A 72089-nucleotide genomic window follows, 5' to 3' on the forward strand; every position below is an offset into this window, starting at 1 on the left:
TCTTTATATGAATCTCTTACTGTGAAAATATGCTAAAAAGTCTTTCTCATTATGTACCTGTATAAAACAATGGTGGTGTGGATAGGCATGATATGCCATAACAAAGATATTTAAACTGAGACACTGTTTGTGTAACATGGGGTGAAATAGGGTTGAAGTAAGGTTACATTATTTAAGGTATAAACATTTCTGTCAATTTGGATCTTTGTAGACAATCTTTGTAAAACTCTAGGACCAATATTTTCTTAAAAAAAAAGAATTAATATTTTTCACAAACAAAAGTTTGAAAGAGATTTATGTTGTTATTAGATAAAAATAGTACTAAACTGAGCTGTGAAGATAGATGGTCCTTAAGTTTGAACAAAGACTTTGATTTGAAAAAAGGCATGACATGGTATAAACTCCTTAAATAGTTTAAAACTTCATTGGATCCATATAGAATAAAACACAGTATCTTGAGATACAGAAAAACGGTAAATTTTCTTTCAGCAATAAAGTTTTTGAAATTATTGAGCACATATTTTGAACATGTCATAAAATGGAAGAGCTGCAGATAAAACTCCATGACTGAATTTATAACCAAGCACAAATAATAATTCCTTTTAACAAGGATGAGATTTGATTTGGAATTTGAGGAGGATTGGAAATGATCAAATTAGATACTCTTATCAAAATACTTCATTCATTGAACAAAAATGTGTGACAATCAAATAAAATTTTACAGGAATAAAAAATCTAATACCAAATATATGTATATACAAAGAACGTTTCCTTTAATTCAATATTTTTTACTGAAAGAACTTGGCACTACCTGATGTAGTGTTACTGTGTTTTTCCTTATCCACACCACCATGTGTTTTTATATATTATACATTTTATATTGTTATGTTTATTTTTGTCATTGTTATGCACTTATACCCACACGTTTGTTTAAAAAAAATGATAATTAGTTATGCTTATATGATTATTTTTGGCAGTGTTTTGGAAGCTGTATTTTAAGACACATTTAACTCTGAATATATGTATTATAAAATTTTTGATTTTCAGTAAGAGTATATAATCTTGCTGAAAATCCAAATTTCAGTGTTATTTAATAATTATTTTTCTTGTTTTGTATTCAATACGTAAAAAAAAGATGGGCCTTTTTTCACAATATTATGGAAATAAGGGATACAAAATGATATAGTAATGTATTTTTCAGAATTAAGAACACTAACAAGTATTTAAAAGTACTACCTAATTCTATTCAATTATACTTATAGTGTTTTAAAAGGCCAGTATTTTCTGTATCCAATTACAATTGTTCAAGTTTTCAAGAAAGTATGATTCAATTAAAAGAAAAAAAAAGAAAGATCATGCATGGTTATAATATGAATAATTAAATGTCATCCATTCTCTTTTAAGAGAAATTGATCCAGTACTAAGCATCAAACATTGCTGTTTTTGTTTATTTTAATACTTATTAAATGTCAAAGTTTTAACACACCAATAAATGACATTTATGTTCAATTTTGTTTTGATAAACAATTTTGTGACCTTCACATTTATCCCAATATTTCATTGGCTAGTTTCCATTTTTCCATTTTTTTTAATGTGTTTGTTTTGATAATTTTTCCAAGAAAAGATACTGACCATAGAAATTGATTAGATATTTAATTTATGTGACAGTGAGCACTTACAGGATAGGAAACTTGAATTGTGTGGTAAATCACACACACTAAATGTCAACAAAAGCACACTTCTCTGTAAATTGATTACATTGTTTATAGCACAATAATATTTCATTGTAAATTGTTTTTAACAGCAGTTAACTCAATGAAGATAAGCATCTGTCATTGAAGTCATTAACACACCTACATAAAGTGTAAGTTTGATCAAAAAGGGGGCACAACTACACAAAAAATAATGTGTGGTCAACAACATTTTAATTTGAGTTTTATCATATTTATACCTAAAATTCAAAGAGTTGAATTTTACAATAAAATAAATATTGAACAATGTTCATGCATTATCTTGTCATCAGATTCGAATGCAGAACATTAATCACAAAATGTTCAGACTAAATTTTTGTTTGCAAATTTGACTGAGAATACCAATGATTAGGGAAGGTAGGGACCATGGGCCATAGGCACACTGTAGCTGTAAATGGTTCATTGAAAGGAGAATCTTTAAGAACTTTAAAAAAGAGGGACGAAAGATACCAGAGGGACAGTCAAACTAATAAATCAAAAATAAACTGACAACGCCATGGCTAAAAATGAAAAAGACAAACAGACAAACATTATGCTAAAAATGCTAGTAATGACTCATTGCGATATTTTTTTTCCCAACCACTGGAACATGTTTTAACAGACCACTGTGTGACAATGTTTGAGAAAATAACATTTGTTTAGCCTTCAGGTATCTAATGATCTTGAATAACACTAAGAGAGTATGAAGAACTTTGCACAACAATTTATTATTGAAAATAGTTAACATCAAGATCAAATTGATATAACTAACCTTGAAGTGTGTGTTTTGGTCACCACATTTGTAAACAGTGTTTTGTTTACTCCGTTGATAAAGATATAATTTGTATTTTGAACAAGATTAGATCTTCTTTTTTATATAGATTGTTATTTTATGTCATACTGAAGAGTTTTATATATTTTATATGCTTAAAGATATACACATATTTAATAAAATATATTTTTTCTAAAATTATATTGTTTTATATTGAAAAGAGATATGGGGTAAAAAATGTATGTATAAGTTAGTTAGAAGCAATAGTAGTTTACAGATGAATCATAACTAGTAAATCCATTTTGAATACATTATAACCAAGACAAAAACACCAGAGGAAATCGTGTGAACAAAAAATGTATTGAGACTAGATGCATATATATATATAGAAACTATAGATAAGTAGTAACATTAGTTAAATGATGTTCTAATCTCATCAATCCATATAGAAATTCTGGAATTGCATGAACTCCGAAAGGAGCAATACTGAAAAGTAAAAACACAATAATACTGAACTCCGAGGAAAATTCAAAAAGGAAAATCAAAAATCAAAAGGCAAAATCAAAAGTCCAAACACATCAAACGAATGGATAACAACTGTCATATTCCTGACTTGATACAGGCATTTTCTAATGCAGAAAATGGTGGATTGAACCTGGTTTTATAGCTAGCTAAACCTCTCACTTGTATGACAGTCGCATCAAATTCCATTACATTGTCAACGATGCATGAACAAAACAAACATACTCAAAGAGTAAAAATGTCAAAAATAGGGGTACAACAGTCAATATTGTGTTATCATCTTAATATCACTACATAAACAACAAATGTAACAATGTAGCACAAAAAGGCATACATCAAATTTAACATTCTCATTTTGCTTTTCTTATACGGCTGAATTTATCTATGTAAAGTCTACCCATAAATGAAAGAAGGTTTTCATTACTGGTGTAAAATTGCGCGTTTGAAATTCGCACAGGTAGACATAAAAATAATTTTGTCGTATGACGGCATACATAAATGCAGACTCACGTAAAGTAGATATAACAAAAAACAGACTTACAGTAAAAATAATAAATAAAATAATGGTGCGGTTCAAAGTATGACGGGACACATAAGTACAGTTTCACGTCAAATACGGCTGAATTTATCTATGTAAAGTCTACCCATAAATGATAGAAGGTTTTCATTACTGGTGTAAAATTGCGCGTTTGAAATTCGCACAGGTAGACATAAAAATAATTTTGTCGTATGACGGCATACATAAATGCAGACTCACGTAAAGTAGATATAACAAAAACCAGATTTAACAGTAAAAGTAATAATAATAATAAACTGATTGTGTAAATGTCTTCTGATACAAATGTATCACATGTCATGGGAATCTGTGACGGAAATACTTAAACACTATTTATTATTATAACAGTAGTTCACAGATCTGGCAGACACTACCATATATCAACATGTTAAAATAGTATCAATTTGTATCATGAATTCAAAAGAAAAATTATTTCAAAATATGAGGAAAAATAAATGCTGCTCATGCTGTATAAATACCTGCGTCTTTTCAGAATGAAGTTAGTGAGAAAGATGTAGGATAATATTTTTGAAATAATGTAAGAGAAAAAATTCAAATCTTAGATTTAAATAAAGGCAACAGTAGTATACCGCTGTTCAAATGTGTCATTAAATAATGAAATATATAAATATATGCATAGAAAACTGAAAGTGTTAACAGATACTATACTGTATTCTTGTCATGCAACGTTGTCATTTTAGTGGTAATTTTAACATTGCCATTAAGCCCGAGGTTTGGCTAAACACAAAGCCAGGATCGACCCACAATTTTTGTCTCGCCGCGGTGTCAACAATGTATTAGTTTGTGATTAGGTCTACTTTATGGTGAACCACAAGTGGTAGGTCAATCATATTTGGTATATAGTGGTATAAGCATTGGTACATCTCATTTCCATGGAGATTATTTGACCCTGCCCCCAGTCATGGTCTATTGACTTCGAAACTTTTGCTTTTTTTTTTTACATGTATTAGTTTGTGATTAGGTCAGTTTATGGGGAACCACAAGTGTTAGGTCAATGATATTTGGTATGTAGTTGTGTAAGCATCGGTATATATCATTTCCATGGAGAAAATTTGGCTCCGCCCCCTTAGTCATGGTCTATTGACTTTGAAATTCTGAGTTATCATGTACAAGTTTATGATTAGATCAATTCAAGGGGAATCATTAGCGGTAGGTCAATGTTAATTGGTATTCAGTTGTATAAGCATTGGCACATCTCATTTCCATGGAGATTATTTGGCCTCACCTCTCAGTCACAATCTAATGACTTTGAAACTTATCTTAGTTTACATGTATTAGTTTGTGATTAGATCAGTTTAAGATGAACTGCTAATGTTAAGTCAATGATATTTGGTTGTAAATTTATTGGCATTTGCACGTTTCCATGGAGATTATATAGCCCCACCCCCTCTTATAGACTTGGTATGCAGTTGTATAAGCATTGGCACATCTCATTTACATGGAGATTGTTAAGCCATGTAACTCAGTCATGGTTCATTAACTTTGAATATTATCATAACGTGTGCAAGATGTTAAAGTATTGCTATTTTGATTTCAACATTTGCATAATCAAAATTACAAAAAGGCGAGACATATCTCTGTGATAAAAGTTTATTTCTTAAAATTTCCTGTAAGAAGTCAGGAATATGGTAGTTGTTATCTAATAGTTCGTTTCTATGTATTTTGCAATGTTGTTTGTTTTTGTTGCAATAGTGTTTATCTTGTTTTGTTGTTCTGTTGTCTTATAGTTGATCAATGTGTTTCCCTAGGTTTTAGTTTGTAACCTGGATTTGCTTTTTCTTTCAATTGACTTATGACTTTTAAACAGTGGTATACTACTGTTGCCTTTCTTTATACATATTCTGCTAGCTATTTACACTAAAAAAGGGGAGGGGTTTAAAAACAATGCACACATGCATTTCATTTTCAATGCTTAATATTCTAAAAAAAAGTATTTCCATATCTGTTAATGCATGTGTCTCTCAATCGATTTATGACCTTGGAACATCGGTTTACTACTGTTGCCTTTATATATATATATAGATACAGATATCCCCCCTCCAACCTATAACATAACTATGTCAGTACAAATGTAACATCACATAACAAAACAAAAAAAGATAATTAGTCTTATTAAGCATGCTTGCCAAAACACTTTAACAAAAATAAGGAGAGAAGACTGCAGTGTACATTTACTCCAGCTGTCTTTAATATCATTTCTATGGTCATTAGTATAAATTAATTGTTTACAAACCTTTGAACTTTTGAAAAACTAAGGCTTTTCTACCTCAGAAATAGATTACCGTAGCTGTATTGAGAAAAACTGTTAGGAATTTTTGGTCCTCAATGTTCTTCAACTTCGACCAGTTCGTACAGTTGACGTCCATATGGTCTGCCAGTAATAAGAGGAATGCCTCAGAATAATTTACAGCTCAGATGACCAATTATTCAATACTCATGCAATGTAAACACCAATTTACATCCCAACCATCGTGTATGGTGAACTTATACAACTCAGAGAACAAATATTTCAACTATTTAAATTAAATAAACTCATCATAGATACCAGGATTGAAATTTCTCATTTGCACCAGACGCGCGTTTCGTCTACAAAAGACTCCTCAGTGACGCTCGAATCAAACAACGTCAACTGTACAGGAGAAATGCAGCTGCTAAAACTCTGGATCACCATTCCAGGATAAACATTTTTATTCCACTTGAATACAACACATTCAAGCATATTAAGGTTCATGTGGACCCTTTGACTAATATGGCTTATTAACCTTTAAACGTTTCCAGATACACGGGTTTGTCTGTACTCAGAGTAAATTTTGAGATAAAAAATGCAGCCATTTAAGCCAAAGGGTCCACGTGAACCTAAACGACAGATTTGCAATGAAACCACCGACCTTCGATAGGAAAACTTACAGTTCTTGTTAATTGAGATTGGAGTCGAGCACGATCGGGGTTCTTTAAATTATGGAAGTAAAATATCTTGTTGTATTGGACTTTAACAATTTAAGTGTCTTATAAATTTCGTTTAATCTCTTGGGTAAGTCCTTATATTGTGGGATGTCATTTTGAAATTCATCAGGATGAAGTTTAGAATGTCGTTCATAAAGTTTTGGAAATACCTTGGAAATAAATAGCATTCATAAAGCATTCAATTAAGTAAAATAAAACAATTCTTTGTGGTTCTTTCCTTTCCTGCTTTTACTATCATTATCAGTTATAGGGAGAACTGCCTGCATATCTCCACATAACAAACGTTCGTGCAAGGTGTGCTCATGTCAACTCCATGCTTTGTTAAAACTACTTCAGTTATACCGGACCAATCCTCGGACTATTTTAACACTTTAATCCTGGATTCACATCATTTATCTATACACCAATATTAATTCTCTCTTTTCTATTTCAGAAAATATATACCGACGCGTACAAAAAAAACAAGATGAGCACATGGTTGAGTGTACTGATATTAAACTACTAAAACGCTTTGATTTGTAGCTGATTAGAAATGGAACAAGCATGTTTATCTAAATGATTTATTATCTTCAATTGTTTAGAACTTACATGTATCAGAAAAACATGAATACAGACAAACCAATATATGAAAGCCACAAAAGGCCATGGAAAAAAAATGACCTCAGATAAGAGTTTGACATTAAATAAAGGTTATAACTTAATTACAGTATTAATTATTACCGTGGAATATGGAGATTGTGGCCTCACAAGCAAGAGTTTTGTTTATAAGGGATGACCTTTATATATATATATATAAAAAAAAAAAAAAGAAGATGTGGTAGGATTGGCAGTGAACAAATGACTTAAAAGTAAGCAACTATAGGTCATTATACGGTCTTCAAAAATGAGCAACGCCATATTGCATAATAAGCTATCAAAGGCAAACAAATGCCAAATGTAAAATATTTGAAAAAAGGAAACAAATGACTTGATTATGTACAAAAAAATAAACAAAAACAAATATGATAAACAATAAACACACCATTTTAGTACAACTACGTAACCCGGAAAAAAACCTTCAAAACAGTGTTTAAAAGGTTTTAACTCATCAAACCAATACAAAGGACAAAGACAACTTATAACAAGAATGTATCCATAGTACACGGATGCCCAACTCACACTCTCTAATTTGGCACATAAATTAGAAAGATCATATCATAGGGATCATGTGTACTAAGTTTTAAGTTGATTGGACTTCAACTTCATCAAAAACTACCTTGACCACAAACTTTAACCTGAAAATGGCACTATTGTTTTCTATGTTCAGTGGACCGTGAATTAAGGTTCAAAAATCTAATTTGGAACTTAAATTAGAAAGAGCATATCATAGGGATATGTGTACTAAGTTTCAAGCTGATCGGACTTCAACTGCATTAAAAATTTCCATGACCAAAAACTTTAACCTGAAGCGGGACAGACGGACGGACGAACGGACAGATACTTGTCTCAGAAAAGAAAAAACAAATCTGAGACAATTGCCTGTAAGCACAGACCAGCAAACATAATACCACTCTGTTTTCGTAGGCGAGCCATAAAAACACAAAAATAAAGTACAGATCTAAGAAAGAGTACTTGCAGTTACTGAAAGCTTGTTTAAAGCTTACATTTGTACTTGTTTGGCTTGCAACTATTTTGATCTGAGCGTCACTGATGAGTCTTATGAAGACGAAACGCGCGTCTGGCGTATTAAATTGTAATCCTGGTACCTTTGATCACTAGTATAACAATTAATGATAAAATTCTATATCAAAATAAAGGCAACAGTACTATACTCCTGTTCAATAGTCATAAATCGATTGAGCGAAAACAAATCCGGGTTACAAACTAAGACCGAGGAAAACACATTTTCTATAAGAGGAAAACAACCGAAAAACAAAAAACTCAACTGCAACAAAAACAAACGTCAATATTCATAGACCAGGACTATTTTCTAACAACTGCAATTTTCCTGATTTGGTACAGAACATTTTTAAGACAACATAGAGAGTTGAATTTGGTTATATGACTGTAATATCAATCAATACACATCCATTCGTTTGAGCTTTTGCCATTCGATTAGGGCCGGCTTTGATTTTCCTCTGAGTTCGATATTCTGGTGATGCTTATACTTTTTATCAGCAATAATATTAAATGTAGTAGGTTGAACTAACTGATAATGTATCACAGTATAGCTTAAAAATAACAAGAACCCCTCATTTGTAGTAGAGAAAATGCAATTATCAATGTCAAGAACCTATATGTAGTCAACAGGGTGAATCAGTAGAAATTGTATCTCCAGTGATTGAATGGATAACAGTCCAGTGCAATGCTGAATGAATATGGCATTTTTCCCAACAGGAGAAAAGTGGCTCTGTATACATCCTGTTATTGTGCTATTGTAAAACATTTTTGTATTCTTGTCTTTGGTTTTGCTAATTTGCTTTGTCGATATGCCTTGTTTCTTTGATACATATATGACATAGCTCTGTACTTATACATCCCATCATTTTGATATTGTACAAGGGTAATTTTGTGTATTCTTGACTTTAAATTTAGCTAATATGCTTGGTCAATATGCCATTTTGTGCTTCTTTGTTACATATTTGTTTGTTTTTATAGTTTATATGCCATTTATTGTTTCTATTTTTACATTATTGTTTGTATTTATATTGATTTAGATATAATACAATGTTGACTGCTGTTCCCCTATTTTTGACATTTTTACCGATTATGTCGGTTTGTTTTGTTCACACATCGTTGTCATGTAAGGGAATTGGATGAGATTGTCATACAAGTGAGAGGTTTAGCTAGCTGTATAACCAGATTTAATCCACCATTTTCTCATTTTCTACATTAGATCATGCCTGTACCAAGTCAGGAATATGACAGTTGTTACCCATTCGTTTGATGTGTATGAGCTTTTGATTTTGCCATTTGATTAGAGACTTTCGGTTTTGAATTTTCCTCGTTCAGTATTTTATTATTGTTATTTTTCATCAAACTGGTCGAAAACATTCTGTTTAAGAGAAACTTATATTCCGTCATATTGAACATTGGAGATGATTGCATGAGCAAAAAAAAAAAACACCGTTACTATATGGTCTGCAGGTGTTTTCTGGGATATTTGTAGGATTGCAGGTGTTTTGTATTAATTTTTACCAATTTTTCATGGGATTTTACTTTAATACAACTGTCTAAAGCCAATATTTTTTTCTTTTATCAATATCCATTATTCAATTGTAAAATCCAGATTCCTTGGAATAAATTATAACCCAACACCTTTTGTAACTATTGAGAAGAAAAGGAACAGTCAAGAACCAGTTTAAAAAATGTTTATTTGGACGTATCCTCCAAAAATATGAATTGACTTGAAAATCCTGTCCTATGCATATCTTACAACTTACAATGCACCAACTGCAATGTAGATATTATAAAACATGAAGGAGTTACAACAAGATATGTGATGTACTGGGCCTACATTTTCCAAGCTCTCTTGGAAAATTTAATTGACTGGAGCATCCTGACCACAAGCACATCTTGGTTTAAGTATATGTAAAGTTCTGTGTAGATGCAATAAAACATAGAATTGCAGGACAGGACAAACATTTTCTATGCTCTTCCAAAAAAGTCAATTGACTGAAGCATCTTGCCACAAGCACATCAGTATCTGACAATATCTAAAGTTTTTGTAGAAAAGCAATTCACATGGCTCAGCAGCTGGGACTTTCATTGCAGGCAATACAAACATGACTCTGCAGAGAAATTATGAGTTAGAATACCATTACAGTATAACAATAGTGTCAAATATGACTGTTAAAAGTCTGATACTCTTCAAATCCTTTGGAATGAAAAACCAGAAAATGTTCAAAACCAAAGACTTTTCTACATATATCAATCCAAATAACAGCTTTTGATCCAAGCATACTAGAGCTAAATGCTTATTACTATCTGAGAGTGTGCTTACATCAGTAAATTAACCACATTTTTACGCCCTTATAGCTAACTATACGGTATGGGCTTTGCTCATTGATAAAGGCTGTAAGGTGACCTACAATCTGTTACTTTCTGTGTCATTTGGTCTCTTGTGAGTTGTCTCATCTTAAACCATACCACATCTTCTTTTTTATAGAAATATAAATAACAGCATCACAAACTAAAGCATTATGAAGAAGTTGCATCACTATTAACCTGGCAGGATTTTATAGAGCCAGACAGACATTTTTTTAATTTTTAACCATTTAAACCATTTTGTCTTAAAAACTACACAAATTTAAGCAAAATAAAACAATCATTAAGAGCACAAATGTTGAACATACTGCATGAAATGATGAAGTGTACAATGTTTGAAGTGTGGAATGTCAGAGTGCTGAAGTTTTGTTATAAGCTTCATTAATGCAATGTATTTTTTTGATATAACTTTGTTTTGCTAATACAATGTACAAGACTTCACAGTGATGAAAAAAACAAACAGTTTGATACATTCAACATTTTTTTTCACAACCAAAAGAATTTAAAATTCTTTATTTCTTTTTTTAAGTTTTTCTTTCATAATTTCAAACATAATTTTAATTTCAAACATAATTTTAATTTCAAACATAATTTTAATTTATAAAATATTTAAATAGTGTAATTTACAATGTTTAAAATATTGTTCCCAAACCACTGGCTGATGCAAAAGCCATGAGTGCTTGTGTAGCTTGTCTTGTTTCTAAATGTAATTTTGATTCCTTGATCCATTCCTCTGCCACTCTCCTAGCTTCACCTTGTAACTGATTCATATATCTAACAGCCATCTCAAGATCATCTCGGTCCATCCAATATTTGGCATTTGCTAAAATTTGGTATGTAGATAGTTTGTCTAGTTCAACTTCATCACTTGTTACTCTTGCATATACAGATTCAAAAATAAAGAAAGACTGAATATAGGATAAGAAATATTTCCCAAGACCACCACCGGTCTCATCTATCATGGCAACTCTCCGACACACACGGTGGACTTTGTTAAATCTTTCAATCAAACTGTCATCAGTCCACACTCCTCTCTTGTATGATACCTCAGGGATACTTTTCACAATTGATTTCACATAAGGATGATTTCCAGCTGCATCAGATACAGCAGCAATTTCATTGGCTAGTGGTTTAATTTTGAGTTCCCAAACGTCTATATCCTCTATTCCATGCATCAGAGCTTTATTAAGTGCTACACAGGCCAACCAAAGCTGCTGGGCTTTTCTTGATACTCTCTCTGATTCAGCCCGTCCTGAAATACAGTTACAAAGTTATTTTTTAAAAAGTGTACATATATATCTTTTACAAAATGAAAGAATACTACTTTCGTTCAAACACATCACTGAATGATAATTTATGGATATATATTTAAACTTAATTCAGAATATCACATGAATTTTAAGAGAGAAGTTTTGCTATTTTGTACTGGTATTTTAATAGAGAAGTTTTGCTATTTTGTACTGGTATTTTTTCAAACATCATCTAGGAATAATTTGATTGTTTTGACTAAAATGAGAAAATATTCACATGTTGGGAGTGAAAATGTTTATATAAATGAAGTAGGTGCACTTTCCATAAAATATGTTTCATGACCTCCACAATCCTTTACAATGACCTCAGACATGTCAGAATAAGTGATTTATATTGGATCCATTAGTGAACAAGAGTTGAATCACAAAATGCCTATAACCAAATGTTTTTCTTTATACAATGTACAATAACTGATTACCTTCTACTGCACTCTCTATCCCCCTTAATCTAGCTATCCAGTTAGCTACTTCAGTATGGAAGCTCTGTCGCTCCTCAATCAGTTTGGTATTTAACTCTCTCTCAAAAACCTGTTCTAATTCCTTTTCTTGTATTTTAAGTACATCCTTCAAATGATCACTATGTGCAGCTGCTTGTCTGGCTAAATGCTGACGTAATTCTTGTTCAAACACAACCCTAGAATCACTTTCCTGAAATCATTTACAAAGATATTATTGGTTTATTTGCACTATTCATTAGACTTTTTACAATGTTAAAAGACAGGGAAATTGTAGCTGTCAATAGTTTATTATCACTGATAACCTAAAAATCTTTTAGCAAATTAAAAACTTTCCTTTATATTTGTAAACATACTGAGATTAAGTTAAAGATTAAATTTAGAAATTATTGTCACATTTTTAATATTGATGGCAAACATGCGAGAATATCAGGTGCACTATAATAAAAACTTGCAGTAGTGACTTTGTAGTGACTTTCTTTCCTTCATAAAAGTTTTGCAATTTCATTCATAAGAAACAGCTTTTCTTACAGTTGTCAATGATTCACAAAAATAAATGAATGCATTGTTTTGTAAATTTACAGAATAAATATAGGAAGATGTGGTATGAGTGCCAATTAGACAACACTTTATTCAAGTAAAATTTATAAAATTTAACTATTATAGGTCAAGGTACAGCCTTTAACACGGAGCCGCCTTGGCTCAAACCTAATAGCAAACCCTATTATTTAACTAGGAAAACTTACCCATTTTTCTTTCTGTATTAAGAATTCATTTTTAAGCCTCTGCTGTTCATTGGCCACTCTTTGGTCGGATAGTCGGTCATCTTCTTGTATTTGTTGCTCTAAAGCCTGCTGAATTCTTTGTTGCTCTAGAGCTATCTGTTCAGCCAGCTGTTTCTGAAGCTGTTCAATTCGTCTATGAGCATGAGCAATCAGTGAATTTAATTCTTCCTCAGTTAATTTTTTACCTATAAAAAACGTATTTATTTATTTCAAAAATATAATTTCATAACAAACTTAGCATTATATTTCATTATTATGAAGTCTTTTTGTAGTTCAGAATAAATAAGAGTTTATAGTAATGACTATAAATACAACCAGATGCTCCGCAGGGCGCAGCTTTATACGACCGCAGAGGTTGTACCCTGAACGGTTGGGGCAAGTATGGACACAACATTCAAGCTGGATTCAGCTCTAAATTTGGATTGTGATTAAATAGTTGACACAGCATAGGTTTCTGACACAGAATGAATTTAGTCTAATGAACTTAAAATATTTTTTCAGCCTTTGAGCAATTCACTATGCTGTTGAATATTAATCCTCTCAAAAAAATGTTTGAAGAAATTTTCTTTTTATTTCTGAAATCTGAAATGAGAAAAATTTAACCCCCCCCCCCCCCCCCCATTTTTTTTTTCACATCCCGTTTTCCCTTTTTCCTAAACTGATCTCAATTCAAATTTCTAATGGAGTTTGCAACAATAACTACTCCTTTAAATACATCATAAAATATTAAAATGTAAAATAAAGTGCTTGTTATCACTGAATGGTAAAGATTGTTTTAATTTATCAGTTGGTAGTTAAAGTGAATATACATTGTATATTGTATAAAACAATGATTTAAGTTGATTCAACTACTATTCTGGACAAAGAAAGATAACGCTAATTGAATATTTCTTGCTATTGCACAATATTGTGCAATTAGATATTTCTTGTTATTGCCCAATACTGTGCAATTGAAAATATTTGCTATTGCACAATACTGTGCAATTGAAGATTTCTTGCTATTGCACAATACTGTGCAATTAAAAATTTCTTGCTACTGCTATTGCACAATACTGTGCAATTGAAGATTTCTTGCTATTGTTGAATACTGTGCAATTGAAAATTTCTTGCTTATTGCACAATACTTAATATAATAATTTTGGTTCCTGATTTGAACCAACTTGAAAACTGGGCCCATAAAAAAAGCATAATCAAAAATCTAAGTACATGTTTAGATTCAGCATATCAAAAAAGCCCAAGAATTCAATTTTTGTTAAAATCAAACTTAGTTTAATTTTGGACCCTTTGGACTTTAATGCAGACCAATTTGAAAACGGGACCAAACATTAAGAGTCTACATACACAGTTAGATTTGGAGTATCAAAGAACCCAAATTATTCAATTTTTGATGAAATCAAACAAAGTTTAATTTTGGACCCCGATTTGGACCAACTTGAAAACTGGGCCAATAATCAAAAATCTAAGTACATTTTTAGATTCAGCATATCAAAGAACCCCAAGGATTCAATTTTTATTAAAATCAAACTAAGTTTAATTTTGGACCCTTTGGACCTTAATGTAGACCAATTTGAAAACGGGACCAATAAAGGGCTGCGCTTTAGCACATGATACGCCCTTTGCTCTTTTAACTTGTCTTTTATGCTTTAAATGAATTTATATGATCAACTAGAAATATATATACAAATCAAAAGGGATGTTACATTAATATATTCACCAAAGTTTCATAAAATCCCCCTTTTTTAAGTATAAAAATTCATTACTTAAGAAAATATAAAATCTAATATTTATAAAAATGAAAAGGGAGCTTATGTCAATAGATATAAACAATTTATCAGAGTTGCATAAAATTTTCTGAAAGTGTTAGTTATTGTCCCAAAATTGGAAAATCCCCCCTTTTTTAAGCATAAAAATTCATAACACGGAAATGTAAAATCTGAAATTTATAAAAATTGAAAGGGAGCTTAAACAATTCACCAAAGTTTCATGGACATTGGTGAAAGCCTTTTTGAGTTATTGTCCGAAGTGTTGAAAATCCCCCTTTTTTTATGAATAAAGCCTCATAAATCCAAAACTTAGAATCTGAAATTTATAAAAATTGAAAGGGAGCTTACATCAATAGATATAAACAATTCACCAAAGTTTCATGGACATTGGTGAAAGCCTTTTTGAGTTATTGTCCGAAGTGTTGAAAATCCCCCTTTTTTTATGAATAAAGCCCCATAAATCCAAAACTTAAAATCTGAAATTTATAAAAATTGAAAGGGAGCTTACATCAATAGATATAAACAATTCACCAAAGTTTCATGGACATTGGTGAAAGCCTTTTTGAGTTATTGTCCGAAGTGTTGAAAATCCCCCCTTTTTATGAATAAAGCCCCATAAATCCAAAACTTAAAATCTGAAATTAAAAAGAAACGAAAGGGAGCTTACGTCAATAGATATAAACAATTCACTTAATTTTTATGGAAATTGGTGAAAGTGTTTTTGAGTTATTGTCCGAAGTGTGGACGACGGACGGACAGACAACGGTATACCATAATATGTCCCGTCTAAAAGACGACGGGCGTATAAAAATTAAGAATCTACATACACAGTTAGATTCAGCATATCAAAGAACCCCAATTATTCAATTTTTGATGAAATCAAACAAAGTTCAATTTTGGACCCTTTAGGCCCCTTATTTCTAAAATCAAACCCAACCTTCCTTTTGTGGTCATAAACCTTGTGTTTAAATTTCATAGATTTCTATTTACTTATACTAAAGTTATGGTGCGAAAACCAAGAATAATGCTTATTTGGGCTCCTTTTTGGCCCCTTATTCCTAAACTGTTGGGACCTCAACTCCCAAAATCAATCCCAACCTTCCTTTTGTGGTCATAAACCTTGTGTTTAAATTTCATTGATTTCTATCTACTTATACTAAAGTTATTGTGCGAAAACCAAGAATAATGCTTATTTGGGCCCTTTTTTGGTCCCTAATTCCTAAACTGTTGGAACCAAAACTCCCAAAATCAATCCCAACCTTCCTTTTGTGGTCATAAACCTTGTGTCAAAATTTCATAGATATATATATATCTATTTACTTAAACTAAAGTAATAGTGCGAAAACCAAGAAAATGCTTATTTGGGCCCTTTTTGGCCCCTAATTCCTAAAATGTTGGGACCAAAACTCCCAAAATCATTCCCAACCTTCCTTTTGTGGTCATAAACCTTGTGTTAAAATTTCATAGATTTCTATTCACTTTTACTAAAGTTAGAGTGCGAAAACTAAAAGTATTCGGACACGACGACGACGCAGACAATGACGCCAATGTGATACCAATATACGACCAAAATTTTTTCAATTTTTGCGGTCGTATAAAAATTCAGCAAAATTGTAGACAAATCACACTGTGAATTGATCCTCTCAACAGATTGATCCTAGAGCAAATCTAGAAAAAAAAAAGACCACCTCAACACGGCTGGTAATCTACACACGCAGAACATTTGGTTCTGCAATGAAAACCGTGAGAGGATTTTCCGGTTGTGCTTGAGTGGAGTAATTGTCACCGCTTCAAAAGGTATGTACATTTCTAAATCTCAATTTTCTTATTCAACTGATCAAAATATTGAAAATCGGAGAATGCTATGCTGTGGTGAATACTTTAACAAAGAGATACATGTATCATTTACTGTTGTACGTAGAGTTGAACTCCTACAAAATCAGTTGTCCCACGAGAAATTGCCTAAAAAAGTGACATTTCAATTTTGAAATGGTTCTATTTACAGACCTACAAGTTCAAATTTAGTTTTTTTTCGTGCAATGGGTATGAATGTTGTTTTTGGCGGCGTGTGCGCTGTCCTGTGTTGATAGACGTCTTAATAATTCCAAAAACTACATTTTTTCATGAAGTCATGCGTGAGGGGATCGGTTCTGATTGAGGACATCGTGAATGCGTGAGGGGAGGTACAAATCATATCTTTATATTCAAGCTATGAGTCGTTGAAGCTTACCTAAATTTGGCTACATTGTTCATGAAAAAAACATATGTGAGTGTGCTTAAAAAAGTTTATGAGATTAGATTATGAAATAATTGTAGGAACCTAGGTTTAATAATATGTTTCACGAAGAATAAAGACAGAAAATGTTGTCAACGATTTTGTTTTCTTGCTACAAGTAACTAGAGGGTCCAAGGACCCTGTGTCGCTCACCTGATATTTTTATTTACAATTGTTACATGATAAATGCAACTGTTGTACTGTCGTTTAGTTTCAGAGATATAATACTAAAAAGTGCATTTGAAACCTATGCTTTATTTCAGCCATGTGGGCAGGCAGGGTCATCATACACAGTGGTCCCTGGATATCCTAGTGGTGATTTAAACAAAGTTTGTTTAAATTCAACAGTTGTTTAAGGGGAGAATTTTTGTAAAATTTATCTAACAAGAAATGCAAAGTAATGAGAAAGTTGTGAAGTAGTTTTGTTGTTGCGCAACACCCCCCCCCCCCCCACTTTGCCAAAAAAACCAAAAAGGTAATAAAAAATTATCATATAAGGGCAATCTATCCTATTAATGATTTCTGCAAATTTCAGTTGATTGTGCAAGGGTTGTATAGCCAGCTGAGGTCGTTAAAAACTCTCTTTCTTTTGTTGTTGCAGATAGATCTTGACCTGATAAGCAATTTTACCACATGTCAGATTTGCTCTAAATGCTTTGGTTTTTGAGTGATAAGCCAAAAACTGCATTTTACCCCTATGTTCTATTTTTAGCCATGGCGGCCATCTTGATTGGTTGGGCGGGTCACAGGACACAATTTTTAAACTAGATACCCCAATGATGATTGTGGCCAAGTTTGGTTTAATTTGGTCCAGTAGTTTCAGAGGAGAAGATTTTTGTAAAAGATAACCAAGATTTACGAAAAATGGTTAAAAATTGACTATAAAGGGCAATAACTCCTAAAGGGGTCAACAGACCATTTTGGTCATGCTGACTTATTTGTAGATCTTACTTAGCTGAACATTTTTGCAGTTTACAGTTTATCTCTATCTATAATAATATTCAAGATAATAACCAAAAACAGCAAAATTTCCTTAAAATTACCAATTCAGGGGCAGCAACCTATCAACGAGTTGTCCGATTCATCTCAAAATTTCAGGGCGGATAGATCTTGACCTGATAAACAATTTTACTACATGTCGTCAGATTTGCTCTAAATGCTTCGGTTTTTGAGTGATAAGCCAAAAACTGCATTTTACCCCCTATGTTCTATTTTTAGCCATGGCGGCCATCTTGGTTGGTTGGCTGGATCACCGGACACAATTTTTAATTTAGATACCCCAATGATGATTGTGGCCAAGTTTGGTTTAATTTGGTCCAGTATTTTCAGAGGAGAAGATTTTTGTAAAAGATAACTAAGATTTACGAAAAATGGTTAAAAATTGACTATAAAGGGCAATAACTTCTAAAGGGGTCAACAGACCATTTTGGTCAGGTTGACTTATTTGTAGATCTTACTTTGTTGAACATTTTTGCTGTTCACAGTTTATCTCTATCTATAATAATATTCAAGATAATAACCAAAAACAGCAAAATTTTCTCAAAATTACCAATTCAGGGGCAGCAACCTACCAACGGGTTGTCTGATTCATCTGAAAATTTCAGGGCAGATAGATCTTAACCTGATGAACAATTTTACCCCATGTCGGATTTGCTCTAAATGCTTTGGTTTTTGAGTTATAAGCCAAAAACTGCATTTTACCCCTATGTTCTATTTTTAGCCATGGCGGCCATCTTGGTTGGTTGGGCGGGTCACCGGACACAATTTTTAAACTAGATACCCCAATGATGATTGTGGCCAAGTTTGGTTTAATTTGGTCCAGTAGTTTCAGAGGAGAAGATTTTTGTAAAAGTTAACGACGGACGACGACGACGACGACGGACGACGGACGACGGACGCCGGACGCCGGACGCCAAGTGATGAGAAAAGCTCACTTGGCCCTTCGGGCCAGGTGAGCTAAAAACTAGACCGATTATTTGCCCACATCTGCAAATTTGGAGACAGATTTGCAATTCAATAGTTAGACTTTATTCATATAAAGAATATGTATTTGGTGATTGATTGTATAAATCAAAATATTTAAACAAATATCAAATATGTTTTTAGAATCATCTTTTTTTTAAATAAACTAATTTAGGGGAGATAACTCCTTTCATAAATGTGTATAACATGATTTTTCCATTAAGCTTTTTTCAACTGATTTTTACAGTTCCCAGAGGGTTTAGTTCACTTCGAGGGCGGGGATAACTTGTATCTCCATGGCTTTTTGTAGAGAGTCAATTTCAGTCCTCCTTTTTCCTTTGAACAATGGCATTTTCTGAAATTGAACAAACAATTTATAGTTTGATTTCATTGAATCAGTGATCAGTTTACGTCTATTAAAGTATAAGGATAAATCTGTGCTTTTTAATCAGCATTGATTTGATCACATTTATTCATTGAGTCAACAAAAGTCACAAAGCCAAAGATTAAAAAAAAAATGTTTGTACTTCCCCTCACGCATTCACGATGTCCTCAATCAGAACCGATCCCCTCACGCATGCAGTCTGCACGGTTAGCCACTAGTCCGATGCCCCAGACTAGTAAAATTTCATTCGGACTAGTAAGTTTTTGCAAAACTTTGTTTGGCCCAATAAGAAAAATGTCAGAATATTGGTCTTCGGACTAGTAGTTGAAAAAGTTTTTGGTGCAGACTGCGCATGACTTCATGGAAAACTGTTGTTTTTGGGAATTATTACGACGTCTATCAACACAGGACAGCTCATACGCCGCCAAAAACAACATTCATACCCATTGCACGAAAAAAAACTAAATTTGAACTTGTAGGTCTGTAAATAGAACCATTTCAAAATTGAAATGTCACTTTTTTAGGCAATTTCTCGTGGGACAACTGATTTTGTAGGAGTTCAACTCTACCTACAACAGGAAATGATACATGTATCTCTTCGTTAAAGTATTCACCACAGCATAGCATTCTCCGATTTTCAATATTTTGATCAGTTGAATAAGAAAATTGAGATTAAGAAATGTACATACCTTTTGAAGCGGTGATAATTACTCCACTCAAGCACAACCGGAAAATCCTCTCACGGTTTTCATTGCAGAACCAAATGTTCTGCGTGTGTAGATTACCAGCCGTGTCAATGTAGACCTTACTTTAACCTATAATGGTTTTATCTTCTTACATCCTTCCAAAAACAGTATTTAACTCTAGCTCGACCTTGTTTAATCTAGTATTTAGGAGATAACTGTATTGTATTTTAAGCTCCGACGGCATCAATTGGGGATTTGATGGTCGCAAATTAAGTTTACTGGCGACGCGTTAGCGGAGACAGTAAACGGGTATTTGGGACCTTCAAATCCCAAATTGATGCCGTCGGAGCTTAAAATACAATATTGTTATCTCCATTCTAATGAAACTGACAGAAAACAACGTTAAAACATGTATTTAAAATCTGTCATCTGCCGTATGCGCTTGCGCGTACGTCCCATAGCATCAATTGTCGATTGATGCCATGTAAGAAAGTGACGTTATCCAATCAATATGAACGTTACAAACGTTGTTGCATTAGAATTACCTCTAGCTTGATCCAGTTTAATCTGGTATTTACCTCTAGCTTGACCTAGTTTAACCTATTAATTACCACTAGCTTGACCTAATTTAACCTGGTATTTACTTCTAGCTTGACCTTGTTTTACTTAGTATTTACTTCTAGCTTGACCTAGTTTAATCCAGTATTAACCTCTAGCATGACACAGTTTAACCTTGTATTTACCTCTAGCATGACACAGTTTAACCTTGTATCTACCTCTAACTTGACCTAGTTTAACCTTGAATTTACCTCTAGCTTGACCTAGTTTAACCTCCGGCATGATGCTCTCTAACTCCTTCTGGAACTGTTTCTTCCCTTGTTCTACAAGGTCTTTATATTTCAACATCATTTTAGACTGTGACTCCACCTTCTTCACCTGTGTGTCCTGCTTGTTCAGTTCACTGTTTAATTTGTTGAAAGTTTCTTGTGCTGAGATCAGAATTTTATTCTTTTTGGTCATTGCTTGTGATTTTCCTTCAGTTATGGCATTCTTTAATTTTTGTAATTGTTCTCTGTAAAAGATCAATAAATGTTGAATTTAGTAAAGACACATACAAATGAAACCTTATAATGAAAGAAAAGATACAGTTTTAAATTTTAAAAAGTCAAAGGAGTAAGTTCGGTAAGTGCCATATTTGGCCCCAATTATAAAGTTCATGGTTACAAGACAATAATTGGTAGATTTTTCAACATATTTGGTAGATTTTTCATATTTGAGCTTGAATCGGATCGTTTTTAATGACTAAATCAGATAAAATCTTTCACAAAAACTAATTGAATCAAACGAAATAGACACTTAAGGAGGCTCGCGGGTATAAGATTTTCAGAAAAAAATAAACTTTTATTTTTCATTACAAATTTTATTTATTACCTTTAGTAGTTGTTACTTTATCATGTGGTACAAAAATTATTCAAAAAAAATCAATTCGTGTGAAAAAGTTAAACAGAGCTGTTTTTGTCAAAGTTTAATTCTAACACAACGATTTTTACATTCCAAAACGGTCAAGATAAGGGATTTTGGTGAAAGGAGTAGGTCCAGTAAGACCCCTTTTTGGCCCCAAAATATAGCAGTTTTACAAAATTGTTAAAATGTAAACTTTTAGTTATTTATTGGACAGTAGAATGCTTCTGCTACATAAATATGGGCTGTTTTTGACAATAGAATGCACATATATCGGGTACTAGCAAAAATCAATTATTATTCAAAAAAAATCAATTCATGTGAAAAAGTTAAACAGAGCTGTTTTTGTCAAAGTTTAATTCTAACACAACGATTTTTACATTCCAAAACGGTCAAGATAAGGGATTTTGGTGAAAGGAGTAGGTCCAGTAAGACCCCTTTTTGGCCCCAAAATATAGCAGTTTTACAAAATTGTTAAAATGTAAACTTTTAGTTATTTATTGGACAGTAGAATGCTTCTGCTACATAAATATGGGCTGTTTTTGACAATAGAATGCACATATATCGGGTACTAGCACCATTAAGTCATGCTAAATTACTGAAATCTTCACAATTCTAGCATTTTAGTTAAATTTTAGACGGTTTTCGTGTAAAACGGAAGTTGCCGCATTCGTGTTCATCCTTAATATTGAAATGCAAGTTGTGTTTTATGATAATACATAACATATATAACCATCTGAAAATTGACATTTTTCAACATATTTGGTAGATTTTTCATATTTGAGCTTGAATCGGATCGTTTTTAATGACTAAATCAGATAAAATCTTTCACAAAAACTAATTGAATCAAACGAAATAGACACTTAAGGAGGCTCGCGGGTATAAGATTTTCAGAAAAAAATAAACTTTTATTTTTCATTACAAATTTTATTTATTACCTTTAGTAGTTGTTACTTTATCATGTGGTACAAAAATTATTCAAAAAAAATCAATTCGTGTTGGCCCCAGGTGACTTTGAAAATGTTTATATCATGAAAAAAGCTCCAAATTATCTCCCTTTGGTGCAAAAATGCTATTTTTTGTCATTAAAATTGAAATATCTTTTTTTATTCATCGGTGACCTATATTTTTTATTATTGTTTTCAAATAAGCTATACATTAACTATATAATTGTAAAATTTAAACGATTTCTGTAATTAAATTCGTTTTTTATTTCGATATTACCTCTTTTTCTCCTATTAGTTCAACATAAAAAAAGTACCTTTACAAAAATGTATGCTTCTTTCGAAGTCAGATCGTGAGCGTAAATGATCGGTGACCCCCCTTTTTTATTTTATTTTTCTATTAGGTATAAGATAAAGTTCATTTATAGAAAAAATTGGCGAAATCTTATATTAAATAAAAAATTTGATTTAGACCCGCGAGCCCCCTTAAGTCTTTAAAAAGTGGTCGAAATCTTTCGTCAGATGAACCTGAAATTTGAGGCCAAAATCGGTCCTTACCGGACCTACTCCTTTGACAAAATCAGCAGGATTTCAACTAAATAAAGGACCAGGAAACATAGAGCGCAGGCGTCGACAAGCTTAATATTCAAATAAGACATGTTAAATGTCTTCACAAACAATATTTTAAAAGATCTTTGTTGTCGACGTATGCGCTCTATGTTTCCTGTCAAATAATCTTTGGAAATTTACCCATTTTCATTGATTTTTTCGTGAAAAATCAATATGAATACAACTTGTGACGTCATAATGAAACGCAGAAACGTAAAATTTTAAACAAAATGGCTTATATCCTATCTTGTCAATGTATTAGCTACAATTTATCGTGATATTGGTCAATAAATCCGAATTTGAAATTTACGCTAAAAAAGTGGGCCATTTTAGGACCTTATCGAATAAACTCCTTCATAAGTTGGCTTTTTAGTCTGATAAATTATTGAAATCCATTTCAAAACATTTTAGTTTGACAGTATCTATAAATCTGTCAGTTGTTTGTTTTCATTTTGAAGATATAGGTGTCTCAGAATTATGTATTACCTGGCTTGAGTAACCAGTCTGTCAGAAGAAGTAACAGCATCAAGTCTGGCTCCATAAGCTGAGGATACCTCCTGCCACTGACTATCTTTATTCAGAATCTGTAATATAAGACATAGAAATATACAAATAACTTTCAGGAGAAACGAGGTCTCCACCAATATAATTTCTCTATAGACATGATAGATGGGAGCTTTAATTATGAAAAAAACCAAACCATTATTCATCAAGAATTATGTTAGAAATAAAAGTTAATAAGAGGTTCTGGAGTTATCATTGGGGAAACTCCTTTGAATAAGAGGTCCTGGAGTTATCATTGGGGAAACTCCTTTGAATAAGAGGTTCTGGAGTTATCATTGGGGAAACTCCTTTGAATAAGAGGTTCTGGAGTTATCAATGGGGAAACTCCTTTGAATAAGAGGTTTTGGAGTTATCATTGGGGAAACTCCTTTCAATAAGAAGTTCTGGAGTTATCATTGGGGAAACTCCTTTGAATAAGAGGTCCTGGAGTTATCATTGGGGAAACTCCTTTGAATAAGAGGTTCTGGAGTTATCATTGGGGAAACTCCTTTGAATAAGAGGTTCTGGAGTTATCATTGGGGAAACTCCTTTTTCTGCACCAAAAAAAAAGAAGTACTGTAAAAACAGAATTTTTCGTGGAAGATTTAATTTTGTGGAAAGAACATATCCTAGAAATTAAAAACTCCACAAAAATTCAACTTTCATACAATATCACTTCCAATTCATGGAAACCACGAAAGCAAATCCCCATGAAATCTTATATAAAGACAAAACCTTGAAATTTTAATCCCACAAAAATTGATACTCTACAGTAATTATGACCTCGATATATCAACCTTTGAACATTGTTACATAGATAGGATATCCTGTGCAGCCTGATCTTAATGATCTATGAATTACACCAAAAAGATTATGTCTTCAAAGCGTTTGAGATGTCCTGAACAAGAATCTGCAAGGTGGATAATGAAAAGTGATTTAAGATCAAAATGCATAATAAAGGAAGATAAATAATAATTGACCATGCTGACCAGTATGTGTGGCAATGTAATACAAACCTCAGATGCATCGTCCATGGCTTTCTTTAAAGCCTCAATGTGTTGTTTAGTGGTTGAGATAACTTCAGTTTGTTTTTCTAAAGCCTGTTTTATGGTCTTGTTACACATGTCTGTCATATTCTCTATGTAAACTTCTAAAGCTGTAAAGGCAAAATTAGTTCATTCATTAAAGAAACAGTTGAGATAACTTCAGTTTGTTTTTCTAAAGCCTGTTTTATGGTCTTGTTACACATGTCTGTCATATTCTCTATGTAAACTTCTAAAGCTGTAAAGGCAAAATTAATTCATTCATTAAAGAAACAATGTCCTAAGGGAGTAAAAGTTTTGTGCAGTGTATCCATCGAGGCACTTATCCACACTATGTAGTTATAACTTAGAAGCATGTAACAAAAAAAACTCCAGTTACCTATATAGAGGTGTTATGGGTTCCCAAAATGTTCTTCTGGCCCTGACAGCAGATGTATTGATAGTATAATATACAAAATCTTATTATATACCGCCACAAAATGCTATTCAAATAAATATTTAGATCCTTTATACAGAATCTTTACTCATTTTGACAAATTATCAGCTTATACTTCCCAAGAACATAGGAGTTCCATGTGGAATTTTATGTGTTGTATAGCTTTCGAGGCTACCGATTAAAATATAAAATTAACTGTGTTTAATATCATTACTAAAGATTTCCAGATTGTATTATTGCATTTTGAAAAAAAGATTGGCACTGCCAACCCTTATATAAATATAAATAAAATGAAATTAGGCGATTACACAAAACAGGAATCCCTCTTTCCCCTGAGGCCCATCCATCTGAACCAATCATTCACATTACCGGAAGTACATTTTCAACTTCATGCGACCTTGCCTAAAATGACTGACCTCAGTGAGCTTGTAAAACAATTATTTTACAGTTTGGTTATTGTCTTTTTCTTACCTGCATTTTCGGCAGCTTCTTCTGCTTCCTTTTGTTTCAGCTTTCTTTGTGCTTCCTCTTTCTTTCTCTCTTTTTCTGACTTTACTGGAGCGGCAACAGGAGTGGGAGCTGCAGGGGGTGGGGCAGTCATGGGAGGAGCTGGCATAGGTGGAATATCAGACTGAAAAGAAATGTAACACTTTAATTTGAATATACTGTGAAAGTACTTTTATTTGTGGGGAACCAATTTTCGTTGTTTTCGTGGATGACTTCATCCACGAATTTAAGTGTCCAACGAAATAAAACAACCGTTGTCCAAATCAAGACATGGAAAGATCGCCATGTTTGACTACTGATATTATCTAGAGAATATATTGAATATCACCAAATCTAAGAATACTATAATTGTAGTCACAGGGCAAACGCAGTATGAACTACAACTACAGGCAGGATTATACACATTTAATCTTTAAAAACCTTAACTGTAAAACTTTTAATTCTCTTCAAAAAATATTTTTGATCAAGGAAAGTCAAATTTCCGGTATTGATATGCCAGGATGAAGTGTTCATTTCATATCCTCAAAATTTGTTGTACGGATGGGAAATAATAATTTTATGCTGGGCTTGCTTTTGATAAGAACTATTTTACAATTCAAGATACGTTTATAGCATTTGTTTATGTAACTGTTTTCTTTAAATGTGACATTTGTATGGCCTAATTAACACCTTTGATGGTCTTTAATCTGTTGATCACTCTATCTAGGGTTAATTAGTGTGATCACTACGATTTACACGGGTCAATGTTTACTTTGCAATTTCCTTCAATCCAGACAATTTGTAACTTTCGTTTCATCTTTTTGTTGTTGAAAAACTCAAATCCACGAATTTGAAAACCCATGAATATGTAAATATTGCTCATACCACGAAAATTGATACCCATGAATTTAAGTACTGTCACAGTATATGAAGTGAAATATGGATTTAATAGTTAATTAATTTTAAATAATCAAAATTCAAAGCATATCAGTACATATGATCTATGTTACAACAAACAGAAATTCAATCAAGATCAATTCAATGTTTGATATACAAAAAACCCAGTTACATTACTGTAGATTCATTACCAATTTTTGTTGATTTTGTTGGTACAAGTGAACCACGAACCACAAAATTAAATGTTCAACAAATGACAAATTCTCTATAGGCTTGTATACAGACTTCAACAAAACCATGAAATTCAATATCCATGAAGATGCAAGTTTTCCTTTATACATGAAAATTGATGCCCACAAAAATAAATGAATCCACAGTATATGGCAAAAAATTACTTAGTTCAACTTGACCTTTGACGCATAGAACCTTTAATTATTACTGTCATGCCATACATTTGCCATATGGAATTTATAAATCCAAATATCATTCTCAAACCCTACATACCTGAGTTTGTGGAACTTTCCTTCTCATTTTACTCTCTTCTTCAGGTTTAGGAGAAATATTTGGTATAAGAGGACCTGATCTATCTGTGCTCCTGGAAAAGAAATCAGTTTGTGTATGTTTTATCTATTGTGTTAATAAATCAAACTTTAAATAAGTAGTTGTTGATATAGATCAACTTTTATGGTGCATTGATCATTTTAGTAATTTCAAATTCATTTACAATTACTTTTCAAGTAAATTACACCATTTATTTTTACTACAGCTATATCTAAAATTCTGTTTGTATTTACTTAATATTCTTTTATGCATATCCTCTGGTAGTGTTGTTCAACTGTGTAAAGTTTCATCAAAATTAGTCTAGCCATTAAAGAGGAGCTGTGCTTACAAGTTATTAACACATTGATATACTGCCCTATTGATATACATGAACATATATATAGTTGTCAATCTCTTGTAAAAAATGAATGGTTAAGGGAAGTAACTCTAGCTCCTTAAATTGTAAACAGACCATGAGATGGAAATGTTGTGGGTAAACAGCCAAAAATGTGTGTATCAGCGGAAGGAAATAAATTTTAAGACAACTAGTAAGAAACCGACATTGTGTCTGTGGTTTATCATGTATATTGGAATTAACATAATCTGCTAAAATATTTGCGCTAATATCTAATAATTATTTTCTTATATGATTGATAGATCCATTTTTATCTTACTTAATAGTTTCAGAAGTTGGTATTAACTGAAACAGAGCATCAAAAGCATCTTTACTGTATGGTACATTGTCTTCTATCTGTTTCCTGAAGTTAGAATCATACCAGGCATACCCTACCACTCCACCAGCTGCTAAGGTTGTCAACCCAAGAAACTTGAAGAAACCACCACCTTTCCTGGAAAACAATTTACAATTATTAATGTACATTTATATTTATATGTAAAAGTACTCAATTCCTTGCAATTGGGAGTATGTAATATGGCATGTATATATGGTGTCAACTTAGTTCTGTTAAATGAATTTCAGTTCCCTTGCACTAATAAGTTTTAAGCATAGCGTGCTTTCAGAATTGCTTAAATTGTGCCATGGGTGCATCAGAAGTTTATGTATACATGATATGCATCAAAGTTGTATCTTTTGTATCAATTTCATATTTCAGTATTTATAAATCTTTCTGGTGAATTAATTTTCCTTCTATTTTATATATTCTATATGTATTATACATGAAATGTATATATATCATATATATATGTAGGACTCTAAAGTGCGATGGTACTCTAAAGTGCGATGGTCACGCTAAAGTGCGATGGTCTACGCTAAAGTACGACGGTGTCTCACGCTAAAGGGCGATGTTTGTTTGTTGGCTAAAGTACGATGGTATGGCACGCTAAAGCGCGATGGAACAAATGAGAAAGGTTCAAGGGCACTAATGTCAAAAACAAGTCTTTTTGCAAAATCTAGTTTGCAATGATTTAACATATAATGCGATAGGCTTTTACTTTACCGGTAGTCTTATGTGACTGTTTCTGAATTTAGAAGACTGACCTAGTTATCATTGCTAAAAAGGTTATTTAGGTGTCACAAAATACTATATTTCATTTAAATGATTTTTTAACAATTCGGGCGTATTGGATTGGTTGTTGGTTGCTTAACGTCCAGTGACAAATATTTAATGCATGTTCAGGACGAGGGGCGTATTAAATAATTGGTGTAGCTTGCCGTTTACGCAGCCTATTAATGTGAACATCCCCTTGTCAGTTGCAAATACAAAATTCGGTCATTGTCGGAATAAATTAAATTTATTTGTACAAGCTTTGATTTAAATACGACAGAAGGGGGTTGTTGTTCGAGCTTTCCACTTTTTCGTAGCGAGTGTTATGTTTTAATACAATGTACACACTGAAGTTTTAATGGACAAGTTATGATTTACGCTTGCAAACGTGTACCTTTATTTTACCGACGTTTATACTCTGCAATAAAATCGACAATATTTTAACGTAAACCAAGGATTTGTATAAACGAAAACATTAATATGCATCTGTTCGCTTCCATTATTTATTTCATCTTCCGTCATGTTCATTTTTAGTTTGTATAAACGACTGTTAACGTCATAATCCGACTACGTTTTGTACGTCTATATTTTCCCGGACCATCGCACTTTAGCGTATGGAAGCATCGTACTTTAGCATAGACCATCGCACTTTAGCGTGACCATCCTACTTTAGCGTCCCCATCGCACTTTAGAGTCCTACATATATATGCAAATTACACTTGGTTGAGTAAACATGTAGTTTAATCGCTACTTGTATAAAAACATGTCTAGTAAATTCAATATTTATCTTTTATTAAAGTTTGAAGTAAAATAGTTTTTTAAATAGGCAATCAATTTCAACTATATCTATCCATGTGGACAGCAACACTTAATATTTTTATAAAAGATATTTGTAGATGAGTTTGTTTTACAGGTATTATCCTGCTGATAGACAAATTATACTTTGGTGGTGGTGGCGGTGGTTGTTGTTGTTGGTTAGCTTCAAATGGTGTTGATAGAGGAGGCTGAGGAACCACTGGCGGCTTTGTACTTGTAGATCTTCTTCCATGAATCTATAACAAAACAAAGAATGAAATAAATCTTTTTCATATGTCTTAAAATGTTATCCAGATTAAAATGTTACAAGCAGGAAAATCATGTAAAGACGGTGCTTGTCATTTTGAAATTCTTAAAAATACAATTTGCTTGGTCTGTTTGGTCTGCCATTAAGATTGATTGACACTTAATGGAATGTTTACAAAGCTGGAGGCTACAGACATGGAAGAGGGATTTTCTGAATTTCTAAAATGTTTATAGGCATTTGAAGTCAGGTTTGAAATGGCCATTAGAAAATCTGCATTTCTGTATAATTCTTAATATGCTTAAGAATAACCATGATAACAATGAAAACGTATCTAAAGAATGGTTGTTTTATTCGGCATGTTTATGCGGTATGGGCTTTGCTCATTGTTGAAGGCCGTACAGTGACCTATAGTTGTTAATGTCTGTGTCATTTTGGTCTTTTGTGGATAGTTGTCTCATTGGCAATCATACCACATCTTCTTTTTTTTATATTAGAAGATATTAAAAAACATATTCTGCACTAATTTTGTATGCTGGTATTAGCTTAGAATGCAGAATTTTTCGGTGTGATAAGTACAATTACTAAGTCCTTACCAACATGATGACTGATTATTCAGATTATATCCTGAAATGGTGATAAGTCGTTCATCTAGGCACATTTTTTCTTTTTTTTTCCCTGTAGACTGAGCTTTGTTTTATTATTACCATGTACAAATGTATTGACAAGCAGGGTTACTCATCAATTTTTCTCAGTCACTGAATGTACTATGTATGCCATACTAAAGATGCTGACCCTGTAAAGGGCCTGTTTGTTTACATTCAAATACCAATGGTGTCAAAACCTTGTGATGCATTGAATTCATTCTACCCAATCAAATGGTTTATTATCAATTAGGTGATTTTTTTAAAGACTGAGGCAATTATATTATTTGTTGGAGTGATATTGCTTTGAAATAGTTTGCAATAAATTGGGGGGTTTATTCAATAAAAAAAAACATTTTTAGCCATGAATTTTGACATCAATGGAATTTTATATGAATATTTACCTATGGTCATGATGGTCAGTATATTGATCTTTATATATTGATTGATTTTTTTTTTATGAAAAATATATGTATATACATATTGTTTTTTAATAACCTACTCTATATTCCTGAACAAAATTATGGCATGAACATATTTTTTCCCTAAGTTTTCCTTTCATTTTGGATTGGTTTTTTTAGAGTTAAAATTGTGTAAGACGTAAGGTGCCTGTCATTTTGAATTTCTTAAAAATACCATTTCCTTGGCCTGTTTTGTCTGCCACTAAGATTGATGAAGCTGAATGGAATGTACACAAAAGCGATGGAGCCCGTAAGTGGGATTTTTTGAAGTTCTGAAATGTTTTAAGGCATTTGGAAGTCAGGTTTGAAACAGCATTAAGAAAATTGGCATTTTTAGCAATAATTAAGAATAACAGTGAAAACGTATCTTAAGAAATGTTTTTATATTTAGAAGAGTAGAAAAAACCTCTTCTGCACTATTTTTTTACGCTGCCGCTAGTGGGACATAGTGACATGATTGCTTGGTTTTCCCATGTGATAATTACAATAACAAAGTCTGAACGAACCAACAAAATGACCGACAATCAACTAGGTAGGATCGACTATAGACTAGGTAGGATACTGGTAATTAAACCAATGAACACAGGGGAAAAGTCAATATACAAACTGAGAATTTGTTACAGTGAGACTGTGTGTTCATTCTTTGTGGGTCTCATTGGGGTCTAAGTGTGATGCCGGATAGCCGATTGTTTGTAAACGTGACACGTGAAAGTCAATTTATTGTGCCATGAAAACGGGAGATGAAGTCTAGCGGGACACAGGAAATTACAAAAAATGAGAATTGAATGCGTACATAGTGTAAGCGGGATACGGGAATCTGACAAAACAGTAAGCAATATCCGGGATCGGAACCCCCCCAATGAGACCCTCTTCATTATTTAGGTATCCCATAGCATAGAAGTGTCCAATGGCACCATGGCACTTAAGTTAAGACTTTAATGACAGATAATTTGGCATGACATGTTGTCCAGTACTGATTTTAATCAGCTGAAAAGGGAATCCTTAGAAAAGAAGATATTTGGCATCCTCAGTTCACTTACTAACCTTGATTTTGGGGGGCACTCTAGATGTTGTCCTCCACATTGCTAATCAGTAGGACACCGGCTCTTCAATTTGACTTCCGGTAACCTTCATCAACGACTTTTGTACTCAGCAGATGATTTACATTGTAAGTTTGTGCCGAATCTGAATAGTAACAGATAAAACTTAAACCCAAACAAAAAAATTTGATTGTAAAGCACCATAATGTACAGTTTCATACTGATACCAGTATCAACAAATGAAGGGAAAAAAACACAGAAATAAACCCAAAGCTTAATTAAACTAATGAATCAATGTATTATATCTTATTTTTCTGTTTACCAACGTAATATTACTTAAAAGATCTTTTTCCCAATGTGTATATATATATAGGACGCCTGCGTGTGTGAGAATTTCTCGCTGCATTATAGACCTGTTGGTGACCTTCTACTGTTGTTTGTTCTATGGTCGGGTTGCTGTCTCTTTGACACATTCCCCATTTCCATTCTCAATTTTATAGGCCATGAGACAACACGTCAGTTTTGACTGAGAGAAGAAAATCATCAAGTGCCACGCCACAGTCTAATTAATATATGGAAACTTTATGGTTGTCATATTTAATAGTCATACTTTTGTCATTTTCAAATATCAGAGACATATATGTCTCTGCAAATACATATTGAAGTGAAGTTTATTAGAAAAGTGAGATGACAAAGAAGAATTTCAAAAAGAGCTGGTAAAATCATTTCAGTCTGTCTGTTTATAACTGACAATTTTAGAAAGAATACTAAAGAAAATAAAACTGTTTTTATTAGGCACAGCTGGCTACGATTATATTGAAATTTTACAATAATAAAAAAAAATGTTACATTGGGGACTTATTGTCGGAATGCAGGGTTGGGCAAGGAACTGATTAATTACGAATGTAACAATAATAATTATGCCTACGATTAAATTGCGTTGTTGTTACATTAAATCATTATTATTGTTACATCAATTCCATGTAACTTTAGCCCGAGTGCCTTCTTATTGGACAGGAGACTAGTCAATTAACTTCGATGGTGTGTTATATTTTCCCCACTGATTACTCTGATCCACAATTTGACGAAAAAAGTATTCTGGTCAAGCAGATGACAAACAAAATAGAATGAAATTCAAAACAGTGTAGCTGTGGCCATTGATTGACACATTAAAATCATCCATTGACTGGGACAATTTAGGTGAACGTTTGTATGTAACGACCAATGCTCACTATGTACTTTTTAAAGACACTTAAACTATGGGGTCACCAAAGGTTCTCAACACCTAAATAAAGTAATTCGAAAAATTAATCAGAAATAACACGATATTTTGATTTCTATCAATTATATAAATCAAAACACAAAGGTTATTCCTGATTAATTTTTCGAATTATTTTATAATTAAAGGCGTTAAGAAACCTTTGGTGACCCCACAGTTTAAATGTCTATCGTAGGTACGTCGTGAACAGTGGTCGTTACAGACAAACGTTCACGTAAATTGTCCCAGTCAATGGATGATTTTAATGTGTCAATCAATGGCCACAGCTACACTGTTTTGAATTTCATTCTATTCCAAGTTTCCCGGCTATACCTTATGGTGTTAAATATTGAAAAAAAAATGATCGATAGGTTTTGGAAATATTTCTGACTCAGACAAAAAACCATACCCCCTTTAAAGTTAAACGGTTGCTCCCTTATATGATTAGCGTCGTCAGTTTTACTAAATGATATGTTTGTTGTATCACATGATTCAAAAATGTGTCTCAGGTTTTTAAAACTGATAAATTCCAGCAGAGCACCGACCATTCATCTGAGGAGCATGATTGTTCTTTTCTTAGTATATATCAGCATTATGAAATAAAACAAACTTAACGAAGTTTACGTTTTGATCAAGGACAGGCCTGGTTCTTCTATATACTCTTATTTATAGTTACTTACTTACTTACTTACTTACTTATATGTAATTTTGAAATCTAAAATATAAAAGTGCAACAACACTATCTACACACTACTTTTGATGTAGCATCGTATATATCCCCATTTATATGAAGGACAAAGAGTTATCAAAGGTACCAGGCTTATGATAAGCCATACGCGTAAACACGAAATTTATAAAAATGACCATATAATTGATATTCTTGTCAACACCTAAGTGCTTACTACTGGGCTGGTGATACCCTCGGGGACGAAACGTCCACCAGCACTCACTGAACTTATACATGTATGTAAGTCGGGGGTTGTTTCTTTAATCTGATCACTCTTATTCGTATCAATGCTAGGTCCATTACAAGTCGTTGGTACTTCAGAGGGGCTGATTTGTGGCGTTTCCTGAAGGAAAGAGGGTATAAGTTACTAAAAAATTTGAATGAACGAAACTTTTAGACAAACAGATGATGGAACGGGGGTATTCATTCAATATATAAAAAATAAAATTGAGAATGGAAATGGGGAATGTGCCAAAGAGACAACAACCCGACCATAGAAAAAAACAACAGCAGAAGGTCACCAACAGGTCTTCAATGTAGCGAGAAATTCCCGCACCCGGAGGCGTCCTTCAACTGGCCCCTAAACAAATATATACTAGTTCAGTGATAATGGACGCCATACTAATTTCCAAATTGTACACAAGAAACTAAAATTAAAATAATACAAGACTAACAAAGGCCAGAGGCTCCTGACTTGGGACAGGCGCAAAAATATTTATGTGACTTTAAAACTTTAAAATTATTTTTGAATTTTGGCATCACAGTAAAAAAATATTATTGGTCGAGAAAAGTTATTATACAAACTTTAAAAATTTAGATAAACGTAATGTAAAAAAGTATAAATTATCTGCTAAAAACATCTAAGATTGAGGACTGTCTCTTCATTTTTACACCTTAATTAACATCAAAGAAATCGATCAAATAATTAGCGATTGTTGATTACATGTTCATTGTATAAACATACCTGTCAAAGTACATGTATTTAGCCTTAAGGTAAGTAATGACAACTTTATGACTGGTGATTACGATAGACAAATTGATTTGATCGACGAATTTATTTTTCAAAATGTTCAAGGTGCACCACTTTTTGGTACATGGTGCACCATTTTTGCAAACCCAGGGGGTGGTCACCGGCACCGGGTGACCACCCCCTGGATCCGCCTCTGAGCAGTGGCATAGACCCAGTGGTGTAAATAGTTGTAAAGTGTAGCAGGAACAATTCTGCCTAAGATTCGGGGATGCGGACCACAGCTAATTCTAGTTTGTAAACTGATGTGTGCGGAAAACGACTGATGCCAAAAGTGATGCGCTATAATATATCTAAGTAAATGAAAACCAAAAACTGAAAACAATATATAATTTAATCAACAAAGTACAACTTTTATTATGTAAAGCCAAAAGTGTAGAAATGGAGCATTCATTATGATTTCACATTATCATACTAAGGAGGCATGTAGCAGATGCACTAACCTAAACTCTGGTTGGAAAGCCTGGCTTTCCTTGGTAGGACTGAATGTCAGTCCTCAGAGGATTCAAAATAAGAATCTAAAAGTACTTATATAAAATATATAAATTTCTCACAGAAGGTAACCAAAGAATTTGCAACGATGCAAATATTAAACTTTACAATATAAATAAATATCTTTAACCAATGAATTAAAATAGCAAAAGCTATGTAATTTAACAAATATATCCTCAATAAGCTTCATGTAAATTAATTAACAATGAAATACATCAAATATGAAATTTAGAGTTTTACCAAAGGGAGCTAAAAATTAACTAATAACTCTGTCTGCTACATTCCTCCCCCCTAAGACAAACGAAAAATTTCATCAATTAAAGTCTGCAAACTGAAATGTCTATCAAATTCATGTATCTGCATCAATATGTACGCAAAATCCAAATGTCAGGATCAAACATTAAATCCAAAATACATCAGTTTAAGTTGAATCACGAGACTGTTCAAGGAGACCGCAACACCAGTCTGATACCCTCCTCCTCCCTTCGAAAACAAATGTATATGAAATAACATTTGACGGTGAAATTTAACAAAAGTCCATCAACGTTCATCAGATAAAATGTCTTTCAAGCAAATGTAAAACTATCACTTTTAGATAAATGTCACTGTTTAACACATACACAAACAAACATCGGCATCAGTTTCAAAGGATAACGGACGCAACTTGAGGTCTTCTTTGTAAGTAGGCTTCAGAATCAGTGGAACGGCATATAGGATAAGGCACAGCTAACGGTTGAAATCCAACATGAAAAGTTATACCAGGCAATGTCCACCAATGTTGATCTCACAGTGGCACATTTGACGTGTACCACCGGGTTCTTTTACTGCATTCCAACGTTGTTGATAACGGTAACACAGACGTTGTGCCACCGGAGATGGATCGGGTCCATCTGTATGCAAGGTTCTCAAAATAAAGTTAAACGATGCCCAAACTTTACATGGTACCAAATAATGGATCAGATCCATCTGTATAGGCTAGAAGTGTTCCTAACTTTAAGCTTAACTTTCACTCTATTGGTTTCTGCCATGACAAAAGTCAAGAAGTCGGTCTCCTGTAAACTCTCCAAATAATAAATAATTGGCTAGAGATTACAATCCAGACAAACGAGCAACAACTCATAAAACAAACCAATTCCTACTTAATACTAGCTAACAGTCTACACTTCAAACTACACAGAGGATCAGCCATAATTCAAGCCAGTATTGAAAATGAAAAATAAAACAAGTTGGGATGTGCGCCATCCCTCCCTTTGAAAAAAACCCAAACAGTCAAAACTGAGACGCATGACACCTATGAGTACATTGACATAAAAATAAAGTATAACTATATATTTACAACACAATGTAAAAACAACCATATTAAACAAAGGTAACACAATCTGAACTACAATGATCATTCCTCAACATCCCGCCTATTTCTGAGAGCTTTACTTGACTATCTGCAGACCTTTCATCTCTAGCATGAACTTTGATAGACATATTTGGACACTTAGACCTGACATGACCTGACTGGTGACATTTAAAACATCTCTTAGGTTTATGTTTCCTACGTGATTTCAATCGCCTTCTCAAAATATTAATTAAAATTTCAAAACTGTTATGAACTGTTTTACAACAATCTAAACTTTCTGTCTCATCAATAATCTCATGATCACCAGAAAAATGAACAGCTTCATATTCAATAGCTAGTGATAAAGCCTCATCTAAACTATGAGGATGCTTAAAAGTGACAAATTTAGCCATCTCAATATTCAAACATGATGTAAATAAGTCAGTAAAATATGAATCCAAATCTGAAAAATTATCAGGATAAGCCTTATGAGCAAGTATCTTGAAACGCTGACCAAATTCTGAAATTGTTTCATTTTCCTTCAAACTACAAACTCGCAGTTGAAATTTAAAATATGCCACCCTCTCCTTAGGATTGAACCTCTGAATGAGAACATTTTTCAAGCAGTCATAATCGTATAACTGTGGCCTCTTTAAGAAACGTAAGATAGTTTGAGCATCACCTCTCAAATTCATTATCAACTGACATGCCATCTCAAATTCATTCCACTGATTCCAAAGAGAAACTGTCTCAAAATGAACAAAATAATCTGTAATATCAATGCTTATACCATCAAACAAACAAGGTTTTTCTTCAAACCTCATCATAACTGAATAAACATTTACAAAATGAACCAAACTATGAAAATAAAATACCCCAGAAATAACTATTCAAAACTGCTCTGATTAGGACTGTCATATCCAGTAGCACCAATAACTGACTCAAATGTCTGCTCCATTTCTTATATATAATTTTGTTCAGTTACAAACCAGAAAAGCTGCTTTAGAATTCCACACCCCACCCGCACTACCAAATGTAGTAGGAACAATTCTGCCTAAGATTCGGGGATGCGGACCACAGTTAATTCTAGTTTGTAAACTGATGTGTGCGGAAAACGACTGATGCCAAAAGTGATGCGCTATAATATATCTAAGTAAATGAAAACCAAAAACTGAAAACAATATATAATTTAATCAACAAAGTACAACTTTTATTATGTAAAGCCAAAAGTGTAGAAATGGAGCATTCATTATGATTTCACATTATCATACTAAGGAGGCATGTAGCAGATGCACTAACCTAAACTCTGGTTGGAAAGCCTGGCTTTCCTTGGTAGGATTGAATGTCAGTCCTCAGAGGATTCAAAATAAGAATCTAAAAGTACTTATATAAAATATATAAATTTCTCACAGAAGGTAACCAAAGAATTTGCAACGATGCAAATATTAAACTTTACAATATAAATAAATATCTTTAACCAATGAATTAAAATAGCAAAAGCTATGTAATTTAACAAATATATCCTCAATAAGCTTCATGTAAATTAATTAACAATGAAATACATCAAATATGAAATTTAGAGTTTTACCAAAGGGAGCTAAAAATTAACTAATAACTCTGTCTGCTACAGTAACATGATTATGATTTATACGCCATACGCGCGTTTCGTCTACATAAGACTCATCAGTGACGCTCAGATCAAAATAGTTATAAAGCCAAACAAGTACAAAGTTGAAGAACATTGATATATCCCAAAATTCCAAAAAAATGTGCCAAATACGGCTAAGGTAAGAAGAAGAAGAAGAAGAAGAAGAAGAAGAAGAAGAAGAAGAAGAAGAAGAAGAAGAAGAAGAAGAAGAAGAAGAAGAAGAAGAAGAAGAAGAAGAAGAAGAAGAAGAAGAAGAAGAAGAAGAAGAAGAAGAAGAAGAAGAAGAAGAAGAAGAAGAAGAAGAAGAATGCACTTTCTTAATTTGTAAACGTATTTTCTTCATTCGTTTCATGAATTTCCACATTCTTTTTATGTGGAACTATTTCATTCCAGACATGTAAAACTTCTTGATTTGTATCTTGTAGTTTTCAGTCTTTAGAAACGTAACTTCCCTTTGGCTGGGCGACTGGCAGCGGTAACAATTGCACTGACACGATCTTCCAAAACGTGACCCAAACGAAGAAACATTTCACAAATCAAGAAATGTAGAAATTCATGTAACAGATAGAAAAAGTACATGTTACAAATTAAGAAATGATATTTTACAAATAAAGAAATTGCATGTTACATATTCAAATATTTTTTTTATAACTATGGCGGATATTCCCTTCCATAAAATACGGCTTATGTAATCTATTCCTGGGATAAGAATCAATGGTTTTTTTTTTTCGGGGAAAACATTTATTGTTATAAAATATTATTATTCTATTCTCCTGGGTGCCTTTTCTTTTCCCTGACGCTCCCGGGCGCTTTTTAGTTGGACCGGTTTTAACGTGGCCTCTTCATACCTAATTATCGGCCAGTATGATAACATATTTCAATTTTCAGCACCGATAACACATTTGCTACTTTGCCGGTGCTGGCAAAATAGTCACTGCCTTAAATAAAGCATCCGTAAATTTGGTAATAATCCTTTAGTCTTTAGTTTCCGTTGTGGTGTGTTGTGAAACAAACATGAATTAGGTAACCGTCAACTTTTTTTTATGATCCCAGCTGCGAACAACCGGAGGTGACCCAATCTTTGTAGTGTAATAGACCAACTTCAGAAATGGCAGCGCCCATGAAAAAATTTACAGGTAACAGAGACCGAAAATTTATCACTATATATGCACAATTTTGTATCATTCAATGAAATTTCCTGAATACATTTATTCACGAGCAGGAGACAACATTATTTCAGCATTTTAGTGTGTGTTGTTCGCTTGTATATTTCACTCTAAAAAAAAGTCTCTATAGAATAAATATAAATTACCAAGGACGTATAACTAACATACGTCCTTGAAATTACTAATATAAATAAGTATAATTTTCTATCAAGGATAATATACCTTAAATCAGTTTACAGCTAAGTGCATAGATGAATAAATCAATAATATGAGACGGGCATTACCTGTGAATGGGGACGAAGTCTGTATTAATTTTTTTTTATTCAAACATGTTGATAAACGGAAATAACGTAACGTTTCCGATATTGGTTCTGTTGTTAGGGATTTAATTGTGACGTTATTTAAGTTATGACGTCATATTGAATGTAAACAAAGAAACGCTGTTATCAGGTAACGTTTTTTTCATATCAAACAATTATTAAAAATTATTGGCTGTTGAATTCCTTCCTATATTTGTTGATATGTTGATAAATATACATTTTATTCAAAGTCTCATGCCAACAAGACCGGAACAGGAAGGAGATCTGAAAAAAAAGTTAACGATTTTGAGTTCATTAGTAGAATGAAAAATTAAAAAAAAAAAATTGTTTATTGATTTTTCAACCGTAATTGGGGACTTTGTCCCCATATTAAACAGAGTCCTCAATCTCAATCTTTAAAGGCCTGTTGGCACGAATACACCTTAACGCTAATCCCGGCTGACCCGTCCGCTTGAACTTTTGACGCATACAACAATCACTTTTGCATTGTGGCGTCAGATATTTTGTTTTATGACGTCAAAATTTTAAAGGGAACCTGTGTGATTTTCAGTAATGGCGGACAAATAGCGATAAGGTGTATTATCCCAATGTGTGGTTTTCCTCTCTGGTGCATTTTCCTCGACGTATTTTCTTCCCTGTGCTTTAAATTGGTATGTACTGGTTAAGATTGGCATGTTTGGTGTATCAAAGTTAAGAATCTTGTTGCTAACATTTTTCTTCATGTTCTTCTTGTCACTTCTTGTCCCTAAATTAAAATTCTTCTTGTCGCTAATTAATGAGACCCATGATTGATGATTATAGTTTATTGGTAATACTCGACAGATGTTATCTGTGAAAGTGGGCAAAGTCTTTTTTAACTTTCAATAATGTTATACTTTTTTTTGATTTTTTTTTGCAACAGTACTACTTGTCATACTACATGTAATAATCAATAATACTATCATACATTAATATACATGTATCTTTCATTGATTTTTCATAATGTTTTTTTTTATTTCAGGATTACTACCTCCCCTGTGCAAAGCATTTTCAGCATGTTGTCATGTGAAGCCAGCATTAACCATTTCAAATAGATTGTATACACCAATACAGTCTGCTCGTACCTACAGTATTCTTCCCAATGGATCATTTCCCTTAAGGTGATGTATATATTGCTTAAAATCAAACTCAGATATGCCACCAATTGAGAGAAAAAAAAGATTTGAAAGTCAGATAATTTTAATGCAACAAATATAAAGTATACTTTTTTTTTTAAACATTTATATAAAATGCAGAAAATTTCTTACTGTCTTCAGTAGACATAAGAAGATCTGGTATGATTCATTTTAAATATGTAACTAAAAGAATTTCATTGATTTATAAGTTGACCTGCTTTAATGCAACAAATATAAAGTATACTTTTTTTTTAATGCAACAAATATAAAGTATACTTTTTTTTTTAAACATTTATATAAAATGCAGAAAATTTCTTACTGTCTTCAGTAGACATAAGAAGATCTGGTATGATTCATTTTAAATATGTAACTAAAAGAATTTCATTGATTTATAAGTTGACCTGCTTACTGTTCCAGTCAACATGGACAACAGGGAACAGGTTAAGTATCTAAGGCCTATGGAAAAAATTTAAGATAATGTACATGATTGTACAGTGTTTTTACTATCATGACTATAGACATGATAGGTATTGAGTGTAAATTTGTCAAAAGGTTGTCTATTTTATTTTGCAATTCCAGATTTTTATGCCCCACCTATGATAGTAGAGGGGCATTATAATTTTGGTCTGAGGGTCCGTTCGTTCGTCTGTTTGTACGTCCTTCCGTTTGTCCCGCTTCAGGTTAAAGTTTTTGGTCGATGTAGTTTTTGATGAAGTTGAAGTCCAATCAACTTGACATATAGTACACATGTTCCCTATGATATGATCTTTCTAATTTAAATGCCAAATTATATTTTTGACCTCAATTTCAGGGTCCACTGAACATAGAAAATGATAGTGCGAGTTTCAGGTTAAAGTTTTTGGTCAAGGTAGTTTTTGATGAAGTTGAAGTCCAATCATCTTGAAACTTTGTACACATGTTCTCTATGATATGATCTTTATAATTTCAATGCCAAATTAGGTTTTTGAACCAAATTTCCTGGTCCACTGTACATAGAAAATTATAGTGTGAGTGGGGCATCTGTGTACTTAGGACACATTCTTGTTTTGATTATTTTTTTCAACATAATTTTTTGACATTGAAAACATACGAAGATTAAAACTTTTTAGAACAATTTTTAAGATGTTCATTGATTTATTTGTAGGAGAAGCATTTTACAGAATTACATGCCACTTGTTCAAACTTCTGTGAGAACCAGAATGGATTGGGCAGAACCTACAATAGTTTGTGATAAGAAAGAGGGTAAACCTCAATCAAACAAAAATGTTCTCAAAAGATTTAAAAGACTAAATTGTGGATTATGGATCCGAACCAGGGCTGGAAGAAGCAAAAAACTGTGGAGAATGGGTCAGCAAAAAAAGTGGCGACACAGACTTCATGTTGTATGTAATGCTTCACAGTCTACACTTCTTGACAAAATGGTCACAAAATATTGGAAGAAGAAAACCTACTTTGTTGATGATCCGTATGAACCTTATCAAAAAAGAACAAAAATGGAAAAGTTTGGTGTGGACATACAAAAACCAAAATTTGTTCCTTGAATATATATGTCAGAATAAAATTGAATTATTGATTTGTTTGAATTAAATATGTTAGTTGCATTTGATTATAGTTCTTTATCTTGCCAACATAATTATTGTGAAGCAAGGTATAGCCATAGGTGTTTCCTTTCTGGCATGAACCATATTGACAAAGGTGTTTTCTCTGTTATCTATAAATGTTCAATTAACTATTCTGATATTACATGCTGCTTTCACTTTGTAAACTCCAAGAAATGAAATTCTAAATATATCTATATTTAGTGATTTATAGCAGATGCACATATTTATGGCTGGTATATAGTTAACCCCTTGTAAATCTACATGTGCCGGTATTGTGACCCTGGGACTATTATACTAACTTATACTAATATGTTAGTATAATAGTCCCCATGTAACCCAAGTACAAACACTGTCAATTTTGCTGTGTGAAAATTGAAATTGAAAAAAAAAAAGAACTGAATCTAAATTTGAATGCAAAACAAAATGCAGTAGAGCTTGCAAAGATGTATAAAATGAAAATAAAATAGATTTAAATTACATTTCATGATCTTGGTGCATTAAAATCATGTCAAATTGTGTAAATGCTTGGGTTGAGATTAATTCTAGAGGTGTCTTTCAAAAAAATTCTCGCAAGCCATAGATTTCTGGAAATATTAAGCCTTATCTTACATAAGGTAACTAATACAACAACCACACTTTTATTTATATACACACTAGTTATGTATTTGGATTGTTCGTAAAAAAATAGTTCTACTACTGAATTATTTCATGTAACCTTGACATTGTATGCAGATACCTTATGTTACAAAGTTTCTGTCTATTATCATCTCCAGTCGAAATTTTAAAATTATAGTTTTCTTGTCATGTGTATTTCTCACTTATTATTACTTTACTAGGATAACTATTTGGTATATGGGTTCCTTGCAACTTCTACATGTCTGTCTAGACAAGGTTCACCTTACCTTGATCTGATTTCATGAATCGGTAAATAAGTTAAAAGTTACATAATTAGTTAATTTCTCAAATTCTATAAGCAGTAGTTAATACTATATGTGGTGTATGAAATGATTGTAAAGGGTACAGTTCAGACATGGCCGGTTTTTGGAAAAGCAATAGATACTTTATTTGCTGTATGGAATGATTGTAGGGTGTTATTATCTGACCATGCCCTCATTTTCATGGTTTATTGGTCAATGCTAAGTTCTTGTGCTATGATCTGTTTTTGAATACTATAAGCAATAGGTCAATTACTTTTGTTCAATAGATGATTGTAAGGTTTACTTGTCTGTCTGATAGTTATGTGACCTTGCCCTCACTGGTCAATGTAACGAATTTGTGTTTTGGTCTGTTCTTGAAATACTATAAGCTATTATCTGACGATCTGTTTTTACCATATTTATTAAAGCAATAGGTCAGCTACATTTGGTGTATGGAATGATTGCTTAAACATGGTCATTGTCTGTCTTAGACCTCATTTTCATAGTTAATTTAAAATTAGACAATGCTATAAAGCTTTGGTTAAATCTGTTTTCTCCAATACTACAAGCAATAAGGTAAACTATATTTGGTGTATGGAATGATTGTAAAGTGTATGTCTGTTTGCTTCATTTATCTGACCTTGACCTCCTTTTCACAGATTATTGATGGCTGACCTGTCATAGGAATAAGTGAGTTTGAGTTATAATTATACGTTGACGTACTTCTGCTTGAATGAACTAATTAACTTTGTCCCCATATATTGTAACCTCAACTACTGTATATGTCCATTGCTAAATTAAGCTTAAATCATCCTCTCACTACAACGTATTCTGCCATTAGTGTTTTCCATTAGAGTTGCATAAACACAAACTTTAACATGTAAATCATTGAAAGTTTCAAAGTCAAAGGACCATGGCTGAGATCAGTGGGTCAAATAATCTCCATTAGATTTGAACCTCTAATAAAACTTTACCAAACATCATCAACCTAACACAAGTGGTTCCCCATCAACGGACCTTAACACAACAATTTAAAACAATTGGTGATGCAGTAGATGCAGAAAACCACAAGAGCTAGAATTGTAACCAAAGTGCTTGTTAGCACAGAAAGGTAAAGATTGAGTTAATTTATCACTGAGATGTCAAATTAAACATTGCATTGTATAAAGCATTGATTGGAGTTGATTCAACTAAAATTCTGGGCAATGGGAGATAACTCCAATTTGTAAAGATGGCTGTAACAATGGCATAATTTATATTTTAAGAACAGGATCATACTAGATTCCTGCTCCTTACAAAAGTTATGTAATTTTCTTGACAGATGTAACATCATTTTCTGACTTGAATATCTGAGCATAAATCTCTAGAAATGTTCATGGATAGGATGTGTAGAATGTTATGATCAATGTACTATATTTTGTGTATCAAAAAGGTAGTGATATGCGTTGGAAGATTTAGATATCAAGTCAGTAACATAGGGTTTTGATTGCAAATATTTACCCAAAAGGATCAGTGCAGCAACATTTACCAAACCCTTCATTGATCTTATGATTACTCCTTGAAGAGTTATTGATCTTCAAACACAACTTTAATGATTTGTTTTTTCACAGTTGAATTGAAATAAAAAGACAACCTACAGAATGAAGGAATGATCATACTCCAGCCTCCTTATCTAGCATATATTATAACTGATAGGAAAAGAAAGATTTGAAAATAATAACCATTTCAAAGTCATTTATTGCACATTATGACAAGATAACAAATGCTTAAATAACAGACAGTATCATAATAATGTCTTCATAAAACAAATAACAGTTAATTTAATATCACATACACACACACACTAAAAATACCAGTATCTCAAATACAAAAGCTTTTACCAGTATCTCTCTTCAGTGATTTTTTAAAAATCTTAAACAAACATTAAAAACATTGACGGATAGATTTGGTGATGGATCTGTCAATGTTGAATCACTTACATACTTAGTTCTACCACAGCATCAAGTGTGATAACTATATTTCTCCCCCACATACAGACAGACAGACAAATTTCTATAACATGAGACTTATCTAGCATATAAAATATCAATTGTCATAGTATGCCATATGTTACACTTGTTGAATCTCTTTCTCAAATGCCTATCCCCTGTCTTTAGAACTGATAATACCCATGATTTGTGAATGTATTGTGAGTAATATGTTAATGTGAGGAAAATGACAACAAAGATGGTGGGATACTAGATTACAGCTGTATATCTTTTCAAACAAAATTTCTGATTGAAATTTTAAAAATCTTTCTCATTCTTACAACTGTACATGTTTCTTAACCGGTTTTATTGATATAACAAAATGTTCAATTCAAGAATGCATTCATTTGCCAAATTAAGCAAATTCATTCATAATACTATTTTCTTATTTACATTGACTTAAAATACCTGAAAGGTACATGCACAAACATATTGGTCATATAAAATATACTTAAATTAATGGAATGCTCTCTTAAATAAATTAAACAATAATTTACATAATCTACTTACATTTGATGAACCTAACAAGTGACATGTGTGTTGCTATTTTTGTTACAATGGTGCTTTTTATCAATTATACAAAATGATTACCTTGACATATATATCAACTTTTAAAAGAAAAATAATATAACTTTGATCACATCATGTTCTACAGATATCTACTATGATCTACATAGTGGATCACATATATAATACAAAAGGCAAGATAAATATATCACAGTCATTACAGGTCTCTTGACATAACATACAGTCCAGCATAATGAGACAAAATAACATGCACTATATAACTGGCAATTAAAACTTATTTAACAATTGAATGAGTCCTGTTGCTTTATTGGGGTGTACAAGCATTGACCGAACTACTTTTCGTGTGAAGCATGGAAACTGTAAACAAACATTGCTTTTACAACTCTTTAATATTACAAAAAGATTGACAATCCTTATATTTCTATATATAAGCACAAACTCTGAAATTACAAGTAATATCAGGTTTTCCTTTAGTTTTCCTATGAATTATAGTGATGGGGTCATGGGAGGAAAGGGCAGTCATGAATGTTGCATTTTATTAAGAAATACAATTTGATTATGGAATGATTGCTTAATGGCTGTTGTCCTTGAACATTTAAAATATAGGATTCTCAAGTTCATCAACATAATTGAAAAATAACTATAAAAACTAATTCTTGATTGATATCACTTTTTAAAAAACAAAGGTTTTAATATACATGTATTGGTTATTATCTGTTTCTATTCAGTTTCTTCTCAGTTTGTAAGAACCATAACACTGTTTTAGCACTTATTTGGTATTTAAAGTTCTGTTGGTTTATTTTTTAGCTTATAAAGACTATTTACATTTAAAGGTGGGTTATCTAATATTTCCACTAAATAATACAAAATACACTAACAGTGGTCTTGATTGTTGATAAATGTATCACAAGATACAATTAAAAATATGTTATAGGAAGATACAGATCTAGACTGACGCAAGTTGAGTCTTGCTTACATTTGATTGCTGAAATTCTATTAATCTATAAAGCTACTCTGTGAGTACAAAGGATGCATTTTACAAAAGCAACACCAATCAAGCAAAGAATTACATACATTGTAATAACAGTACAGTTAATGGTACCAAAGGTTAATCTCTATCATGGAATGTCTTAGAAAAACAAGCTAAAAAATACCCGGCATTATCATTGAAAACTCAGATTGAGATTGATAACACACACGAATAATCTTTTAAAGATGTACATAGTATGAGTAATCAATACGGTATAAAGATGTATATATAGTTAACTAATTAGTGATGACAACTTTATTAGTACTATAACACCAAAAAAAGTTAGGAAACCCCAGAACACTACCATAAAAGTCCAAGGAAGATATGACAATGAAAATTAAGGTAAAACATACCATTAAAACAAGGTCAATTGACTGAATTAAATCAATCTGATTAAAATAATGCAAAGTTTGGACGCAGGATCTGTACTTCAATCAGATTGAAATAAAATACATTTGAAACAAAAACTCTCTCTCTAAAGTTTTGTGAGGGAGCATACCTTATCTAAAACAATAAAATTTCTACCTATTTTGATTTTTGACATTAACAAGGCATGGAGTTAGCAATAGTTGATCTGAATATCAAATTTTTCAAGTATTTTTACACTGGTTTGTTTTTAAAAGTTGAATTAAAATTCACCTTTAAATTGCTGAATTTTCCCTCAAGTTTTACATAAGGTTGAAAATATATTAAAAATAACCATGATCAAGTAATGATAAACAAAGCAATTACAAGTTAATGTACAATGTATCTGTAGCACAAAATAAAGATTGATCATCATGATCATATAAATTAAATTATTTGGACACAAAATAAAGCTAACCGGTACTGCAGAAATGTTTTTCAGATCATTATACAATACATTGTTAATATTTGCGTACCCTTTAAAAATTAACAATTTTACCCCCCTCTCAGATTATTTCTCTCTTTTTCCCTTCTCATAGCCCTATCTCATTTATAATTCTCATTCACTTTTTCATTCTTTCATCATTCACACATTTTGCTTTCATCTCCCCTATTTAAAACAATAAATAATGATCAGTTGATTTGTATTTTCTTGACTCTGGTGGGTAGTTCTACTGCACTGACAGTCAATGGCCACATTCCTCCAATAATACCAGCTTGTACAGACACGCCCATTGCCACTGCCAGTTCAGGGTCTATATTTGTGTTGGGTTTCTTGTTGAAGAATTTATGTATCAACTGTCTAACCTTTGGAATTCTAGTTGATCCACCTACTAACACTATTTCATCTATTTCTTCTGGAGGTAAATTGGTAGCCTTTAAAACAGTTTGTATAGGATCTATCACCTTACTGAAAAGATCAGAGTTCAACTCTTCAAATTTAGATCTAGTTATCCTTTCTTGAAATAAAGAATTTTTACCTAAAGAATGCAAATGTATACTAAGAAATGTGTGGTCAGATGCTGTTAGATTTATTTTAGCATCTTCCACTGCTAAACGTAATGTCTGTAGATCTTCTTTGTCAGTCAATGGCTGTTTGTGTCGCTTTTCTATCACAGTCTTTAGATAAGAATGAAGTCTCTCATTGAAATCCTCTCCTCCTAGTATATTGTTACCAGCCATACCCTGTGTGAGAAACATCCCTCCCTGAACATTGAGTAGGGATACGTCCAATGTACCACCACCAAGATCTATCACTAAAACATTACTTAGACTTGGCTTAGTGTGCAGTCCATATGCTAGTGCTGCTGCTGTTGGCTCATTTATTATTCTGAATACCTCTAAACCTAAAATATAAAAAGTTTAATATGAGGAATTACTACCTGATTAACATCTTTAGGGTTTTGGGTTTTTGTTGTTAAAAAACTCTGGTGTATAGATATCTCATTGACAATCATACCACTTCTCCCTATTTTTTAAATGATAGAAAAGAATATCTTTACCCTAAGTACTCTTATGAGAAAACCTACCAGCATTATTAGCAGCCTTCCTGGTATAATTTCTCTGAAGCTGATCAAACTCAGCAGGTACTGACATTACTACTTTAGTAACTGGAGAAGTCAGATTCCTGACAGCAACATTTTTTAGAAATTCTATAATGGTGGATCCTATATCCTCTGGTCTCACCCTTTGTTCTGTGTTATTGACGGATATAACATATCGTATCATTCCATGTTCATCTGCTTCCAACTGTAAAAATAATAATGAAAAACAAATTATAAACTAGAACAGTGCTATAAGTCGGTTTATTTTTTAATTCAAAACAATTGAAAACCTTTTTCAAGAATGTGTTTGACTCCTATACTCTCATGTGTACAATTCTTGCCAGATTTTTATATCATCAGCAATGACAATTTCGAAAATAAGTCCTAAGCTTTGACCTTTTGAAATATAAATTATAACGGAAATCCCATTGCATTTTCTCTGAAGCTTTTATTTCTCGAAATAGTTCACTATTCACTATTCAATGTTAAGTAATGAATGATGAAATAGTTTAGGAAAAAAGTCAATTTTCAGCTGATATGCCCAAAAAGTAGCTTTTTCACTTTTTTCAATATATCCTAAATGACTAGAAATGACAGTATTCTTGATACAGGTCTGTGGTTTCTATCTGATAGTGATACATGTTATGTTTTATCTCATACTTATAGGTTTATGACACATGTCATATTTGATCATATCTCAAGGTTGCACTTTGTAAATACAGCTGTTTCTCAAAACACGCCTCTTTTGGGGAGTAATTGAATATTCATAGAAAATAAATTTTGTTTACATACTGGTTCCCAGTTATGCTCTCTGTGTTCCATATCGCAGAGACAGAACTTGGGAATGTTACCAGTAAATAAACATGTGCATATTGTTTACATTGAAATCTGTGGTAACCTTTCATTCGAGGTAGGGGTAGTTAAGAAAATTAGTGTAAGTTTAAACTCTGAGAAGTTCAAGGCATATAAACGTTGAAAATATGCCGCACAGCCCTATATTTTGACCTTTGAAAAAAATTGTGGTGCATATGAACTTTCAATTCTAGGATAAGATTTTTTTCAAAACTTCATAGTAAAAGTGGTACAGTTTTAGCCGTAAAAGGAGTTCCTATGGGAAATTGCATTGTCAATATTTACAGAAATGCAACCTATAAAGTACATGTTTATGACACATTTTACATGTAATGACTGTATATATTTGATCCTACCTCAAAAGTAAAAGTTAATGACACAGGTTCTATTCTATTTTACCTGAAACGGATAGGTTTTCTGTAATGTCTGTAACTCTTCTTTACCAAATACTTTACCAATAAAACGCTTGGCATCGTAGATGGTATTTCCAGGATTATGTTCTGACTGAGCAACTGCTTTATATCCCACAAGTATTCCATCGTCACTAAAACAAGAGAGAATTACTCATCAAAAGACTCATCATCAACAAAGAAAAAATCAGTTTACTCTAGATACTAGTGTCCTATCATTAATTAAATACTGTTAATTAAGAAGTTATTGCCAGGTTCTAATTAATTTGAATAATGCGACGGTATGACTTTCGCAATAAGAAATAATAAGTACTTGCATTTTGATATCCGATACATATATCCCTTTAGATTTTCAGAAAATAACAATATTTCATTTCCCATTTTTGTCCATTCTCTGATAATAGATACAAGCAATAATTTCTAAATTGACAGTACCCAACCATACATCAGCGTTTAATTTGGTATTTACTGACAAGAGGAAAAATATATTTGTGTAACTTTAATGTCATATTTTAATTGTATTCATGGAATTCTTAATATATTTTGAAAAATATAAAAATAATTGAATAAAAAAGATACATATACACGTAGCTCTTTATATTATAACGATTATTCTAAAAATCAAACCTTGCAGCACCTCAAGCGAATGAGCACTTCTCCTAAGTTAAGTCTTACCACTTTACCAATGTTCTGAAGTAGTAGGAGCCTTGTGTGAGTCTTAGCAAATGTATCATAGCTCACACTGGTACAGCAACACTACATTTGTATTTTGAACCCTTTATTTATTCTCGCTATATAAATGTATAAATACCTATATGCTACAACACTAGGTATACACTTATGTCCGTCTTGTGCTTCTAGAATATCCACTTTACCACTGACTGCATGATATACACCAACACAAGAAAATGTAGTACCTGAAATATAATTACAACTGATGTTAATTTACACCTTAATCATGTTAATAGCTAGGGAGCACATTTTCATGATATCTACAAATCCTGATAAACAGTCTAGAAAGCTTTATAAAAGACAAGGATATCATAAGGGGGGGATTGGCTCCTTCAAACTATTGTAACCCAACCACACTTTGTATGTTCCCTGTCCATAGTCAGGAGCCTGTAATTGTTGGTAATAGTGGTTGCTGTTTGTTGCTGTGTACCTTGTATAATATTTGTTTTTCATTCATTATTTTGTACATAAATTAGGCTGTTAGTTTTCTTGTTTGAAATTTTTTACATTTTTCATTTTTAGGGCCATTTTATATCTGACTATCATGACTATGGGGTATAGATTTGCTCATTGTTTAAGGCCGTACAGTGACTCATAGTTGCCAATTTCTGTGTCATTTGGTCTCTTCTGCAAAGTTGTTTCATTGGCAATCTTACCACATCTTCTTATTTTTATATTCTGTATGTCAAAGAAATAGTACCTATTGAATCTGTAAATGTATATGAACATGTAACAATTATTAATATTAAAGAAAATAAAACAGCATTAGAAAAATGAACTGTTTATACAGTTTCTGATGAGGACATCATAGATTTGTTAAAATATTTTGAGTTGTGATAACATGGGGGTATATAAAGCTCATTTTAGCTGTGCTAATTAATCATCATTAGTACATGTACATATAACTAGAAAATAAAATTGTAAAGATCTGTACAAAAGACATGCGATACATATGGCATAAATACTGCTTAGCTTCATTCATGTACCTTTAAAAAAGTATAAACAATTATAAAGTATCCTTTCAAAAAAAATCTCCAAAATCTTTGGTTTTGGTTAGGGCAAATGTAGAGTAAATTCTGCTAAACTACTCCAATCAGGATGGCTAATATTTCCATCAAGTTCTAAATACAAACCGGGTTAATCCTCTCTCATTTCTTATTAATAACCCAGCTAAGGGTAGACAAGGTTAGATTTAAATATTCCATCAAATATACTTACCAAGATCTATACCAACTATCTTAGGTTTCGGTGGCGGTAGGTAATGCTGAGCAAAGTATCCAGCCAAAAATATAGCAAGTATTGATGTACCTACAAAATAAAATATTCAGATCCTTGTTTAACCTTTTATAACATGTATAAGGACTATGTTTATTCAGTAGTAGTGTATTGATCTTATCAGTTATTACATTTTAAACATGTATAAGCTTGGTGTCAGGAACATTACCATACATCTGTGCATCATGTACATTTGACCCAAAGAATTATATGCCTATTCTAAGTACAAAAACACAAATAGCAGATTCATTTTGTTAAGAATAACACTCAAACTTATGCTAGGGACTATCTTAAACTGCCATTACATGTAGGTCAATGTGAGATGATTTTTTGGGGATTTTTTTTAATGCTCTGTGTTTAAGGCCTCACTGTGATTTTGAGATGAAAAACAGTAATAAAAGTGTTGATCTTTTGCTGTGCATGAACTGAATTTGTCACTTGGTTCGATGTTCCATATCCCTTATTTTTCTATAAAAATGTACATCAAATTGTTGTAAGTTATTCATCAGAACACATACACAACATGAAATGTGTTATCAAACCTACTTAAAAATGTATGCCTAAGGCCTCAGACCACAATTATTCTTCCCCTTGGCTAAGAAGAATTAATGTTTAATTAAGCATGATCAAATAATACACATAATATGATAATGAGTTACAATTGTATATTCATATGCTACTACAAAATGTAAATAATAATATGATATTTCAACAAAAAAACTTCTGATTATCTGAAAATTTTAAGCAGATTGGTTCAGATATATAAGAAGGGGGATGTTTATCCTCCCACACATGCAAATGCAACTCTAGTACCAGACCAGAAATTAAACTAGAATGTGAACTTTTGGCCCCAGTGGTTCTCCCCAAGAACTTTGGCTACATGTACCTCAACTACAATAATAGACTTCTAGCATTCCCTTAAAATTTGTATATAAGGATTCAACTTCTCTAAATGTAAGGTGCTTTGATAACAAAAAAATCTTCCAGTAGATAGTCTGATATCTGGATATGGCGCATAGAAATTTATTTTCACTTTTGTACACAATTATATCCCGCATTTTGTGAGGTACATGTAGTATATTTATTTTCATTCCGGCTTGATAAAGATTATTCATTGTCAATATCCTTTATGTGGACAAGTTTATTTATATACATCATGTACATATTATCTATTTGATATTATTCCCAACTTTGTACTTAGTTTATATATATTTTACCCTATACTATACTTTGCTATAATGATCTTACTATATTGAACATATTTTGTATTATATGGTTCAAAGAATCCAAATACTCTGTGTGGGCTCTTTGATATTTACTCACCAATGGCTTTTGGACAAACTACGTTACTTAATAGTTGTTTTATCTGGTTCTGACTAAATTAACAGTTCACCTTTTGACTATATATATTGTACTTTTTAACTATATTGTCAATGCAGAATTAGTAACACCAGAAACAACACTAAGAGCCGTAGTCAGCATTATAAGGTATTTACACAAGAGTGCATGCACACACTGAAATGTCTCGCCTTCTATACTAATCATTGATATTATGTTGATAGTCCTAAGTATAAAGCTAAGCTTTATTACAACTGTCACATAAACTTAACATTAACCAAGATAACTAAACAAAGACCAATGAACCTTGAAAATGAGGTCAAGGTCAGATGAACCAAGCCAGGCAGACATGTACAGCTAACAATGCTTCTATACAACATATATAGTTGACACATTTCTTATAGTTTTTAGAAAAATAGACCAAAACACAAAAACTTAACACTATGCAATGAACCGTGAAAATGAGGTCACGGTCAAATAAAACCTGCGCGACTGACATAAAGATCATAAAATATTTCCATACACCAAATATAGTTGACCTATGGCATACAGTATTAGATAAAAAGACCGAAACTCAAAAACTAAACTTTGACCACTGAACCATGAAAATGAGGTCAAGGTCACATAACATCTGCCCGCTAGACATGTACACCTTACAATCATTCCATACAACAAATATAGTAAATCTATTGCATATAGTATGAGAAAAATAGACCAAAACACAAAAATTTAACTATAACCACTGAACCATGAAAATGAGGTCAAGGTCAGATGACACCTGCCAGTTGGACATGTACACCTTACAGTCCTTCCATACACCGAATATACTAGCCCTATTGCGTATAGTAGCTGAGATATGGACTTGACCACTAAAACCAAAATACAAAACCTTGTTCACTGATCCATGAAATGAGGTCGAGGTCAAGTGAAAACTGTCTGACAGACATGAGGACCATGCAAGGTACGCACATATTAAATATAATTATCCTATTACTTATAATAAGAGAGAACTCAACATTACAAAAAATTTGAACTTTTTTTTCAAGTGGTCACTGAACCATGAAAATGAGGTCAAGGACATTGGACATGTGACTGACGGAAACTTCATAACATGAAGCATCTATATACAAAGTAGAAAGCATCCAGGTCTTCAACCTTCTAAAATATAAAGCTTTTAAGAAGTGTGCTAACACTGCCGCCGCCGTAGACGCCGGATCACTATCCCTATGTCGAGCTTTCTGCAACAAAAGTTGCAGGCTCGACAATAAATTTAAGGGTTTTTCAAATTAGTTTATGGTTAAATGTTTTTGACTTAAATATTTTATTTAGTTTCATTTACTTTGCTAATTGTATTTCAAACTTTATATTTTTTTATTTATCTGTAATTAACTTTCAATGTTGTATAGTATTTTATATAGTAGTATGGTCAACTTACTTTAGTGAACATTTTTCATTAGCATTGATTAACAAATTGTTTACATTCAGAGTTGTCATTTACCTGCATTGCATTATTCATGTTATTGTTTATTTGCAATTGTACAATTATACATAATATACATTATTTGCTACAAAATGATATATAATCATATGCATTTATACATGTTATATGTAAAGTTGTATTTATTTGTCATTACATGTATCTGTATATTTCAGATCTGTCGTTGCCTTCTTTGTTTATATTTAATAAAGTAGATATGAACATTCTGCATTAATTCATTTGAGCCTTGTTCCACCTGATCACATTTATATAAACTTTATATAAATCATGGGTATTGCTAGTCAAAATACATTGTAAATTATTTATGATGTCTTTAAACATGTTAAAGCTATTTGAGTTTTTGCTGTGACGCTTTCGATTAATTCCTGGGATGTCAAAGAAGAAAAACTTTCAATGTCACTATGTGTCATAATTTTTTTAATATGGAATTACCAACCCTGCTTGAAAAGGATTCAGGTAATCTGGTTGCAGCCAAATTCAAAAATCTATAGACAGGATAGACATTTCTACTATAAAAGAGGGACGAAAGATACCAGAGGGACAGTCAAACTCATAAATCAAAAATAAACTGACAACGCCTGGCTAAAAATGAAAGAAGACAAATAGACAAACAATAGAACACATGACACAACATAGAAAACTAAAAGAATAAGCAACATGAACCACATAAGTTATCTACTATATATATATAAGTTATATGGTTCACTACTGATCCCATACATTAAACGAAAAGTGTACGGATCCATAGACATAAAAGAGGTTTACTCAAATCCATACTGGGTGAGGCACGACAACATGATAATTTACCTGCGCTGCAATAAAAATAATTGACATCCTGGAAAGACGATTTTATGTTTTTGCTGTGATGCCTACATTGTGAGAAGCTTAAGGGGTCAAGTAGTCTGAGATTACTCTGACGTCCAACAGCTGTTTAGCCAGACAAGATGGGGCTGTGGGACCAACAACCCCAGTTTGTCTGGCAAGACAGCCATTGGACATCAGAGTAATCAGAGTTCATAAATCACATAATTATTTTGACTATACACAGACACTACCAGCATGACCAGTACTAATCCAAATGGTTATGACATCTTCAAAGGCTATTTTAAGTTTTATCTGTGACGCCTTTTAAGACGTCATTAATTATTTGGACTAGACCAGTACCATATGTTATTCTAATTTGTCCATAGCCGGCATAGACGTATGCTGTCTCCTGTTTCAATAGTTTGTTTTTTTTAAATAAAGCCTTAACTCCACAAGGTTTTCATATCAAACAGTAAATAAAATCTGTCAACAGTTTAAAGACTCTGTGTTTACCTAAAATGATAAAAGTAGCACCCATCCTAAAGATTCACGTTTTTTTTTTGTTTTCCCGGAAGTTAACGTGTCTAAACGTCTTAGTCACAGGAGTGGTTGATCAAGTTATTTAGATGTTTGAATTTAGGTTTATCTTAGTACCAACTATTCAGGAACAAAATTAACAACAACAATGTACATAATTTATGATTTATCTGGATTTTGAAAAATCTATTAAGTTCTGCGTTTGAGTCTTTTAAACCACGTTTGACCCCTTAAGAATGTACACCTGAGTGTCACCTCTGAGGAGCCAAAAATTCCTAGAATAAAACTTATTCTTTAAATCTGATGTTGGGGTTTACATGACTTTAATAATAAAACAAAACTGTGAGAACTCAGTGATAATCTTATGGTGGTGCACTTCTTCTAGTGTCATTTGAAAGGTAAACGGACAGATAGCCACAGGACATAAAGTCACAAATTTGGTAGGGCTTTTTGTCCTGTGAATTTCATTTGAAAGTATCCATTAATGATGATTTTCACATTTTTTTAACATTTTTTTATAAATCTTGGTACCTTTGATAACTTTTTACCAATTTTTAGGCTATCATAAAAAAAAAATAATTAAAAAAAAAATCACTGGCAATAAAACTATTGTTCATACTTTCAATAAACGGATGAAGCGAACCAATCTGAATAAATTTAACTTAAAAAATATAGGTAGGTTTTAATGTAACGAATATAAAAAAAATATGATGAGTTATACTATGTGCACAAAAACTTGCAAAGTCAACCTGTAAGGTGATTTCTCAAACTGCATGGTTACAACCCACTGATATAGTAATCTCACTGGTTTCATTGAACATGTTGAACAGGTGATATGCAGTACTGTTGAATCTGGATGCCGGAAATGTCAGACACTCTAAGTTTTCCACCAATACAATAAACATACAATTATTTAAAATTTGATGGCTGCAACTTGTTAAATCTTCAGAAGTTCTGTGTTTTTTATAGTCTACATTCTCCGGCAGTCAATCTTTTTTTTGGTCTTCAATGAATAGAATATACTAATACGAAGTGTGGTAAGCCAACTCTCCCAAGCCACAATTAATGACGTAAAAGTTTACTTTATATGTCAACATAGACCCCCAGCATACGACTTCAACAATGAGCAAATCCAATACTGCATAGTAAGCGATAAATTGCCCACAAATGACAAATGTAAAACAATCAGTCAAACGAGAGAAAAAAATCACGACCTGATTTGTGAACAAAACAATAAACGAAAATTGAACATGATTGGCTGGGTTAAAAATTTTGGCTGAAAAAACCCCACAAAAAGCCGTTTGAAAGGGACTTAACTTATAGATTCATAGCATAAAGTAAAATTAAAGTTTAAATTAGCTTTTCTTACTTTAAAAACTCCACTTTGTTGATTTATGCTTGTTGGCCCCTAATTTCTAAACTGTTAGAACCATAACCCCCAAAATTAATCCCAACTTTACTTTTCTGGTCATAAACCTTCAAGTTGTGTTTATACTTATACTTAATTATTTGTCCGGAAACCAAATGTCTTTGTTCTAGTATTAATATTACTTTTACTGTTGAATGGTTTTATGTGATATTCGTTTGACGTGGCTCGGTACTTATACATCTCGTATCTGTTTGTATTGTCTTTCATTTTTTGGTGGTGTGTTTTGTATATGCGACTTTTTGTATTTCTTTGGTTCTTAAATAACGTGACTCTGTACTTTAAAAGATCCCGTTAGTATGATATTGTTCTATTTTATGTCATTATGATATATTTCTATTATGAATAACAATTTACGTTGAACCACTGAAACGTCAAAATCATTCAATCACGTAGTGGAATTAACTATTTGTGGATTCTAATAAATTCTATATATAACTTTTGGACTAGTTTAAATCTCGGTCTATTTCTGAAATTTATTCTTGCATACTTTTGATTTTTTAACTCTATATACTAACATTGCCTAGGTAACTTTTAAAATTGTTTGTATGTACATTGAACGACAAATCTATGTGACGTATAAAATTGTCTGACGTCAGACACGCAAATCAATGAATGTGTTTGTAGATAGATGTTTTTGTGTTCTGTTAAATTGTTCCTTTTAAAATTGTTATATACGATGATGACTGATGTACCCATATTTTGACTATTTTATTTATTGTGTCTATTTAGTTAACGCATCAATGTAAATATAACGGAAATTGATGAGACTGTCATCAAAGTGAGAGGGTTAGCGCTATAAAACCAGGTTTAATCCACCATTTTCAACTTTTGAAAATGCCTGTACCAATTAAGTCAGGAATATGACAGTTCTTGTCCATTCGTTTTTGATGCGTTTTGTTATTTGATTTTGCCATGTAATTATGGACTTTCCGAATTGATTTTCCTCTAAGTTCAGTATTTTGGTGATTTTACTTTTTTACTTATATAAGACGGCAAAATATTTTGATGTCGTATAAAAAGTGCAAGAATTGCAATTCTAGGTGCTGCTTGTACTGGATTTTTTTTTTAACTCATCGGATGAGGCAATCGGGAAATACGATTTTATTCGGGGCGAACAACTTAATCTTCATATTTCCCGCATACACGGGAATTAAATGAATCATGATTTGTTAAGTGCTTGTAAAAAAAAAATGTAGATCGGCTTCACTCTTTTCATTTCAAGGGCACATTTCCGTGATTTAAAAAGAAGAGGACAAAAAAGTGTTATACACATAATGTCTACATGTCATTAGCAGATCTATGGTTTTATAATATGCTCCTAATTTAGATTGTGATCATCTTTATTTCTGGAGTGATGACATAATGTCTATATGTCATTACCAGATCTATGGTTTTATAATATGCTTCTAATTTAGATTGTGGTCATCTTTATTTCTGAAGTGATAACATAACTGTCTACAGGTCATTACCAGATCTATGGTTTTATTATATGCTTCTTATTTAGATTGTGATCATCTTTATTTCTGGAGTGATGACATAATGTCTACATGTCATTACCAGATCTATGGTTTTATAATATGCTTCTAATTTAGATTGTGGTCATCTTTATTTCTGAAGTGATAACATAACTGTCAACATGTGTAGTCTGCTGATCGACATATCCTTCCTTGTCTTTAAATGACTTCTTTCCGCACAGGAACTTTAAAGATGGACTGGTATTCATGGGACATCCAATAATGGATATATATATAGATGTAGAGTTATTTGAAATTTGGTTTTGTCAATTTGTTCTGCCATCCAGAAGACCTGTTTTTATATTTCATGTCATTTGATAACAATGACTCGTAATATAACATCCATTTGATTGATTTTCGTATCTTTAGTTAAAAAAGCTAGATATAGTTTTGATGAGCAGAGGGGCACTTTGTAATTTATATTCTTTATCCCAACCATGGGTGTCAATGGTGAAAAAAGAAGAGCACTGATGTCAAGCAAAACGATGGGTGGGATTGTTGAAGCAGAAACAGCAATAATAGTCAAAACGATGGATGGGTGTAGAAGGAAGAGCAATCATAAGCAATATAATGGGTGTCAATTGTGCAGAAGGAAGAGAAATAATTAGCAATACACGATGGGTTTCAATGATGAATAAAGAAGCGCAATTTAAGTAATACGATGGGGTCATTGGTGAAGAAGAAAAAGCACGGATAAGACATACGATAGGTGTTAAAGGTGGAGAAGGGAGACAAATGATTAGCAATACGAAGGGTGTTAAAGGTGGAGAAGGGAGACAAATGATTAGCAATACGATGGGTGTTAAAGGTGGAGAAGGAAGAGCAATGTTAAGCAATACGATGGGTTTCAATGGTGAAGAAGGAAGAGAAATGATTAGCAATACGATGGGTTTCAATGGTGAATAATGAAGAGCAATGTTAAGCAATACGATGAATGTCAATTGTGTAGAAGGTATTGCTTACTAATACCTTAAGAGAACATATGAGTTAAGTTCTGGGTTTTGTATGGTTTGTATGGCTCGATATTATTTTCTGAGTAATTTTGTGAAAATTTACTGTTGTTTTTCGTTTGATGTAGTTTGGTCTGTCATTAAGAATTATGATTTTGTATTTAACATCATGATCTTAAACAGCTTCTTAAATACATACAGTAATGTTGACGTGGATTTTAATCGGCTTGATGAAGATTTAATTTGATTTAACTGTTATAACATTACTTTTATTCAGCACGTTAAACTGAACCTTTCTATGAAGATTGATTTGAACTAAGAGTGGAGAGAATTGATAGAAGGATTATACTTGTAATTCACTCTCGTGTCTATTTCCTCCTTAATGACAATGGCTACTTTCATTGGTAGAGTTGTAAGTATATTCACAAAAAGATTTAAAGCGAAGTTCGACTTGGGAATACCGAATAGATCATTAGGAAAAATGATTAAAACTTCACAGCAAGGAATCTCCACATCTCTTTCAACTGAAGAATACTAGTTAAGCATTTTTGTTTTGTAATTTAGAAGGCAATGTGTTATTGTGAAGATTATTCCCCTCTGATTCCGACTGTAATTATAAACACTATATATGAAAGAAGATTTTTTAATTTGCTTCATTTCCCTTTCTTTTACTTTTATCATTGTTTAAATATTGATTTAGAGCACATCTCGGATAAACAAACGTGGTCTTTTCCGGATATTCATATCCGTTTAATTTAGTTGTTTGTTCCTTAATTTCCAAGTTAGAGAAAATAAAACTACAGATGCAATTGTTGTTATGTTGAATCATTAGGGAATTGTTCTTGCTTCTTGTGTGTATTTTTAGATGTAATTCGTCTTAATGTTTTGACAAAACAGAGATCATTTGTTAAATAAAATATGTTGAATCATTAGCGAATTGTTCTTGCTTCTTGTGTTTTTCAGATGTAATTCGGCTTAATGTTTTGACATAACAGATATCATCATCATGTATGTATTATTCTTGCAACCTGATATTGTTTTATATCAAATTTTGCATATCAAAGAGAACATTTTTAAGATCAGTAGTTTGATCTTTGATATTGCGGAACAATTTGAGACAAGCTAGATAATTAGGTCAGTAATATAGGCATTTTATGTAATTTAAAGACGTCAAAGGGTTTGCATAACATTGGATATCTTTGGAAATTTTATCAATGTTAATAAATATATAGAATAAGGAGATCTGGTTTGATTGCCAATGAGATGACTGTCCATCAGAAAAAATATATGAAGGTATACAGAAAAAAAAAAAAAATCAGAGACGAGTGCCTGTGGTAGATTAGTAGGAATTCGCATACTTTGTCCATTAAAATATCGACTGTTCGTTAGAAAATAAATTAACAATTGTTAACTTCTGTTAGGATATGTTAGAGTACACATTGCAAACTCTCGATCTGATTACAATGATAGAGAATACTGGTCAGAGCCTTCGACATGGTCTCTAGACGAAAATCAATAACACATTGCTATGATCGAGAATACTGGTCAGAGCCTTCGACATGGTCTCTAGACGAAAATCAATAACACATTGCTATGATCGAGAATACTGGTCAGAGCCTTCGACATGGTCTCTAGACGAAAATCAATAACACATTGCTATGATCGAGAAGACTGGTCAGAGCCTTCGACATGGTCTCTAGACTAAAATCAATAACACATTGCTATGATCGAGAAGACTGGTCAGAGCCTTCGACATGGTCTCTAGACGAAAATCAATAACACATTGCTATGATCGAGAATACTGGTCAGAGCCTTTGACATGGTCTCTAGACGAAAATCAATAACACATTGCTATGATCGAGAATACTGGTCAGAGCCTTCGACATGGTCTCTAGACGAAAATCAATAACACATTGATATGATCGAGAATACTGGTCAGAGCCTTCGACATGGTCTCTAGACGAAAATCAATAACACATTGCTATGATCGAGAATACTGGTCAGAGCCTTCGACATGGTCTCTAGACGAAAATCAATAACACATTGCAATGATAGAGAACACTGGTCAGAGCCTTCGACATGGTCTCAAGACGAAAATCAATAACACATTGCTATGATCGAGAATACTGGTCAGAGCTTTCGACATGGTCTCTAGACGAAAATCAATAAAACATTGCTATGATCGAGAATACTGGTCAGAGCCTTCGACATGGTCTCTAGACGAAAATCAATAACACATTGCTATGATCGAGAATACTGGTCAGAGCCTTCGACATGGTCTCTAGACGAAAATCAATAACACATTGCTATGATCGAGAATACTGGTCAGAGCCTTTGACATGGTCTCTAGACGAAAATCAATAACACATTGCTATGATCGAAAATACTGGTCTGAGCCTTCGACATGGTCTCTAGACGAAAATCAATAACACATTGCTATGATCGAGAAGACTGGTCAGAGCCTTCGACATGGTCTCTAGACGAAAATCAATAACACATTGCTATGATCGAGAAGACTGGTCAGAGCCTTCGACATGGTCTCTAGACGAAAATCAATAACACATTGCTATGATCGAGAAGACTGGTCAGAGCCTTCGACATGGTCTCTAAACGAAAATCAATAACACAGTGCAATGATAGAGAACACTGGTCAAAGCCTTCGACATGGTCTCAAGACGAAAATCAATAACACATTGCTATGATCGAGAATACTGGTCAGAGCTTTCGACATGGTCTCTAGACGAAAATCAATAAAACATTGCTATGATCGAGAATACTGGTCAGAGCCTTCGACATGGTCTCTAGACGAAAATCAATAACACATTGCTATGATCGAGAATACTGGTCAGAGCCTTCGACATGGTCTCTAGACGAAAATCAATAACACATTGCTATGATCGAGAATACTGGTCAGAGCCTTCGACATGGTCTCTAGACGAAAATCAATAACACATTGCTATGAACGAGAATACTGGTCAGAGCCTTCGACATGGTCTCTAGACGAAAATCAATAACACATTGCTATGATCGAGAATACTGGTCAGAGCCTTCGACATGGTCTCTAGACGAAAATCATTAACACATTGCTATGATCGAGAAGACTGGTCAGAGCCTTCGACATGGTCTCTAGACGAAAATCAATAACACATAGCTATGATCGAGAATACTGGTCAGAGCCTTCGACATGGTCTCTAGACGAAAATCAATAACACATTGCTATGATTGAGAATACTGGTCAGAGCCTTCGACATGGTCTCTAGACGAAAATCAATAACACATTGCTATGATCGAGAATACTGGTCAGAGCCTTCGACATGGTCTCTAGGCGAAAATACATAACACATTGCTATGTACATGATGTAACGTTTCATATTTGGGTTCTTTCAAAGCATAAAGAAAGAAGATCAACATAATCTTCAATCTTAATTATTTGAAACACAGGAGACAAATACACGTTAACGGTTCTTTTACAAGGTTGTCAATGGAGTGACATTGTGATGTGGATACACAAGTATCAGAAGCTACGTCAACAGGAAGAACATTTTTAGTATGCACAATAGACCCTTATTTGAGGAAAGGAAACAGTTTGTTTTAAACTGCATGGCTTGTCGATTTTCACCTCTGCTGTCGGGTGTCTCAGACAAACAACTGAGAGGCACTTATTACATGTCCTGTTGTTAGAGAGTTAGACAGTGCTATCTAAGAAAATATTAGTTTGCCAGAAATCAGTTGATTGTTGATGCATGGTTTTTTTCAGTGGTTTGTTTTATATATGTGCATGATGTTTTTCCGACGTAGTCGGTATAGTTTCGGTTTGTGCCATTTGAACTTAAGGACGCTTAACTATGGCAACAGAAAACGCATGCTCGAAAATCCTTTCTGTGATTGGACAAAATGCTGTCATGGTGGGTGATTTGGTTGTGTTTGAAAAAACGTTTCGTTAATTACATCGTGATGGAAAGCAAGTGAGAAACTATAAATATTTGAACTAGATCTTACAAAGATTTATATTTTTATTAAAATAATTGTTTCTCCAATAGCTCTGTGTGACAGCTGATTATTCGGGACAATTATATAATTTTTAATGTAAACTTTGTTGTACGAACGTACATGACTTTTAGAACGCACCTACGCATGTGAGATTTCCGCGGGGTTTTGGTGAATGTAAACAAAAAGATACGAGGACAGAGAATACTGAACACAAACAGAGAAAACTTTATTTAAATGGTATCTTTGTGCTTCTGAAGGTTATCGAAATGATAGTTTTAAACATATACTCAAATTTAAATACGTCGGATATCTTTTTTAAAGATAGTTCTTGTTTCTTTTAAATTGTTATGTTCGGGGTTATGTTTATATGCTTCTGCGATATGCAAGTTCAAGTAAAGATTTCATTGTCTATGTCTGATTCGTTTGAACAAACTAGCATTTGAAATTTACATGTATAGCTTGTCATGTGTTTAGGTACCCAACTGATCCCAATGCAAGAAGAACGTTTTTGTTCACTATCATTTAGATATGTTTTTCGGTTACAGGAATGACCACATTGCGTAACCATAATTTTATCAATAAACTTCCGTGTTATAAATAGATATATAATATGTATATATGTGTGTAAATTGTCTCGTGATAGATACTTCAATTATTGGAATATATTTTGTATTTACATACATTTCAAAGAATGAACTTATTCAATCAATATAATGGTACGTTGTTTTTATATTTAGGAAAAAAAATCACGTCCAGAAAATAGTATATTTTATTTGCAAAAATAGCAAAAGGGATTGGATACAAATTATACAAACTGCGATGTCTATTAATTTTGCCATGATGAAAAACTCTTCCAGGCACTGTTTAAGAATGTTAAATGTCTAATATTTTCTTACCAATATCAGATATAAATTAAAAAATGAACATATAAGTGGGATCGGTTCCACACAGCTCATATTCTACACCAAATCCTAAACCATACCATTATATTTGATCATATTTACAAACATTTGACATAACACGGTGATTAAACTTGAGAAAAACTGCATGAAAAGACATGTATCAGCTTTCTGCTCTAAATCTTTTTATGCAATTTATCCTGTTTATATTAATAGCATGTTTAGTAATAACTAATTACAGAACTTGAATTTACAATGTACATATATAATATATATAGAATCATATTCAAAACAGTGTAGCTGTGGCCATTGATTGACAACCTTAAAGTATCCCATTGACTGGGGCAGATTAGGTGAACGTGTGTCTGCAACGACAACTGCTCACTACTTAGGCAGCAACCATTTGATTTTCTGGGGGGGGGGGGGGGGGGGGGGGGGGGGGGCTATGGTTTTTTTTGGAAAAAAAAGTTTGTTTCCAGTTTTTGGAGAAAAAAATAATTTGTTTTGAATTCTGACAAAAAAAAATTGTTTGTTACACCCTCAGCTGCCACTACATGTAATGCTAAAATTGAAAGAAAAAAATTGTTTTCGACTTGTCGCGAAAAAAATAGTTTGTTTTTCGCCGCAGGCGAAAAAAAAAGTTTGTACAGAAAAAAAAACCATAGCCCCCCCCAGAAAATCAAATGGTTGCTGCCTTACTTATTCTAGAATTTAAACTGTGGGGTCACCAAAGGTTCTGAACGCCTTTAATATTAAAATAGTTCGAAAAATTAATCAGGAATAACTTTATGTTTTGATTTATATTATTGATATAAATCAAAACATCGTGTTATTCCTGATTAGTTTTTCTAATTTCTTTATTTAGGTGTTGTTCTCACCTTTTGTGACCCCACAGTTTAAGTGCCTTTAACAAGTACATAGTGAGCAGCGGTTGTTACAGACAAACGTTCACATAATCTGCCCCAGTCAATGGAATAATTTAAGGTTGTCAATCAATGGCCACAGATACACTGTTTTGAATATGATTCTATATACTTGCTCAGCTTGTGTCGAGATAAAAAATCCATTACTCCAAAACTTCCAAATCTCTGATAGACAATTTAAATTCTGATGGAACCAACACGTTAATTTTGTCGCATAACGAAATGTCTGATATCTACTGAAGTTAAGTATAAAAAAATACTTTTGAAAACATTAAGATTTCGGCACTGAGTAAAAGATACAAATGTTTAAGACCAATGAATCCAATGCCGAAAACGTATTTATGTTTGAGCTAGAGATGGAAATCTAAATTCCTTTTACTTTTTTTTTTGTCGATGATTGCTGTCTTATTGACATACATCATTTACATGCACTATCTTGTTTTCAATGATACAATACATATATGGTATTTTGTGTAAACAACAAAATTTCAGCTGAAAATATAACCATATATAGGATTTGTTGCAATCAATTTTTATGAAGGGTCCATTTCACTTTGTATTTGTTACTGTTGGGTTTCTTTTAAATTCATCCTTACCATACACGTTTTGAGTTCAGAATAAAACCTTCAATATTTCTTTTTTATTTCTTTTTGTTTTTGCAGTTTAAGCACAATGGCTGACTGGACATGTTTACCAGAAGTAGTACTTGGAAAAGTACTCAGCTATTTAGAAATACTCGATAAATTCTGTATTAGCAAAACATGCCGCTCGTGGGAATGTGCTGCTTTCAGACCCGAGGCGTGGGCGAATATATTTATTTCTGGAGAAAAGCTTTTACTTCAGATTACATGCAATATGATGTGTCTTGACGAAATGATTTCAGAACAAACGTTTAGCTCAGAACTTTTATTTTTTGTTCAAAAGGGTAGTCATCTTATAAAGAATCTAAATGTAACATTTTGCAGACAGTTTGACATTGAACTTTTTAAACAGATAACATCTGATTGTCAAAATCTTACATCTTTACAATTATCCATATGGTCCAATACGAAAGAGAAATTAGACATGATGATTCACGATTGCGTAAACAATTTGTTTATAAAAAAGAAAGATATCAAAGTCGTCCGAATCTATGATGTTTCTTCTGGTGCTTTTCCCAAGAAACTTTCAGATCAAAGTCCATTCTTTGATGGTGATGTTATTCCAGGACCCAATGTGTCGAAGTCAAAATATCCTACAATTCCATTCGGAGCTTCTCATGCACAACATCTTAAAGAGCTATGGATTGTCAATTCCTTTAAGTTGCATTCTTTAAGGAATATCTTGTATTTAGTAAATCTGAAAGAATTAGCTATTAATCCACAACAGCTTAATCATAGTCTTTTAGTTCACCTAGCTTCAAACTCTCTTACAGATCTTTTCATTGTTGCCAACGAAAACACGCGGGAATTTTACAACGAGGCTATTAACGACATACAGTGGAAGGATATTAGGAGGAATGGCCCAACACTTCGAGTTCATTGTTACTTTAGCTGCACCCATGAATGGGCTGAAAAAGATATTATATTTAAACCCAGCATGCCTTTGGCTTCGCTTGTTTATAGAAAAAACGTCTGGCTGCGGTATCCTTGTTTTATTTCTGATTTTATGTCGGCATATTGTGAAACTTTAGAAGAATTCGTAGATTATAGTTTATCAGAACTGACATATCAACAAGGATATGCCAAATCATTCCTTTCTAGAATGGACAATTGGGTAATTAACATTGCCAGAAACTGTCAGAAACTAAAATGGCTTACGGTTAAAGAACCTTTATCTAGTGCTTCATTAATTTTGATTGCGTGTCTCAATAGAAATATTAGACGTTTTCTTGTACGTGATGATATGATCATTTACACAAATGACATCCCCGATGATGTTTTTCCAGATGAAGTTATAAGAAAGACAGTAAGTCTTTTCCACGAAACCCCGGAGAAGCTTAATGAGAAGATGTCTGAAATTCTTAATACCAGATGGCGGCCATTGTCCAGGAGTAATTACTTTGCTATCCTAAACAACAAATACAAGAAATTTAAATAAACTATTTCTAAATATTTGTTTTATTCACATACTTTCAATGAATAATTGATACGAAAGATCTCATTTGAATACATTTTCATGAATTAGCTCTTTTAACCAGATGCATGCAATGAAAAATCTGATGTATACAAATTCTAATTTTCTCGTTTCTTACAATATCCATTTAGAGGTTCAGTAGTAATTAATACTTTGCCATCCTGAACAATACTTACAATAAATTTAACTGAATTATTTCTACATCTAAGTTTTATTCAAATGCTTTCAATGATTAGTGAAAATGAAGATAGTACTATATAAATTTTCATGAATTAAATTGCTTTTACCAAATATATATATACACAAAAATCCAATGTATGAAAAATTAGAATTGGTTCGTTTCTAGAAATTAGAAGATCTGGTGTGATTGTTGCGTGTTTTGAGATACCAGAATTTGTGGCGGTAAAACACTTACTTTTAATGTAATGCCCCTTTATCAATGGAAAAATTGCTGAATTTTTAGTTTCTGGTTTTTAACTGTTGTTTTCCTGAAACGAAATGTTATGACTCTTGTACACAACGTGTATTACCACAACACACAGATCAAGTTTAAATATTTGTAGCATCACTTTAACTCTTCTAGAGTTATGGCCCGTTATAACTTTATATGCTATGCAAACGGGGATCTCATCTTTGTCCCATGGGCACATTCCCATTTACTTTGAATCTAGATTTTTTAAAAACCTGTTTGTGAATTCTTTTTTTTTTAAATGAAAAATTTGTCCTTCTGTCACCATGACTAGAAAGTCATAATATAGCGAGTAAGTAAGTAAGTAAATTTTATTTAGAGTCGGCATATATATACATAATAACCTACGGAAGCGTATTAGCGCCACACATTTTATTTTTTTTATTTTTCTTCCTATGTTTGCGTTATAACGCAAACCTTTGCGTTATAACGCAAACATTTGCGTTATAACGCAAACCTTTGCGATATAACGCAAACCTTTGCGTTATAACGCAAACCTTTTGCGTTATAACGCAAACCTTTGCGATATAACGCAAACCTTTGCGTTATAACGCAAACATTTGCGATATAACGCAAACCTTTGCGATATAACGCAAACCTTTGCGATATAACGCAAACCTTTGCGATATAACGCAAACCTTTGCGTTATTACGCAAACATCTTTATTTCAATTATTCATTAAGTTTTGTATATATGTCCGTCTGTCATTCATTTCGGATGTGATTTACTAGTAGATAAAAAAAGAAACATACATACAAGGCCAAATCATTATAATAAATATGCATAGGAATAATGGAATAATTGAAGTGCAATTATAAATAAATTAAGACTGATTTGTGCATCAGAAAAGTATATAATTTAACAAGAAAATAGATATAGTATATAGTCATATTAAAATTGAAAGATCAAAAATAATGTCATACAATTGTGAAACCTCCAAGTCAAATAGACAAAATGATCTTTCTGCTTTAAAATGAATTATTAATAAGGAAACATTTTTTTTAAATCTCAGAATATGATCAAGATTCTTTGATAGAAAGTCATTGAATTTTCATTTCAATATAATGAAGTATTTTTAAGATGCTTGGGTAGCAATTTGAATAGAGAGAACATAATTTTATTAATGAAACATCTTCATTCTATACATTTATTGCCAAAGGGTAGCTTGTTTGAATGTAACCTACTTTACACAGTTCTGAAACGAGAGCTTACTTTGGAAGAATATTTATATTCGGTTATAGCTATATTAGCAGGGTTGATTTTTTTCTTAGGTATAACCTCAATTTACTCAATTTTCTTTGTAATATATATACTAGTAGTAACTTGGATATCGTTTTTGGGGACCTTATAGTTTGTTGTTTAGTGTGAGCCAATGCTCCGTGTTGAAGACCGTAATTCGGCCTATGATGGTTTACTTTTACGAATAGTGACTTAGATGGAGAGTTTTCTTATTGGCACTCATACCACATCTTCTTATATTATTATGCTCATTATTAGTCATTGATATGATCTAATTATTCAAGTAGTTTACTTTGCAATTACTACAAAGGTGATAAATTTTATTATATCCAGCCTCCTCCATTAATAACTACTGTTTCCTTTGAATCTTAAATAAGAAATAAGATAAAACAAATGTTTGCGTTATATCGCAAAGGTTTGCGTTATAACGCAAAGGTTTGCGTTATATCGCAAAGGTTTGCGTTATATCGCAAAGGTTTGCGTTATATCGCAAAGGTTTGCGTTATATCGCAAAGGTTTGCGTTATAACGCAAAGGTTTGCGTTATATCGCAAAGGTTTGCGTTATAACGCAAAGGTTTGCGTTATAACGCAAAAGGTTTTCGTTATAACGCAAAGGTTTGCGTTACAACGCAAAGGTTTGCGTTATAACGCAAAGGTTTGCGTTATAACGCAAAGGTTTGCGTTATAACGCAAAGGTTTGCGTTATAACGCAAACATAGGAAGAAAAATAAAAAAAAAAATGTGTGGCGCTAATACGCTTCCGTAATAACCAACAAAACATGAGCATAATATAACTATCTGAAACACAAAGTAAGTTCAAACTTAAATTAGTTTTCATTAAAATAAAACTTTGACATACACACACACTTTTAAAGTTGGTATTTGAATTTTGTAGTTCAAAGTATTTAAAAAAAAAGTATAATTTCCCATGGAATGGTGGTATATAGGGTTAAAAAATCAAAAGTTATGTTAGAACTAATTCCAGGAACAGAGCAAGATTTAATCTAATCAACATGATCAAGAAGTTCTTTAGAATTTTTAAGAATATAATAGAACAATAACATTATGGCTGGATCTTTAAAAGTACAGAGTCACGTCATATTAACCAAAAGAAACACAAAAAAGTCGCAAATAGAAAACACACCAGCAAAAAAAGAAAGATAATACAAACACATTGAAGGGATGTATAAGTACCGAGCCACGTCAAATGGATATCACAGAAAACAGACCAACAGCGTCAGTACGCAGAATCTATACCCCAAGACCATCATGTATTATTTGTGAAATTGATACAGAATATTTACCAACAAGGTCTTGGTACCTTCCCATGCACTTTTTTTTTTAGGAAAAGGACGAGACGTTCTATGACATACCCCTGGTTCAAAAAACTTCCTGCTCAGACACTGGTGATGTTTTACAAAGTCTGAGTAGGAGCTGCAAGCTTTTGATTATCGAATAAGTTGGGAAATGTATATCCCATATGCAGGTGAAGTTGGTATTTTGCTGCTAAGATTGGGGAAAGTTGATAATTTCAAAATTAAAATTGTCTCGTTTGTCATAGATTCTGGTACTGAGATGACTGTGTATGTCAAATTCGAGGTATAAGTATAAAAATGAGGCGGAGGAAGCTATGTCTGTTGTTTCTTTAATTTCTAGTTCTGGGGGATATATTGTCTGTAACATATACAAGCAGACTTTTCATCTGTATAAACTGATTCTGTATACTATTTTTTAAGTTACATTTGTACGTTGTTATTTGTATTAAAAGTTTTATTATGAATGAATTTTTTTATGAATGAATTTTTAATGAATGAATTTTTTTATGAATGAATTCTTTATTTGCAAAGCAGTAGTTACATGCTATAGCAACACAAACATATTTACATTGTTAAAAAACAACAGAGAACAATATAATAAGATACTACAATTGTCAAATGATCAACTTATTAGATGTGATCTAATCTACCAGGCAGATTTCTAATAATTACCTAGTTTAAAAAAAAATAACTTTCTAAAGATGTAGATTTTGTTTGATACAAATACATAAGTTTTGTCACAT

General features: G+C 32.5%; 5 protein-coding genes across 6 annotated transcripts in view; 3 read left to right on the forward strand and 2 right to left on the reverse strand.

Annotated features, from left to right (window-relative positions):
- LOC139521118 (heparanase-like) overlaps nucleotides 1–2700 on the forward strand; it is a 19534-nt gene extending 16834 nt beyond the window's left edge. The window contains exon 11 of the mRNA XM_071314419.1: nucleotides 1–2700. This exon is cut by the window's left edge and continues 1761 nt beyond it. The gene's annotated coding sequence lies outside the window, so the exon portion shown is untranslated.
- An 8389-nt stretch (nucleotides 2701–11089) lies between these two features.
- Nucleotides 11090–32023, reverse strand: LOC139521120 (MICOS complex subunit MIC60-like). The gene is made up of 11 exons (XM_071314422.1): nucleotides 31886–32023; nucleotides 29619–29728; nucleotides 27846–28019; nucleotides 27136–27226; nucleotides 25720–25879; nucleotides 24786–24925; nucleotides 23713–23810; nucleotides 21022–21284; nucleotides 13103–13326; nucleotides 12321–12549; nucleotides 11090–11843 (listed from the first exon to the last, which is right to left on the reverse strand). Exons 1-11 carry the CDS (start codon nucleotides 31922–31924, stop codon nucleotides 11224–11226), a joined length of 2148 nt encoding a protein of 715 aa, XP_071170523.1. The 5' UTR covers nucleotides 31925–32023; the 3' UTR covers nucleotides 11090–11223.
- A 7333-nt stretch (nucleotides 32024–39356) lies between these two features.
- Nucleotides 39357–42604, forward strand: LOC139521121 (large ribosomal subunit protein bL35m-like). The gene is made up of 3 exons (XM_071314423.1): nucleotides 39357–39499; nucleotides 40850–40988; nucleotides 42148–42604. The coding sequence occupies exons 1-3, from the start codon at nucleotides 39472–39474 to the stop codon at nucleotides 42542–42544; spliced, it is 564 nt and encodes a 187-aa protein (XP_071170524.1). The 5' UTR covers nucleotides 39357–39471; the 3' UTR covers nucleotides 42545–42604.
- A 2636-nt stretch (nucleotides 42605–45240) lies between these two features.
- On the reverse strand, nucleotides 45241–56567 carry LOC139521122 (heat shock 70 kDa protein 13-like). The gene is made up of 7 exons (XM_071314424.1): nucleotides 56478–56567; nucleotides 52268–52357; nucleotides 51129–51234; nucleotides 50307–50451; nucleotides 49041–49260; nucleotides 45588–48857; nucleotides 45241–45510 (listed from the first exon to the last, which is right to left on the reverse strand). The coding sequence occupies exons 1-6, from the start codon at nucleotides 56500–56502 to the stop codon at nucleotides 48145–48147; spliced, it is 1299 nt and encodes a 432-aa protein (XP_071170525.1). The 5' UTR covers nucleotides 56503–56567; the 3' UTR covers nucleotides 45241–45510; nucleotides 45588–48144.
- A 3679-nt stretch (nucleotides 56568–60246) lies between these two features.
- LOC139521123 (F-box/LRR-repeat protein 21-like) lies at nucleotides 60247–68522 on the forward strand. 2 transcript variants are annotated; one of them, XM_071314425.1, is made up of 2 exons: nucleotides 60247–60396; nucleotides 66869–68522. In XM_071314425.1, exons 1-2 carry the CDS (start codon nucleotides 60350–60352, stop codon nucleotides 68283–68285), a joined length of 1464 nt encoding a protein of 487 aa, XP_071170526.1. In that variant the 5' UTR covers nucleotides 60247–60349; the 3' UTR covers nucleotides 68286–68522. The 2 variants fall into 2 exon arrangements, with proteins under 2 accessions (XP_071170526.1, XP_071170527.1); XM_071314426.1 differs by lacking the exon at nucleotides 60247–60396 and adding an exon at nucleotides 64962–65100.
- The last annotated feature ends 3567 nt before the right edge of the window (nucleotides 68523–72089 follow it).

The sequence above is a fragment of the Mytilus edulis genome, chromosome 4 (genome assembly GCF_963676685.1).
Source record: "Mytilus edulis chromosome 4, xbMytEdul2.2, whole genome shotgun sequence".
NCBI classification, from domain to species: domain Eukaryota; kingdom Metazoa; phylum Mollusca; class Bivalvia; order Mytilida; family Mytilidae; genus Mytilus; species Mytilus edulis.

Excerpts from the sequence above, each read along its gene's own strand:
- LOC139521120 (XM_071314422.1), bottom strand. The coding sequence starts at position 31,924 with ATGTGGAGGACAACATCTAGAGTGCCCCCCAAAATCAAG. Across the intron at positions 28,020-29,618 it reads CCACCGCCACCACCACCAAA|GAAAGGTGGTGGTTTCTTCA; the intron begins GTATAATTTGTC and ends ATTGTTTTCCAG. Across the intron at positions 23,811-24,785 it reads CCATGGACGATGCATCTGAG|ATTCTGAATAAAGATAGTCA; the intron begins GTTTGTATTACA and ends CTTATATTACAG.
- LOC139521121 (XM_071314423.1), top strand. The coding sequence starts at position 39,472 with ATGGCAGCGCCCATGAAAAAATTTACAG. Across the intron at positions 39,500-40,849 it reads GCCCATGAAAAAATTTACAG|GATTACTACCTCCCCTGTGC; the intron begins GTAACAGAGACC and ends TTTTTATTTCAG. Across the intron at positions 40,989-42,147 it reads AATGGATCATTTCCCTTAAG|GAGAAGCATTTTACAGAATT; the intron begins GTGATGTATATA and ends ATTTATTTGTAG.
- LOC139521122 (XM_071314424.1), bottom strand. The coding sequence starts at position 56,502 with ATGGGTGCTACTTTTATCATTTTAG. Across the intron at positions 49,261-50,306 it reads AGAAAACCTATCCGTTTCAG|TTGGAAGCAGATGAACATGG; the intron begins GTAAAATAGAAT and ends TTATTTTTACAG. Across the intron at positions 48,858-49,040 it reads GAAGGCTGCTAATAATGCTG|GTTTAGAGGTATTCAGAATA; the intron begins GTAGGTTTTCTC and ends TTTATATTTTAG.
- LOC139521123 (XM_071314425.1), top strand. The coding sequence starts at position 60,350 with ATGAAGAGCAATGTTAAGCAATACGATGAATGTCAATTGTGTAGAAG. Across the intron at positions 60,397-66,868 it reads GAATGTCAATTGTGTAGAAG|TTTAAGCACAATGGCTGACT; the intron begins GTATTGCTTACT and ends TTGTTTTTGCAG.